The sequence below is a fragment of the Gavia stellata genome, chromosome 4 (genome assembly GCF_030936135.1).
Source record: "Gavia stellata isolate bGavSte3 chromosome 4, bGavSte3.hap2, whole genome shotgun sequence".
In the NCBI taxonomy this organism is placed as follows: Eukaryota; Metazoa; Chordata; class Aves; order Gaviiformes; family Gaviidae; genus Gavia; species Gavia stellata.
In genome coordinates, this window is record NC_082597.1 from 64,192,529 (window position 1) to 64,253,476 (window position 60,948).

The 60,948-nt window shown below is 46.9% G+C and overlaps 2 protein-coding genes across 2 annotated transcripts; both read right to left on the reverse strand.

Moving 5' to 3' along the window:
* Positions 1 to 17,485: 17,485 nt before the first annotated feature.
* On the reverse strand, positions 17,486 to 26,596 carry LOC132316905 (protein mono-ADP-ribosyltransferase PARP12-like). The gene is made up of 8 exons (XM_059816621.1): positions 26,054 to 26,596; positions 24,536 to 24,671; positions 23,944 to 24,064; positions 22,793 to 22,883; positions 21,497 to 21,572; positions 20,605 to 20,735; positions 18,632 to 18,783; positions 17,486 to 18,202 (listed from the first exon to the last, which is right to left on the reverse strand). The coding sequence occupies exons 2-8, from the start codon at positions 24,593 to 24,595 to the stop codon at positions 17,922 to 17,924; spliced, it is 912 nt and encodes a 303-aa protein (XP_059672604.1). The 5' UTR covers positions 24,596 to 24,671; positions 26,054 to 26,596; the 3' UTR covers positions 17,486 to 17,921.
* A 4,742-nt stretch (positions 26,597 to 31,338) lies between these two features.
* Positions 31,339 to 46,349, reverse strand: LOC104255370 (cystine/glutamate transporter). The gene is made up of 12 exons (XM_059816831.1): positions 46,154 to 46,349; positions 43,254 to 43,380; positions 42,410 to 42,525; positions 41,606 to 41,731; positions 39,056 to 39,155; positions 38,922 to 38,966; positions 38,611 to 38,734; positions 38,188 to 38,291; positions 36,263 to 36,359; positions 35,298 to 35,447; positions 32,379 to 32,553; positions 31,339 to 31,474 (listed from the first exon to the last, which is right to left on the reverse strand). Exons 1-12 carry the CDS (start codon positions 46,347 to 46,349, stop codon positions 31,410 to 31,412), a joined length of 1,425 nt encoding a protein of 474 aa, XP_059672814.1. The 3' UTR covers positions 31,339 to 31,409.
* Between the last annotated feature and the right edge of the window lie 14,599 nt (positions 46,350 to 60,948).

Consider the following 60,948-nt stretch of genomic DNA (forward strand, 5'->3'; position numbering starts at 1 on the left):
AAGACAACAGATCACATGCCAAACAGTGCATGTGTTTCCCTCTGCAGCCCTGAAGTCTAATTCTTGATAGAACTGACACTTTAAGTTTTCGCCTCAGACCTCATTTTTTCTGACAGAACACTGGCCAGTAAGCAGACCATATTTTCTACAAATTCAGTATATCTGTTCTCAGAGAAGAACTGAAGTAGTCACTTGTTTAGATGTATTGAAACATTTTTAGTTCCTCTCTCTATCAGAGGGGTAAAATTCATTTAACCAGTTATATCCATCCCCTCACTAGCCTTTAAATCAAACCTGTCTACTAGTTTCTCATGCTCTATTCAGTCACGGCCAAGTGTGACGCAAGGAAATGTACAAAAATACACATTACACCTACAAAACAAAGAGCCCACTCCACCAGAGTTTTGACTAAATGTTTTTGCTGAATTTGTGGAAAATGCTCGTGCCAACTGGAACCACTTTTTTTGCAGGAACATTCAGTTTTGGTGCTGTTTTTTCCTTGGAAAACTTCAGACCCAGACTGGCATCTTTGGTTACTACACTTGAGCCCAAGTGACCCTATCCTGTGCTCCATTTGTGAAATGATAGGGGCAGGCACCTAAAACAGGGACCCTTAGGTTCAGTTCAAGTATAGGATTATATGTAGGTCTCTCATATCCTGGGGAAACAGTCCACCCACTCCTCTGGCTGTGGTTAATCAACGTCTCAGATTTCACAAAAAAATAAAACTCTGGCCTTCTCCATTTTGAATGAGAACATTGCAGTTGTGAGAAGCCAAACAGTAAAGAAAACATCTCCCCCAATCATGTTGTTCTACCAACAGGGAGGATATGTGCAACTCGAACTTATAATGCCTGAGTTTGTTGGTTTTTTCCTAAAAAAGGTCATAGAATCTGGTAGTTTTAAAAATGGCTTATGTAAAGCCAGGGTTACAAAGCAAGATTTGTATGCACCCCGAATCTAAACCCCAGGTTTATAAAAGCCATCTTTATAACAAAAATCTTTTAAGTTGCTGGGTTTTCCTAATCAAAACATAAATTTCCTATAAACACCAGGTCTAATTCCTCAGGGCCCCAACCCTTTTGTCATCCCCCCTCCCATTTTTTGATTTGGTTATTTTTCCACCATAAATCAGAGAATTGGAGCGGTCCGCTCCTGAGGAATGCGTCTGAGCCCATGAGGGCTGGGATACGGGGCTGCCTGGAGAGGGAGGCAGTTTGCCTTTTGCCAAGGGGGAACCACCCACACACTGGGAGGACGGGATGGGGGCCCAGCCATTATCTGAATGGCTCTGCTGCCACTGGGGGAATGAAGTAAAGCGGATACAAACAACTGGAAATGCTGCCAAAGCGTCGGGCTCCGAGTCCTCCGGAGCCTGCGGATACTGTAATCCTTCATTGTCTGCTGAAATAGGCTCTCGATTTCCCTGTATTTGCTGTCATCACAGCTGACTTCTACTAGCTGGAAAAAAGTTGATGCAACACAGACCAATGTGTTACAGCACTTTCGGTTACACCTCCCTGGTCCCTCCCAAAGGACCTAGCCATCACCCACTGCAGGTGTGACCGTGGCCTGGGATTTTTCAGAGCCCTCTCTTATTTACTCATGGTCCTTTCCTCGCTCTTGCTCCTGTCCCAGTGTGCTCTGAACTCCTACTCTGAGAGCTTGTCCGTAGTACAAAGTAGCTATTGCTCTCTGTGGAGCACATTTCTTCTGCCCAGAGAGCATCTGCGGTCCTAAGCAAGCTAAAGTGAAGCTATGCAAAGACACTGGGGGTTCAGAATAGGTGTCCAGCTGGAAAAGAGACGGTGAAATCGTTGTTCTATATCAAGTGCACACATACCTTTCTTGTGCACTAACTCATCTTTATAGACAAGCCCTGATGTTACTGTAGTAAGTCATCAAAGCAGCTTTATTTATAATCATGCTGCTTGATGTTTGAAAAACACACAAGACCTAAATCTCATTATAGCAATACTAAATGAGCTGATGGTCCCCCTAATGCACATGCTTTTTTTTGAAATTCTAGAGCGCGACTGAGTTTTAAAACTCAGTCATGAACTGTGAGCACTGAGGCTCAACCTCAGACAGATCATCAGCTGTCATCTAGGTCAAACCAAAAGCACAATGGATAAACCAACATTTCTGTGCACTCGCCATTTAGATGTACAATGCCATGGTGTGAATGGACAGTCCTGCGTCCCCTGCAAACCTGTTCTGCACAGTCGCCCTTGTCCCTCCTGCAGCTGTACATTTTGGAGTGACACGTTTGCAAGCTGAAAACTAACGAAACCAGTTACTGGACTCAGGCATGTATTTTAGATTTACTTGATGTAAGCTGTTACAGACTATAACTTTTCCCAAAGTAGTGAACAGATATGAACAGATATATACCTCATATCCTATTTCAGGCAGTTCTGAATGGTCCCAGTTTGAAGGAAATATGACGTATGTGAACAGCATCGATTGCCTGTTTAAAACAAGTTTGACCAAGATTAACAAACTCAAGGGATTTCCATGACACAGTCTCATGGTCATGTCTTGGGGACTGCCTCAGAAAACCTTCTGTCTTTATAGTCTATATAAACTCTTCTCTCTTACTAATACAAGCTACAGGTAGAGAATGTCCATGTATGTTATGGTGATGCTCTGCAGCAAGATGCATCACCCAATGCTTTCAGCAGAGTGTTACCTTTCCTTCCTTGCTTGGCTAAGTGCTTACAGACATGCTTAATAATATTGCGACCTAGTCCTGTCTAAGGAAAGTACCAACAGCTCTTCAAGCAAGATCCCTGCATTACTTCTCCTTACCACCACCAGGCCATATTGGCCTCTTCCGGCAGTAAGTTACCAAAAAAAAAAAAAAAAGAATGCAGTGGCACAAACTGTTCACACAATGCCTGATAAATTATTAAAACTATCCTTTTCCTGAATTGCATAGGAGGAGTATGCAATTCAACCTATTGGGAGAGGAATCAGAGAAGGAAAAGCTCACCAAAGCCACATCAGATTATCAACATCTGCCTTTTGCTCCAACCAGAACGTTCACTTTCTTCCCTTTTCTCTTATTTCCCCTGACTGCTACAAGACTCTACCCACCCCTGTACCAACAATACTGCACAGATTTCCCCTGCTTGATGTCTCCGCTCTTCCAGTCCCACTCTTTCTCCTGATCCAGACTACAACATCCACAAATCAGGATGTCAGCCTTATTCCCTGAGCTTCCCAGCTTGCTAGCAGGCTGTGTGGCAAACCAAAAGTATGTTTTCCCTAGGCTATATGGCTATGCACGTCTGAGTTGGACCTGCTGTTTCACACTGTCACCAGTATCAGCCTTGATAGAAGAATATAAAACATCACCCTAGAAACCCCATTATGGTAGAGTTTTTTTATCTCCGTCAGATTTATTTGAACACCCCCAGCCATGTAACTCCTCATCAGCAGAAAGAGGGAAACTGCCCTGGCTGTCTCCAGGCTGCTGGTATTTCTCCTCAGTGCATTCCCCTTGCAGCATGCCTGCCACAGTGACAGCCTGCCAATGCTGTCAAACCCACCGCCCAGCCTACCTGCACGAAGTCTACATCAGCAGATAAATGAGTCATCCTGAAGTAGGAAAGGACTCAATAAACAGACATTATTTTCCACGGGCAGGAAAATAATAAGCATAACATCCCATACCTTTCCTTGTCCTGTTTCCTACTGCCACTCGTTGCAGCGCTAGGACTTCTGCAGATTTTTATCACAGTCTGAGGATTGAGATTTCTCTGGATTGTTTCTTGAAAGAGAAGACAAATGCACCACGAACAAGAAAGGAGGGTTTTGCCATCTGGGAATGCTGCCCAGCAGAGCAGATGTCATTGTGCAACACAGTGGGATTAGCCTCGCTAGTGCTGCTCCTGCACCCAGCCCCTCCTCTGCTCCCTGCCATTTCTGCTTTAGGCATTTTGCTGTCAATAAGAAGGGATCTGCACAGACGTTTTGTGCTGTAGCGGCTGACTGAGGAGCTAGTTATCACCATCATCCAATTTCACATTTTCTTCCCTTCGCATAGATTCTGTCTCCAAAGCCACCGAGACTTAGGGGGTTGCTAACCTGGCTTCCAACCAGCACTAGCTCCTCTTGTGGTGTTGAAACAAGAGACCCTCTCCTCTCTGACCTCGTGGTGATAGCACAGGGCAAACACTCACAGGCGCTTGAAGGGCTGCCTGTGAAATTTCTGGCGAGGTTTGTGGACATCTTTTTGATTGTGCCTCACTCAAGTAGTCAAAGCATGGTGATACCCAGCAAACTTTTCATTCCATTTATAGTAGTGTGATCTCTATCACAAAAACAGGCCTCTGAACTACGTAGTCCTTCTCTGGAGATCTAGACTCTGCCTTACTCATGCTACATCTTTTCTGTTTTCCACCGGTGTGACATTGTGTCTTGTATTGAGCTCCCCATCCCAGGCGTTCGCACTGTTTTGCTGTTTGCTAGAGATGCTTGGGGTAATTCCTGCTGCTCCCCACAACCTGGCAGCTGGCACTGCCCACACCAGACTCAGCAAAGGACAATGCCTTAGAGGCTGGGAAAGCCCAGAGCCTGCTGCGTGCAGACACCCCAACAATCTGGCAGCCTCTCCGGTGAATGCCGGATTCACCAGCCCCCATGCAGTGACGTGCCCAGATTGTCAAATGACTCAGACTCGGCTTTATCACTAGGGAAGATGTAAGAATAAAAACTCTGCACATTCACTTATAAGAGCACAGTAATGGAGCGGAGCTATGAGAAGATAAAACCCAGATGGAGCTACTGAGATGGTGCTCGGCCACCATCTGAGTGCTAATTCACTGGCCTGCTTACAGCTCACTCGCCCTGCAGAGATCTTGGACAAACCTCTCTTTTACCAGCTGTTGAAGATGACAACCAGAGAAGCCACGCTCTTTTTCCAGCCCCAGACAGGAGAAGGGCACATCCTACCTACCTTTTGCTCCCTCAGACTGGTCTGGAAGCTACTATATGGCGATGCACACCACCTCCTCTAGGCGTAAGACACACACACTTTTTAACATTTTAACAAAGGCTGCCTTCCACAGCTTACAGCCTCCTTCAAATATGATATATCATGAGCAACCGTCACTGCACACAATTTCTTTTTAAGCTCTGCACAGAATGTATATATACCATAGAAACTCAAATACAGTTCACAATTAGCTTAAGCTGTGTTGCCCCTGACCTTTCTTCTTCCCTGTTCCTCTCCCCAAGGTAGCGGGCACAGCAGTTTTTTGGGGCAGGGCGGGGGGGTCTGCTTGGAAAATCCCTAGCTATATGGCACATTCACACCCAAGGAAAAGCAGAGTCACCAGCATGTCATGCTCACTGTGCACCATGGCAAACTGGATTCATATAGAAAGTCAAATTACAACGTATGCAACAACCACCTATGCTGTGTATGCGCAGGAGGGACAACATATCTGTGATTAATTAGTTACTATCATTGCCTTCAAAGTACTTGCATCTGTCTTTCAGCCCTTGATTTCCCTATTGTAAATACATAAAAAAAGGTTCCCATATTTACAGCCTCAGCTCAGCATGGTGTAACGTCAAGGAGGCAGAGACACTACTATAAAATGTCTCTGTTCAGACCAGAGCCATCCCCAGTTTTGATTAGTGTGCAAAAACTGCTTCCATTTCTCCGTTTTGTGTTTCACTTCCTTCCTCTTCCCCTTCTTACTGTGCGAAGAGAGGCTGCTTGTACTCCATAAAGTGTTCCCTCATTGCTCTCACATCCAAGCAGAAAAGGATTTTCAATGACATTTTGGAAAAGAAGCTGCATGACAGTTAGTTCTCCCCTAAGTATGTCAAGAGGTAAGCTCACAGATCTTTTACGTTTGAAATCTATCTCACATTTCTGTGAACCAACTTGAAATTCAAAAGTGCACTGGTGAGTTTGAAGCCACAGCTCTACATCTGCAGAAGTTATAGGGGCAGCACCTTGTTCTGGATGCTACAAAGGAGAGGGATATTTGTCAGCAATGGGCTTCGGGCCACAGGGGTGTCACACACCTTGCAGAATTGGATCTATACAAGGCATGGGGAAAAGCCAGTGATTTAAACCAGTCAGGTCATGGCCTCACCTCTGAGCTACGGCAGGGTCTCTCTGCTGTCTTTGCCAGTCCCTGCACCACTGCAGATCGGAGGGGCTCTCTCCTGTCCACCTCTCCTCTCTGTGTCCCCCACCAAGGACCGCTAGTGGCTGCAGTGCAGTCTGATTACCTGTGCATGTCACCTCTCTTCACTGCCCTTGTGCAGTGCCACTCCCTTCGCACCCCACAGTGCTTCACCCTGCTCTGACGGCCCTGAGGGGAAGGAGTAGAGGCTCCCTGGAAAGACGAGCTGCGACTCCAGTCTCCAGAGTTTTTTCCAAGTGAACTTACAGATGGGCATGGCTCCCAAGGACTTTGATGAGAAAAGCAGGTGGTTTTCAGGGATTTGTTTTTCAGCAGAAGTATGGAGAAAGTGAACCCTTCTCACATACACAGAACTTTCAAATTAAAATGAGTTTTCAACAAATTCCCCAGCCACCTGTAAAGGCACCCTGTTTTCAGAGCTGGATTTCCTGGGAGCATTGAGGAAAATGAGCAAAAATGACAGAAATGTGTGAGGTGATTAAGAAAGCACTGGGAGAATATCTGCATCACTTTTATTAAATAAAGCTAACAGGTGCTAGGTTCAAAGCAAGGAAAAGGAGAACCTCTTTCAAGCAACATTCAGTTCAGCTGTGGCAATACTTGCCACAAGATGTTGTGGATGCTAAAAGTTTATAGAGATTTTAAAAGTGATGGAATAATTAGCGAAAGAAGAACACATCCAGGGTTATTACATATAGAGATACCAACTCTGATGCAGGAGATCCCCAAGCCAAAAACTGCTGGAGGCAGGAAGAGCATTTTGGGAAAGTATTGCTACATGCTTGCCTTGAGCTTGTAATTTCCTTTGGGCACCTCTGTCATCCAGCGATGGGAATGGGCTCTGAAGCTAACGCACCTCTTGTCCTGGTACGCTACAACCTTTCCTACACTTTGGGGGAAGGAGGAAGGCATAGGGTGCTGGGCACGAGAGGGGGATGCTCACCTGCTTCCCATATTCGACCCAATGGCTGTGCCCATCCAGCCAATACCAGCAGCTTTCCACCCTGCCCAGGGAGCGGGCATCAGTGATCGACAAACAGTGCAGAAAGATGACCACGGGCAACAAAAAAGGCAGATCAGTTTCTGGCAGTCCCGAAAGCATCTGCGGTACCTCTGCAGCCCTTCAGTGTGCTCTGCAGCACTCCCTGCCTCTTACGTCCTCCTCCAGCTCTTCCCGCTGTGGGTCAAAATCTGCACTGATTTGCACTTGGTGCTCAGCAGCTGCGGTTAAACCGCGACTGTTCGGGAGAGGGGAAACTGGCCCGGCTGTGGTGCAGATGCTGAGGAAGAAGAGGACCCAGCAGGTCCCACGGGCTGCTGACGGTTAACACTGGACTTGTGCGATACCTCCCAGCTCTCCCTCAGCCCCACCTCCCCACGATCGCCCTCAGCTCTCCCACCGTCTCGCACCGTACCCCAATCCTGCATGCTCCTACACCGTCCTCCCCTCCAGCAGCCTACCGCCCCCCGCACCCGGCCAGCCCTCCCGCAGAGCGGGTCGGGGGCCAGGCAGACCCTCGCCGAGCACGCCCGGGCCGCCCGGCCAGCAGGGGCTCCCGGCAGGCCCCCGGAGCTGGGCGGGCACCGCCCCCTAGGGACCCGGCAGCAGAAGGCTGCGGCACTCCGGCGCCCCCGGCACCCGCACCGCCGCCGGCCCCCGGCAGGTCTGCCCCGTCGCCTGCGTGCGCAGGCTCCTCCGGAGCACGGCTTGAAAGGAAACAGAATGAGAAGCACCGATTTTGGTGTGGGGGTGTGTGGGCTGTGAGAAAAGGAGCAGTCTTGCAGCGTGCCTTGAACCCCTCCTCCACCTGGCACAGGCAGCAAAGCATGAAAGTTTGGGAAACCTTCTTTTTGGGGTACTCCTAATTCCCCCCCCCCCCCCCCCCCCCCAATTCTGTACCATTTTCATTGTCACTGTCGATTGCAATGACGCTGCACACACGTCTGAAGACCTCTCTGATAGCTGAAGAACACATAGTCACCTGGTTTTGCTTGGTTTCAAGGAGCACTTTTTTTCTTGCAGTTATCCTGACTAAAACATCAAGAGGCCTGGCACAGCATAGGTTCCGCGCCCCATCACATAGTGCTTCACGCTCAGGGGCTCCCAAATCCGCCCTCGGCTCTCACCCCTTCCCGCTCCCTATGTTTAGGCTGGGGCTGTATCCTTCCTTGCACCAACATCTGCACATGTCCTTGAGTCTGCTCGGTGGAGGATCTCCTTCTTCCCCTCCTCACCCTCATGCTGCTGTAGCACTGACTGCTTGCAAGCCACAAAATGCTTCCCATCTCTCTCGTGCCCCTGCCTGCAAGCCTTCTGCCAGGACATGCTGCATTGCAGCACCAGATGCATCCCACCTACATTAGACATCAATGAAACATATTTCACCTTTGAAGTTGATCTCGTACTGTTGACAACCTGCTTGAAACTGGAGAGTGCCTTTCTGGTCAGCCTGAAGTGCCTTCTCCACCTGTGTAGAGATTACGGTGGCAGCACAGTGGTTGGGAGACTAGAAAAACAAGGGGAAATACCCATCAGAAAAAAGTTTTGGCTTAAAGGGCCTGTAGAGCAGCATTGCATTTGCTAACCAGGGGTAATTGCCCAGGACATGGAGTTTCCTGGTGCAGACCCCAGCCCTACCCCACCTCCTGCCAGAAGCTGTTTGCTGAACTCTGCCCCCACTTGCTCCCAGCCACTGCTCCCTCCTCATCACAGCATGCACAAACAAGGTCTGGTGGGGTGGTCTTTCCCCAGAGCCCCATCCACCTCTGCAGGCTGTTGTGCTCACTGCCTTATCCTCAGCCCTTCCACGTAGGATTGGAGAACATCACCATGGCTCTTGAAATGGTCATGTTTTGCTATAGTTCCTTGTCAGCATGTGGGATAGCTTTCTGGCACTCTCTTCTGCAGTGAGTTGTTACGATTTCCAAAAGGAAAGAGCACTCTCCTCATAGCATAAAAGCTGTTTAGATCAAAGCAATTTTGAAAGGCTCTGATTTGGCCAAGAAAATAATAAACAGCATTCAGACCTCAACCTCGCAGGGTCCTGAGTGATTGATAGAAGTAAAATTATGAGAGGCTGCTGAATACATCAAAATGCACATGACCCATGGGGAGGCACTGAGGCAAGACCCGAGACATGCGTGAAAGGCACTGCTTGCAAAGCGCAAAAGAAATGGCAGCCCCCGAGAGGTGGCCAGCACACAGACAGGGAGGGGAGAGGTGCTTACTGTCTCTCCATATCCCCGCCGCTGGTTAGTGTCATCCAGCCGGTACCAGCATTTTCCATACTGACCATGGGCGAGCACCAGCATGTGACACACCGAGAGGAAAGGTGTGGCGATGGAAGGAAAAAGCAAATCAGTGCCTGGCAGCTATGGAAATCAGTAACCTCCATTTTCACCCCTTCTGTCCTCTGCGTCCACCTCCTCCCTCCCAGTGCAGCTATTGCAGCACCTTCCCATCGCCAGTCTGGGCAGGTTGTATGTGAGAGGACACCTCCAGTTCTGCCACCCCTCACCTCGAGAGGCCCAGAAAGCCAAGTTGTTCTTCACAGTACTGACAACGAAGGAGGGGAGAGACAGAAAACAGCATGACATGTGTGGCTGGACATCTGAGTCACATCACCTCATGATAGGTGGAGTGGCCAAGATACGGTGCAATACATCACCCAGCACCCCATGACCCCCTGCCCGCTGCCAGTGCTCAGCACCCCAGGGGCAATCCCAGTGCTGTGCCCAGGGCCTGCAGCGGCCACCAAGATCTTCCAAAGGGCTGGAAGCCAGGCCAGACCCATCCCAATGCTGGGGTGGCAAGGACAGACCTGGGAGCCTCACTTCTCCAGCCATCGCAGCCCTCTCCCCAGCAAACCCCCAAAGCTGGATTGGTACCGTCAGCTGGGGACATGGCATGTGCAAACTGAACACCCCATAGCTTTCCTCCAGCTGGCTCCTGCCTCCACCAGACTCATCATTTGGCCACCAGCAGATTTTTCGTGTCATTTGCATGCTCAGATTTGTCTGGACCTTGTCACGAAAGAAAACACAAAGGCAAGCAGAAGTAGAGCAGCTATTCAAGAAATGCATAGCCCTACCGCAGATCCCGCTGCCACAACATGATGCAGGCGCCAGAAGTCTGCGGCAGTTCAAGAAAGACTGAACAAACCCACAGGAGAAGAGAAATCCATCAAAGGCTACTAAATACAAACATGTTATCTCAGACTTAGGAAGTCCCTGAGCTACACATCCCTGGCAGTGAGGGATGTACCACTACCTCCTGCCCCTCCTCCTCTTCTCCAGGGAACCAGTGCCTGCTGCTGCTGGAGAGAGGAGCGAGGCTAGCACGCTTTGGCATGCCTGTTCAGTCATTCTTATACAGAAGGGCATATGAAAAATTGCTAACGCAGCCATGCAATGCCTTACCTGTGGCCGCCTTCTCTGTGTTATTCCCACAGCATGATGTCATTTTGTCTAGAGCTGCTCCCGCTTGAACTGGCAGCACGAGTAGTGCAGACATGTGTCTTCTTGTCCACCTGGAAGGCTCCTCTTTTGATGTCATCACACAGCTGGTTTCAAGCTATCGCAGTCCCACTCCTCAAAAATGGATATTGGCACTTAAAATATGGGCACTATACATGAGTTAGGTCTTCTCTTTTTTCTTCTTTGAATATCACCCCATCCTTTTTGCTCACAAATATCAGTCACCCAAACAATGTCCTTCTCAGCAAACAGCCCCACAGTCGAGCAGCCACCCTAAGGCGATGGAGAATCACAGGCTGTGTCTCACACAGCTCCCCTCCTACACAGCCTCAGCAAATCCAGGTCTTCTCCTTAGTGCCACATGCACCATGACCTACATGGTAGCCTCAAACTATTCTCCTAATACTTTTCCATTTTTTTTGTGTGTTGAATACTATGACTTTATTTTTCTAATCTTTCAACTGTACATGTCTCCAAATAGCTCCAGCAATTAAATCACAAAGTTAAACAAAGGAATGGGAATTTTTTTATATTTCCCACATTTCATGCTCTGCCAGACACAAACAGCATCTCCCTTACTCCCCAATTTACACAATTAATTTTTTAGCAAGTGATTTTAAAGATGTACGTTCCCTCTGGTGAGGACAGACATTTCTGCTGGTCTTGGGGCTACATGAGGCATATTCAAGAGAGAAGCTCCACTACAGAATCAGCAGTGCATCACATGTATTAAATAAATTATAAACAAGTAGGTAGTCTACCTTTAAAGTTTATCTCCTATTTCTGTGAATTTCAGAGTGCCTTCCTGATCTGCCTGGAACGACTTCTCCACCTGGGCAGATGTCACTGAGGCTGCAGAGTAGGTTGAATGCTACAGAAATGAAGGTTGTGACAGTAGAGGTGGCATCAGAAGCTCCCCTGAGAGTATCAGTGTCACTCCAAGGACTGGCCAGCACTACAGGACTATGGAGAAAGCCTGTGTGCCACCTGACAGGCAGCCCTTGCAAAAAAACAAACATTCAAAGCAGGATTTCTCCACTAGTGGCTGGGACTTGGAGCTGAGTTTCAGGGGTGGAGTGAATTGTACCTGCTTCTCATACTCCGTCCACCGCAGGGAATCATCCAGCCAGTACCCGTGGGAATCGTCCAGCCTAATGAGTGAATGTCAGGAACAATCAAAAGTGCAGAACTGTTTCAAAAAAATGAAAGGGAAGAGGGAAGAGGGAAGAGGGAAGAGGGAAGAGGGAAGAGGGAAGAGGGAAGAGGGAAGAGGGAAGAGGGAAGAGGGAAGAGGGAAGAGGGAAGAGGGAAGAGGGAAGAGGGAAGAGGGAAGAGGGAAGAGGGATCAGCTTCTGGCAGGTTGCTTAACAGGTGTCTTGAGAGGGAAACCCAAACTCAGCAGGAATTCCTGGACTGTTATCATTTCACAGCCCAGAAAATTGTCTGGTTTCCAAATCTTCAGGGAACAGAACAAGTCCTAAAAGGTTTTTGGTTTTCTTTTTTACCTGTACTTGGACCCAGATGTGCCATTTTCTGCCCTCTGAGTGTGCCAGCCCATGGTATGTGCACTGTCCAGACATCTGACCCTGGTTAGTTAGCAATAGTATTATTTGGTTGTTGTAGAAGTCAATACTTCTGAGTTTCCTCGGGTTCCCCAACAAAACCTCAGCAGATGTGGGAATGTATCACATGGCTCTGAAGTCCATGTCCCTCATGCTGCCCAGTGCAATGAGCTGCTTCCCGTGATGAGCAACAGCTTTCACAATCATCGTGAATTCACAGTCGTTAGAGGATTCTGTTAATTTTTATCATCTCAGTTGATAGCATTTAGATAGAGAGGAGTCCTGCAAATGGCCTTCCCAGCTGCTATGTAATGAAGCTTTTGCATTAGTTATGAGTCTTATTAATTATGTTTCAGATCACGAAACTGCCTGGATGCCACATGTTAACAGGAGCAAGTAGAACTAGAAGTTGAGGAGAAAAAAAAGAAACAAATCCAAAGCTTGATCTGGGAAAGAAATGAAAAGCCGGTGAGTGGGACACATCATGGAGTTACTCAGACTATACAGAAATAGCAGCAGCTGGAGGATGTCCTGATGGAAAAAATGTATTTTTGATAGTGCTGTCGCAAAGTTTAGTTTTGGTTAGTAACCTACAGTTTCATGCAGTGAAACTAATCCCGTCTCAGACTGTATTAAAGAAATATAGAGAGGGCATTCTGTTAGTAAGGAATTTGAGTTGCTCAGTGAAAAAGAAAAAAAGGAGGCTTTTTTTAAAGACATTATGATAGATGTGAGGACTTTCAGTCACATAAGTTGTGTGAAGGGAGAGGTTGTATAATCACTAATATGAGGTCAGATTGCATGAGGATCAAAGAGGAAAAAGGATGTGGAAAAGACTCTTAGAAGAACCTGCTTGAGCTGAAAGGCAAAATGAAGGTCAGCTGGCCTTCAGGACAGAAGAATAGATCACAGCTTGAGATAGATGCTGCAGAGTATAGGTAAAAAATCTTAAACCTGCAGGAACTTTCAAAAGGAAAGCAAACTGGAAGATGCAAGGGGCTATCTGCAAAATGCAATCAGAAAGAGTCTGCAAGAAGCCAGAGTGAAAGTGTGCACAAAGCATTAAAGAAAGCAGAGACCAATGTGACTTCTAACATCATCTTTGGACTTAGTAAAGGGAAAACCATTTTGAAAAAAAAAAAAAAAAATTAAGGAGACCGAAACTGAAGATACAGCCCAAGAAAAATGATTCAGAGAACACACAGTGAAATAAAGCTTCTCCTTGGGAATGATTAAAGACACAGCTTCCTCCAGTGGTAGGGATATCATGTGTAGACACTTCCCACATATTTACAGATTGAGCACTGGTGCACGGATTAATGGGTCCTCTGACATTGCAGTAAAGCATCTGGAAGGAAAATCTAAGTTTATTAAGAACAGATGGATATGAACCAGGTCAGCCTTTCCTATTGCTCCTGTTTGTAAGCTAGATGCAAAGGTAATCTTGGAAAGACAGTTTGCATTGTTTTGGGAAATAGTGTCTAGGACTCACCATGCCAGACAATAAGCTTCATCAAAAGAAACAGGACTGCAAAAAAACAGGAACAGTTAGAAAAAGTTATTCCCTGAGCAGTGGAAGTCTGATTCCTACAGATCTGTCTCCTGCAGACCCTAGCTGAGGGCCCCTGCCCTCCCCCAAACCCTCAGCCCCCCATCATTACCACAGCTACACAGTGATTTGGGATCATTATTCCCTCGATCCAGAAACAACCTTATTAAATAATGCAATTTTTGAGCATGTCACGCCAAGAACAACATCTGTGTTTTCTTCACCTGGGACCCATACAGTGGTTGTGCCAGGTTATGGGGTTCAGGCTGACTTTTAGGAGTTTAAATGTTTTGGAAAATAACATGCCATTCAGCATGTTCAACCAAGCATTAGGTTTCTGCAATTTAATCATCCTGTAATAAATTATGTCAAAATTGTGAAAAAGGATTCTTAAAAATGCTGAAAAGTCAAATTTGGCACCAGTATATTAAAAGAAGGCCTGAAAACTTTCTGAGTTTAATAGTTATTTAATAGAAAATGATAAAAATTCTGTTATTTAATAAAAAGCCTAGAACAGGTGCATGAATATGTAACCAACAGTGTTAAAGCTAGAGATGTTGTGAAGCCCTAAGAGCACCACAAGAAAATCAATTAGAAATGCCTTATGATGAAAAGATCATTTGAGCTAACATCTTTGCAGGCAGAGACAAATACAGTACATCTAAGCATGTAGAAGAAATACATTATTTATATGGGTACAAAATGCAATGGATCCTTCTGAATCGTCGCTGGTTCCTGCAAAACAATTGCTAAAGAAATTACTGGAGAAGCTGCCGATGCCTGCAGCAGCCTCTCCAGGAGATCACGAAGAGAAGCTGCTGCTCCAGGACATGCCCACCCCAACATCTGCCCATCTGGCACTGGTCTGGCTGGCAGGGAAAGCAGCAAATTCCGCAGAAATCAGTTTGGCTACTCACAGCATTCCTCAGGTCAGACCTTTTGCACCACCATCTTGGTGACTCTGAAACTGTCAGTCTCATGCATCTGAGTCAGAAGTCATTTAACCCTTTCTCAGCAGGGTAGGGAGATCTTCAAACACTTTTTTTTCAGGGAAAAAAAAAATTAAAAGCCCACAGATCAGATCCACGCTTAGTGCCTGCCAACAATTGCACGTGTCGCTGACAGTTTGCAAAGATTTCTCATCTAAAAGGGTGCTGAGGAATGCTTTCTGCTCAGTACTTCGGAGGCACCCAGGTACTCCAGAAGTAGCAGGAGGTTCAGGTCAGGAAGAAGTTTTAGCAAATTTATGATAACGAACAAAACTGCCATGAAGAAGCATTCACAGATTAATTTGCTTTTACTAGTGGTTTCTGCTCTCAGTGCCTTACTGGCCGAAATATTCCCACTTCTTTTACTGTTCAAAGCTCTGCTTGGGCTAAAGGTTCAATACCATCTTATGCCAGTCAAAATGTATGCTGCAGCTCCCCCTCTTCTTTTTGGTGTTGGCACGAGCAGAACTGGAAACGGTTCTTGCAGAACAGCATATTTTGGATTTGGGTTTTGTGGGGTTTTTTGGCTAGGTGGGTTTTCAAGGAGATGAATGCTCTGCATCTGATCCTCCCCACCGCAGTACAGTCGCTGGTACTGACATGGGGAAAACAGCAGCAACACATACCCAGAGGTTGGGTTGCTCCTTTTGGCAGTGACACAAAGTGAGTGTTGCAGAGTGACCCTGAAATAGTGCAGGATCCTCAAGGAGCGCTTCCACTTCAGATCTGGTACTCCAACACCTACAAAGCCCACAGCAGCTACACCTCAGCCGTCCCACACCACAGCGCACCGTTACAGCTGTGCACACCAGACCCTTGCCTGATCTTCTCGATATGATACCTGGCACCTAATTGCTGGAGGCTGCGAGAACTCTCTCTGAAGGCAGAAACAGTTTTGACTTACTGGAAAATCTCCTTTTCTTCCAAACTCTGCATGTTTGCACCTGTCCTCTCCTCTCTGCCTGGTTTCCTCTTTTTCAGGCCAACAAAAACCCCTTTTTCAGTGACTGGCCTGCCCCTCAGCAGGCTCTCCCTCACCTTCTCCTGCCCCCGAGGAGGCTGGCAATCACACCCCGAAGCCTACCTTGCTGGAAACAGCTTTATCCCACACGATGGATGGTTTCTTCTGCCATGGCAGAGAAGAACAAGGGAAGATGGTTTGTACAAGGGCATCATTCCACAGCGCGTTTTCTCTAATAACAAAACTCTTCCCAAACCCTCCATCTCCCAGCCCCTGTCCTGCCCAAAGGCTGCACACGCAACCCCCACAAGCTGATGAAGCCATGGAGAAAATTTATGCAACATTGCAAGGACTAAGGCAGGGTGCCAGCTGGAAAGGGTCATCATTCAGTCCCTTCCCATCCTTACAAGCCTGCAGCTCAGAGGCAGCAAAGGGGAGGATGCTTGAGAGGTGAAGGCTGCCCATGCACAGCACCCACTGGGTGCCACGATCAGGCACCAAGTCTGTAAACCAAAAAAGATCTCTATATAATCCCACCTATTTATAAAATTAATAGCTTAAAACAGACTTTCTGTTATTGGTTGTACAAATAATGCTCAGATTCATGTTTAGGCAAAGCACAGAATGCAGATCTATGACAACTGACAAATCCTAGGCAAACAGCTCTCCAAAATCACTGCAGTTTTCCAATGTGGTGGTATTGATAGCACAGGAAAGCAATTAACTGTTATACACCACTTTCCTTATTGAGAAAGGTGTGTGTAGATAACTTGCTGTCATTTGCTTTTCTTTTCTTTTTTTTATTAAAAAATACTATATATTCAGGAAAAAGTCTATTTAAGCAACTTTTACTTCCTGACTGCACAGAAAGCTCTGTGCTCATCTGTGGCTGACAAGATTAGATCACCAATTTGCAAAAGAACAACCTTTAGGCTCCTGCAAAAGAGGTGGGACATGGAAATGCACTAAATATGGCAGCTCAGGTACTCATTGCAGTCAGCTGCCTTTCTGACATTTTCTAAGGGCACTGATTGTTCCTGAAGATAGCAGGCTTTAGGAAAGCTGATGAGATCCTACACGCATCCCTACTCTTAGTTCCTCCCACTCATGACATGCACAGCTGAACCACTTGTGACTCCTTTGCTGAATTACAACAGCTTATACAGCAAGGCTGTTTTAAAATAAACCATTAATTTTTGTTTCCATGCTATCAGTCATCTTGAATGTTATCCCACCATCCGCCAAGTTTCAAGTACTATGTCCATCATCCAAGCTTTCCCCCATCCATCCCAGTCAGACCACACACCCCTGGGGCGCTTCCCAATCGCCCGGAGAAGTGCCAGGCAGCAGCATGACAATTCAAAGTAGCCACCGCCAAATTCTCTCTGCAGGGTGGGAAGGGGGATGGCTGTGCCAGTGGCCACCCCTCACAAAGCTCCTTTGCCTCGCCGCTCACTGCTGCAAGCCCTGGCTCTGCAGCCCCGGTGGGATACTGCCGTGTGCCATTATTCAGCTCACCATGGACTTCCTCGCTGTTAATGTCACGGCATGGTGGGGTCTAACTTCAGCAGCTACAATATCGCTGATTCTCTTGACATAAACCCAGTGGGGACAGAGCAAGGGTGTCACGGGGATGGGCAGACTTGACATAGAAGAACAGGGTAAGAAGAGCTGTCAGCAGTGCAACCGGGAAACAAAGCGAAGTTTATTGCCAGCATTAATTACAAAGCCTCCAGGACGCAGGAGCTTCCTGCCATTTACTGGAAAAACAGGCCATGATTCCTCTCTTGTGCACCATGACATAGGTACTTCCACTTTTCCTCCTTCCACATTCCCCACCCAGTCTCCCTCTGGCACATCAGCACCATCACAGGCAGGAATCATCCCTAAGTGACTATATCAGTGGATCAAGTTAATCGTATACTCAGCAGAGCCGCTTTCAGCAGCGGCAGGTGTCACTGCATCAGGGCACGCAAGGTAGGTACATCCCATCCCAGGCTAGAGATAAGGTGGAGGTTAAAGTTTAGCACTTTCTGCTGGCAAAAGAATAGCCCCCATCAAAAAACTATGCCCCAAAATCCTTCAGGGGATTCATATTAGTTTGCTGCATTACAAGATGTTCTAAAGCTACTACTAAAATTGAACAAACATTAAAAAAACCTGTACTAAAGTGTAATTTATTCAGTTTAAGCTCAAAGGAGATTCTGCCATTCATTACAGGATTATACATTGGGCCTCGCTGCTGTACTCCAAGATATAGGCAGGGTAAATCTGGTGCTTCTCAAAGATGACAAAGATGGAAGGGTCTGTTGGGTCATCCACGCAGCTGTCATAAAGTCTGTTTGAATTGCCAGCTCTGGGTGGAGGGCGAAGGTATTCGGAGTTTCCCTGAACAAAGTCTCCAACAAGAACGTGAGCTACAAACATGCTGTAGCGACCACTGCGAGAGGAACAGTACTCGTGAGAATAGCTGGCATCTCTGGCAAAGTAGCTTCCTAGGGATCAGAAAAAGCCACAGTAAGACAATTTATCAACCAAGGAACAAACATCTGCCATAAGTCCTTTGGCAGCCAGTGATGCAACAGGTAGCTCTACATGCATCCTTGCAAGGTGTTCCCATATCAGCTTATTTTAAAGCATCAACAGACTCTAGCCACGTTTTGCCATCAACCTGCCAGTCCCACCTGTCCAAGAGCTTTGCTGAACAGCAGCACCTGAGGCAGAGCTGTGTTTTTAGGCCCTCCCGAAATGGGATTGCTGCGGATGCTGCCTGCAACAATGCAGATGCTCGCAGATGAGAGTGCCCTAATGGCAGGAGTGCGGCATTCAGGGACAGTCAGTCAACTCACACCCACCCACCAGCCTGGCTGGGGTCTGCAGCCCGTGCTGCTACAGCCCCTGAACCCACGCTTCTGCACTCGTACCTTTTCCATACATTGTCCCGTGAGTCCCACAGATCCTCCAGTCGAAGTTCTGCTCACAGATGGCAGGCACGTGGCATGGACTTGTCCCATGGAACAGGAGCCGCTCATCCACCCATTTCGATTTACTGAGCTTCTTCATCTGCTCCTTTTGCCTAGGGACAAAACAAGAAATAATAAAAAATTAATGACATGTTACCCTGGTTCAAACGAGGACAATTTCCCAGATCAACTCCTCCTACTTTTGTGTCATGGAGGAACAGTGACACAAACCACTCTCATTGGGGTTACTGCCTGCTTTGCACTTCTGTTGGCACCCTGCTGCACAGCTGGCTCCTTCCAGCAAAACAAGAAGTTCTCAGCATCACTATGGACTGTATCACCCACAACTTCATACCACATGAGAGAGTAAAGAGACAAAAATCTCTTGACTGGGAATTGGTCAGTTCCTAGGTTATATAAACCCTGAATGCATAAATATGATTATAAAACTGAGCTGTATGAAGCCACAGTGAAGACTGTATAATCTCTACCCCTATCTTTATTACATAAAAAGTACCTTTTTTTTTTTCTTTAAACTCCTATGTGGAAGAGACTAAAACAAAAAGAATAAATTTGAGATACTACAGCTCAGTCATGGTGAAGGAAAATAACTTTCTTTTTGAATAACACTAGCAAGAACCACACACACAGCGTGTTAGGTTATATGATAAAAGGCTCATTTCCACGCACACAAAAATTACAGAGACAACCCCAATAACCCAGTCACAGAGAGAGGCAGCCCCTGGTCCCTCCCAGGGCTGCCCCAGGGGAGCCTCAGCCCCAGAGACCAGGGGAACACCCAGCACGGTGAGCAATGGAGAGGGTCCAGAGCAGCTCACGGACATAAGGAAGGTACTGCATGTGAGAATATGGGACTTGTTACAGAACAGAGGGGAAGAACATTTGGGGATTGCACAAGATTTATAATGGGATGTTTAACAGAGGAACTGTAGGTGGGAGAAGGGAGGGATCAAGATGGTCTGAGGAGGAACAAACATGGGAAAATAGATGGATAAGCGGGTAAAAAGGGCTGGTTGTGTATAAACAGGCAACTGTCTGGTCAGTAGGCTTGTCTGGCCATGCCCTGTGCCTGATCAGTGCAGTCTGCCCTATCTTCTCATTAAACTGCATTTCTAACTCTTACCTGGGTAATGGACTCTCCAGTCTGTGTGCATGCGCATGTATGGGGGTCTGGGTGCAGAAACTGGAGTGGGACCTTGGGTCACAGGAGCTGCATGTCCACAGCACCAGCAACTGCAGCAAGTGAGGGTATGTGCGTCAGTGTGTGATCACTAGCCCATATCAAGCTGGGCAGCCAGTGAGGAGGGTAACTGGCCTGGGAACCAGGTTTCGGAACAGTCGTAAGTCTGGGCCAGATACTGGAGAGACCAGAAGGTCTGAGCTTGCTTATCGAAGGGACCAGGAGGTCCCAGCCAACCACTGAAGACACCATGCAGTCTACAGAGACCCATTTGCATGTATGTGCGTCTATGCAGAACGTAACTGGAGACAAGAGGACCCAGGGGCCAGGACATTGGTAGGCTGAGTGTCTAAGACCAGCTCCTGGAGGGACCCATACCTGTACGTATGTTCCTGTAACATGTTTTCATCCCAGTCAGCCAGAGGAAGGGAACAGGATAAGGCTGTTGGTGCTGTTTCTGATTGCATGACTGCTGTGCTGTCTGTGTTGGTTCTTGTGACCAGCTGTGTGCATATTCATACATTTTGTGTGCATGTGTGTGCTTGGGCATGTGTACCGGGAACATGGGCTGAACCTCGCTACCAGCTGGACCCAGGCACACAGATACGTGGCAGTCTCACCTCTGCTGGGCTGCTGGATCTGGCAACTCCTAACGCAGATTGTGGAAGACAATAGATCAGGAAATACCAGTCTTCTGCTACCATCAGGGTAATGAAATAAAATAGATACAAACCACTGAAAAACTTGCCAAAGCGTTGGGTTCTGGATCCTCTGTAGTTGGTGGATGCAGTAATCTTTCATTGTCTTCTCAAACAGCCTCTTAATTTTTCCATATTCACGAGAAGCGTAACTGAGCTGTACCAACTGAAAATATTAAAAACACCAAAAATAAGGTATTACTGATAGTAACAACTCCCAGTCCTTCCAAAGGACTCATTAACCTCCTCGCTTCAGAGGAAAAGCCCTGCCATTAAAATCACAAGCTTCTCCTGTCTTTCCAGGTAACCATCCTCCCCCTACCTTCACCCCCACTCCCCGTGCTGGAAGCACAGGCACTGACTGAGGGAAATTAATGCAATCCCACGCGAGCTTCCTTCAGTGGACACACCTCCACATCTAGATTATTTTTACTTCAGAGTAACCTAAAGATGAAATGCACAGCAGTATTCAGGCTGGAGAAGAGTGAATATCAGTTTCACCTTAGTTTGAAACCCTAGCTCCTTCTAGCACCTTCCCTACAGGGCTAAGCCCTAGTTTTACTACGGCAAATAGCATTTTGCCTCAAATGGATGGAGGAAATATTACAACACCCCTTAAGATGCAATTCATCCAGTTTATCAGAGGATCAGGTGCTTTGGGAGAGTGCAATGGAGAGGTCAGACCAGTAATGGCCAAAAGGGCCTTTCTTATCCTGCGTGGTATATGCAGAGGGTCTCAGAGAGCCTCCCAGGAGACACAGGTCTATTCTGGATGTGAAACTGTCAGTCTGGTTTCACCTCATAGTTGCTTATTTTATAAGACATGTTTCAAAGCCGGGAACATCTCAAGTGCCTTGGGTCATGTTCTCAGAAAAATCAGTATAGGACACAGTTCACCCTACCCATCGGAAAGCTGGAAAGACCTACCTTGAACCCAATATCAGGCAGTGCAGATTGGTCCCATTGTGGAGGACAGACAGAACATGATAGTGTCATGTTTTGGCTGCAGAAAAGAAAAAGGAGCAAGTCAGTCCATGATGCTCCTAACCAAATCCCCCTTCTGCAGGATCCAGCCGCTGGCTCTATGGCAGCCTTTGGGTATCCCTGGATTTACTTTTTGTTTGATTTGCTTTCCACATAACCGTTATCCCTTTCTTCAGTTCACATTTCCACCCACATCCTAGTGGCGCTAATGCATCTCTTGGCAGGTCAAGACACTGGTAGTAGAGCTTCAAATGAGAAGTAGCATGCTCCCAGCCAGGTGGTTTACACAACTGTTCCCAGCTAGCCCTCCACATGTGCTGCTTGAACACCTGGGAAACTGGAGCATGAGCCCTCCCCTCTCCCTCCATGCGGCTAGTCATCTTTAAATCGCTGGCCAAAGGGGTGGCATGACCCTACCTGTCCCCAGGACCAAGCCTGCCAGGAGGCTGTGGGTGGCCAGTCAGTGCTCAACAACTTCCAGCACTAATGCCCTCCTGGCATGCATGTTTTAACCCAAGCAATAGGAGCAATAGCATCCATTCAGGAGTTACAGTTTGTTCTCTTTTTGAATCAACCCACCCTTGATTGAACCAACCCTTAAATTGAACCCTTGGCTTCAAATGCACTGTCTGCTGGTGAGTTTCTGAAGCAAAGAGGGGTCTTTTTAAAATAAAGCAGTAGCACAACTAACTTCTACAGCAGACGTGCTCAAATTCTGTCAAGTTGAACTTCCTTTAAAAACCCATAAGATCGGGTATCCCAAAGAAGCGCATCCAGTTCACTTCATTTAGAGGGGTTTTCTTCTGTGTTTTTTTTTATCCTCAGCCTTCCAGGGGATGGCATCTATCTGCTCCACAGTTCTTGGGACTGGCAGTCCCTTGCTCCTACTCTGTGCACAGTTTACTTAGTATTGTTGGGGCGTAAATCAAGGAATAAAAATTCCTTGCACGGTTGCGTCAGCCCTGTGTGGCCTTGCTCTCACAGAGATGACAAACCTACTCTAGGGGTCTCTCACAGCTGCCAGAGACTGTCACCAAACATCCCTCCAGCACACTTCGCAGGAGTGTTGCATAATTTACAAATATTGTCACGACAAAACTTGCCCTTAATCCAGACAGCAAAAGGTATCTAAAAATGAATTTAAGAAATCTAAAATTTAATTCTAGACAGGTAGGAGGAACTTCTTAGCAGAAAGGTGCTGTCGTCTAGAGACTTTATTAAATAATGAATGTATATTACCTTCTGTCTTGTCCACCTTGAGAGGACAGAAATTTTGGCAGTCGGGCAACTTTTCTTTGAGTCTCATAGATCAAATTTGTTTGGACCATGTCTTGAAAGAAAAACACAATGACTCAATAATTAGATGATGTATTGTCCAGGGACACACTCTTACATGTTTAGAAAAAATAAAAAAGGAGGCAGCCCTGAATATCACATGGTGGTGCGCTCTCTACCACACCCACCCCACTCCATACTTCAAAACCATTCCCACTTGTGCTGCTTCTGCTTGGAGATCAGCAAGGTCAACCACCTGCTAGCGTAGGTTGTGAGGCTCGGAGGCAACCAACCACCAAATGCACCTGCACGTGCATTCACGCCCAGGCTGTCAGCCAGAGAAAACCACATCTGATGTCAGGCCTGCAGCAGGGAGCAGTTTTCAATATGATGGAGGCCATAAATCTAGCTTTCCCAGCAGTGCGGGATTGTTACATAGTGCTAAGAGGGAAGTCTGCTCTCTCTTCTTGGTCCTGTAACAATATCACAGAGCGCATGCTGCGTGACACAGCTAATTATCCATTGTTTCCTGCTTTAAACACCACTCTCTTTATCCATGCCAGGAAACAGATTTAAAGCCTGGAAAGCTATCAGGAATTTTAAGATGGGTAAATAAATTAGAAACAGAAAAGCATTTCTCCTTTTCCCATTCTCTCTCTGTGCAACCAGCCCTAAATTTTCCTTTGCTGCATTCTATGCTTTCTCTCCCCCTAACTAGCTTGCAAGATGTCTACCATGGGCTCACTTCTCCACCATTGGACTTTTCAGTGCCTTTTTTTTTTTCCCCTTTCTCATTTCTCATTTTTAGTTGTAAAAACCCAAATGCATAAGCCAGATGCCATGAAGTGTTTACTCTCAGCTCATCTTCTGAATACACAATATTGTCAGAGATGATGCTTTTTTGACTGTCGATGCACAAGCCTACAAGCTCAAGCAGGACATCTCAAAACTGCAAAGAAATGTACATACTGCTCAAGTTCTGCTTGGAGAAAACGTACAGGAGGAAAAAGACCTGTTCAAAGAAACCCAGACATAGGGTGACAACTCTGCGTGAAGAAGACTACCTTAGAGCCAGCTACACTGTGTAATGAACTTAAAACAAGGAAATACTTCACCTTTAAAGTTTAACTCATACTTCTGAGAACCAGCCCTGAATAACACAGTGCCTTTGTGGTCAGCTAGAAATTCCTTCTCCAGATCTGCAGATGTTACGGTGGCAGAGCAGTGATATGGATGCTATAGAAAGAACAAGGAAATTATGCCTGTTAGAAACCAGTCGTTGGTTTAGGTGGCACTGTGGGGAAATACCAGTGTTTCCCCAGGCCCCTATCATGGGATGCCATTTTGAACTAAGGCTTCAAGCATTTTTTTCTTCAGCAACAGAGGGGTACCCCACAGAGAACAGCTGGCTTGTAACAACAGGAACAAAGCAGCCTTCAGCATGTGTGGTCAGCTTCATCCAAAAGACATCCATCATCTCTGGGAAATGCATCGGCTTTCAATGCCAGTCCTTTGAAAGCTTTCACAGAGTAGAGGTACTGCTTCGAGGGACAATTAATAAGACAAATCTACCCGGGCATCGGAGCAGCACTGCAAGGGCACCAGCAGCATGTGTGAAACACACCAGCTGCAGAACAACGTGCCCTAAATAACTCTCCAAAGATGGCTTAACAAGAGCTTTTGGCATCAACAGTGGATGGATCTCACCTCTTCCCCATACTCAATCCACTGCCCAGAATCATCAAGCCAATACCAGGCGTACTCCATTTCGGGAGCAGACGGATGAGTCAGAAGACACCGCAGGCACAGAAGAGCTGATTAACGTCTGGCTGCTTCCTCGGCTCTAACATCAGAAGAGAAATCCAGATTAAAGTATGGGTCTTTTACAAAGCTGTCAAACTACATGATATCCCTGGTCTAGTCAGAAGTCTAATCACTTCTCAGAAAAGGAGACCCCTTCAGCTGGGAAGTGCAGGTTTAACCCAGAACCGAGGAACTGATGTTTGTACGTTTATGGGGCATGGTAAGCATCACAGAAATTACCCTGACCTCTGTGGCTTGGACCCGGGTCACTGTTTTTTTCTAAAATACATATTTCTAAAATACACATTGGAAGAAAATACAACTTGACACAATAAACTCAGCTCATTACATGAAGGCCAGTGGTGCCACCTGGCTAACAGGAGTAAGATTTGGCTTCTAGGCAATGTGTGATCAGCTGCAGAAGTCAGAATGTCTTCAGTGCCTTCTGATAGCATCACCCCTCCTTTAGTGTTCAGGAAAGCAAAGCTGCCACTCACTCACCGGTGCAGGTGCCCAGGTGCTGGCAGTGGGGTCCTGCAGAGGTGGCCTCTGTGAGAAGAGACCGGGGGTGCCCTGTGCTGGACACAGCTGGCTCAACAGACCCACTGCAGGGCACAGCTGAGCCCATCAGCCAAGCTGGTGGCACCTCTGAGAAAGCTGCCCAGCAGTGAGAAGTGGGGGAAAACGTGAGAGAAACAGCCCTGCAGGCACCCAGGTCAGTGAAAAAGGAGGGGAGGAGGTGCTCCAGGCACTGGAGCAGAGATTCCCCTGCAGCCCATGGAGATAACCATGGTGAAGCCGATTGTCCCCCTGCAACCTGTAGAGGACTGTGGTGGAGCAGATATTCACACTGCAGCCCGTGTAGGACCCCACGCTGCAGCATATGGACATGCCCTGAAGGAAGCTGCAGTCCATAGAGAAAAGCCCATGCCAGAGCAGGCTTATCCTGAAGGACTGCAGCCGGTGTGAAGGAGCCATGCTGGAGCGTGCAAAATTTTTGAGGATGATGGAGTGGCAGAGGGCAACTCTTATGGACTGAGGTCAGTGCCCATTCCCCATCCCCCCTGCATCATTTGGCGGGGGGGGGGGGGGCAAGGGGGAGGTGTAAGATTCAGAAATGAAGGAGTGAAGTTGAGCCGGGGAAGAAAGGGGGATAGGCGAAAGTGTTGTTCCAGTTTTTGGTTTTGTTTCTTACCATCCAAATCTATTTTAATTGGCAATAAATTAACTTCACCCAAGTCAAGTCTCTTTTGAGCATGAGAGTAATTGGTAAGTGATCTCCCTGTCTTTATCTTAACCCGTGAACTTTTCCATCTTATTTTCTCCCCTGTCCTGTTGTGGAGGGGGAGTGAGAGAGTGGCTGGGTGGGCATCTGGCAGCCAACCAAGGTCAAATTCCTTGCAGGGAGTGGAAATCACTTACCAGCAAGATCTCTGATCTGTGCCCTACCCTGGAGACACAGCACCTGCAAAGAAAAGAAGCTGAAACAGGTAGCCACCAATAATTCAAATTCAGAGGATTTTACTTTGCTCGCTGCTGTGCTTCAGCCTCCTTTGAATGTCCCAGTTTGGGATCCAGACAACATTTTTTCTATGCATCTCATCACTTTGCTGCTCCTACAACATTACCCTATGGCGGAGCACATACATGCAGCCGAGACCTGCCCACCTGCCTGCTGTGGAGTTTGCAAGGGTCTGTGGCTGAGCTACTCGGAACTGCTCGAAGAATTTGAACACAGTATTCAAACAGAAACTGGAAATGAGCATTTATCCGGCTCCGACGCCCTTCATGCTTTGGCAGGGATCACAGGTATTCAGAGCAGGCTAATCAGAGGAAATCATTATAGGAGGAGCTCCCTTATAGAGCTGGTTACAGTACAAAGGTCCACGAACAAAGGCTTGGCAGCCCCTGGACTGACAGAACAAAGAGCGAGGAAGGACCCAAGTCTCCCTTGCAGCCTTAGCTTTTTCCACTACTGTCTTCAGACCACGGTTGCTCTTTGTACGCAGTAACACCAGCCAGGCCTGTTCCTAGAAAAACGCTCCCGATTCATTCTCTCTCAAATCCCATTGCAGGAGGTTCATGAGATCCAGCACTCCGGGAGCTGTTTTTGGATGTGGCTTCTCCTTCTCTCCTCTCTGCACAGCAGCGTGCTGCTGCTGCCACAGCAGAGGATTTTGGAGTTTGTGGATATCGAGTGTGGGATTTGAGGGGGCGGAGGGGAAACGGAGAGGAAAGTGGGGGAATGGGGTGGGATGATGTTTCCAGGCAGCTTTTCTCTATTGTTCCCCCCATCGCTGTTCCCTCTCTTCCCACTCCACAGATGAATGCTAACCCCTGCCGAGACCCAGGGCTCCCAGGCTGCCCTAACCCCATCAGCTTTCCAAAATGTCCAGTTGCGCCCTACTTTCACTTTCACTTTCACTTGCCAGCATTTCTGCCTCTTGCAGAGATTTTCTACTCACCAACTAAGACCAACTAGAAAGAAACAGAGGTGAAACACTTAAAGAGGACAGAAATATTTCACTGGCGAGACAGGTAGTGTCCTTCACATTTTGCTGAAGATTTTGCTATCTGGTCTTGTGCAGCTGAGATACCCTGTAAATTTGCTTTTTATATCTCCACAGGAATAGCTTTATACAGAGGAAATTTTATACATAAAAAGCAATCTCATGCCACCTTTTCTCTTACACACTTCCTTCTCATGCGGAAGAAAGGGTGAATTAATGAAGATATAAACACAACTTATGATATGGCTAACTGCAAGCAGTCACCCGTCCAGCAGAGGTTAAAGCCAAGCCCACAAACCATGAAATCCCCAGCTGCCTCTGTCTCCCTCCCTGCCCTCCCTCCCAGCTCAGCGGCACCCCAGGAAAGCTGTCGGAGCCCGGCACATACCACCTCCCCGTCTCCCCTTCTCACAATCCTGCCGTGGGGCTGCCCAGCCACCGCCCCTGGGAGCTGAGGGCAACAGCCATGTGCTCGCCAGTCGGACAAGCCCTCTGAACCCTTGCTCCGCATGGGAAAGGTCCCCCGGGTGCAATAAGACCTTCAGAAATAAAAGATGACTGGCCTGTGATAGCTCCTCATGAACTCCCGACTGCACGCCTGTACCTTGCTGTCTGTCTCGGAGTCTCTCTCCGCGGGACGTCACAGATGCCTTTCCGCTAGCCACTGACCCTTAGGAAACGGAGCTGAGTAACGTTTCCTTCTGGTTATTGCGCCATACACACACACATCTGCCAGGCATGAGCAGAGTGGCCAGGCACAGCTGATGGTTTCGGCAGATGCATCAATAAAATCAACATCTCTACGAACTGGCACAGTTTATCCCCATCGCTTGGTTCCTGTCATTGCACACCAGTACTTACCTTGCCCCAGTTCCTCCCATCCTTCCAGTGGTCGGGGGTATTCAGGACCTTTTGCTTTCCAGATTCCTGCTGGGAGCAGCTTCTGCTGAATATCATTCTTTGGAAGCCAAAAGCTGGCGTTGCCTTGCAGAGCGAACCCCAAATCTCAATGCAGAAAGCCGGTGCATCTCTCAACACACTCTCCGTGTTGGCTATCTCACTGTTTGGGGGGGTTGCAGTATGCAGCACTGCACCGAGCGACCCAAACCAGCGCAAACCAAGCCCAGAGCGCTGCGGGGCAGGCTCAGTCAGCCCACACAGAGCACTGCGCTGTCCCGAGTATTTGTACTCCTTTATCTTAAGTCTGAGCCTCTGCTCTGTTCTTCCCCACGGAAATCAGAGAACGGTTAGGAGCTTTCCAGTCTGACCTCCAGCCTTTCAGTCTAAAAGGCTGACAGCGTTTCCCAGCAGAGCTCTGAAGCATAAAGCTTAACGACAGGTGAAGTACAACTAACTACATAAACTCGTTCAGATGCAAACTTTTTTTTTTTTTTTGTTACACAAATTACGTTCAGCTGAATTGCCCAGAACATTTTTATTTCCTGATGGTCTAGTCAGACCAGATCAGTAGTGGCTGAAACACATAAATCTCTGTTTTAGTTTCTGGAAAGGCTGCACTCTGAGTGCATTTTATAGACATACTATTAAAAAAACCCACCCCAACAAAACCACCACAAGTATGATTATGAAGTTGAACTTTGTTTCTTCCCTGTCTGGACTTTCTTGACTGGCTTTTGACCTCCCAATATAGTATCTGGCTGTCGTCTCCACAGTTGCACAACTTTTATGCTTCCCTTTGACTGATGAGATTTATAGGATTGGGTTCCGCAGGTTCATTTTTGCATATGTGAATTCTCTAGTAAAATACTTTTCTGAACTGAAGCCAAGAGCTTCAGTAGGCACGAGATATCAGCTCTAGGAAAAACATTCTGGCTTAGTAGAAAATGTTTACGTAGCTTTGCTGGGAGCAGCACACCATCCTCTCCAAAAACAAACAACTCACCACAAACTGGAAACTTGAGCTCACTGTAAACTAATATCTTCTGAACATATATTTTTTATTTTTATCGCTTTTAATTGCAATGTCATCCGTGGAGCTGTTGAAACTCTGATTTCTAACTGTCAATGATGCTGTATCTGCCTGCATTTCCAATATCTGACAGGTCTTGGAGCAGAATTCCTATATATAGCCCTGCAAGATCATATTCCTGCACAGTCAGCAGAGGCACCCAAGTGTGATTTCCCTGCATATGTCAAATGATTTATCACATATAAAGAAACCATGGTCCAGCAGGTAGGATTACTTACTTTCCCCCCAGGAATTTAAATTCTTGTTCCCTTTTTCTCTTCAGATGAAATAGACAAAAAAAAGTGACGTTTCACCCTTCCTATGTGTCTATCTGCAGACACACACAGCAGCTCTGTTGCAATTTCAGACCACTCCAAGGTTTGATGCGCGAGTACTGATGCTATGATGTAGGCACACTGTGCTCACAGGGGTCCTGCAGCACAGCACCAGGCTGGCAGCGTCTCATGCTTCTACCTCAAGATGTAGAAGATCCCCCAAACCAGTACCTAAGGGGGTGGACTAAGGCTATGTTGGGGTGATGGGGCTTACCTGGTTGTGCAAGGTCTTCCGCAGGTTGGTTCCTCAGCCACCCACCCTGGGGCCCGGCTGCGGAGTGCTGCGGGGCTTCAGCTTCAGCAAAGCCCGGTGCGAGAGGGGACCGAGCCATGCCTGGGAGCCTGGAAACACTTCCAGATCTCACTTGAAACCACACTATCATTTAAAGGCGGTACCATCTCCTGTAGGTTGTGATGGTTTTCCCAGTAGGACTGGATTTCCCGTTGAACAATGTCCAGCAGCTTGTAAATTAAACTGTGGGAAGGGAGGGGGGAAATGAGCCCTGCAGCCACGCTGCTGCTTTCCCAGCTTAATTTAGCACAGGAGCAGAAAGCAGTCATAACAAGAATAATAATTCTCAATTGCTTTGGAAAAAAAAAAACACATTTATTTCCAGATCTTGATGGTGAATTTTACATGTTTGGGTAGATTACATTGGTTTTATAAAGGCTATTTTGGTTTTACTCTAAGTACATAAAAGCTTGCTACAAAAGGTTAAAAATGCTCCACGTTCTGCTCTTCCGCTTTCCAGCGGTCATTAGAGGAGTCTCAGCATGCTACTTCCCATCTTTTAGGAAAATATTAACAATTAAGTGATTGGAAATAGCTAATTACTGTTTTATCTGGACATATAACATTGCCACATTAATAATATAAACCAAAGCAATCCAATAACGGAAACCTTTCTTTTGTCAATAGTTCAAATGAGCATTTATGTATTGATTTAGCAAGTCATTTGACCGCAGATTTAAAGTTAAAGCTCTGACATGAAGTTTATCACGTCTTCTTAGAGCACCAAAAGATGCATTTATTAAGGAATCTGCCCAAGTCTCATCAGTCATTTTGTCTAACTAAAGCAGAAATTGTGTTTCACTGGAGTTGGGCCATAATCGGAATTTTCAACTTCACTGGTGGTACCAGGTGAGGAGCAGGGCTGGGGAGTGGGGGGAGGGATCAGGATCTATTTTGTCATATTCTTGTGGATATTTAGCTGATTTTTTTTTTAATGTGTTTGTACATTTTGAAATATCATGACAGAAAAAATTGAAACACTATTTCAAAGCAAAATAAACTTAATCTGCTTATACAGTAATCACAGCAAAACTTTCTGACCTTACTTTGTCAACATTTGAATTTCAAAGGGGTTTCAAATATCTTCTCCTTAACCTGAATGTGCACTTTCTGGTAAACGAAGTTTTATCCCCCCACCTCCTCCTTTCCAATTCATCTACCTTATTTCTAATTTGCTCTCCCCACCCATTTCCCTTCACAATATTTGTCCACAGCATGGCTACTACAACACTTCAGTTTGAAACCTGCATTTGGCTTCCATGTACTGGACTAAGTTCTGCAATATGCTCCCTTTCTCTATTTGCCGAGTTAAGGAATTTTAAAATAGTGTGTATACAGACACACACACCACACCCCCCCACTATGTTACAGAGGACTGGGCTAGGCTGCAAAATTAGGATCTTGGTTTTGAAGACACTCTGCAGGCAAAGCAAGCTCATTTCAGAGAACTAGATTGTTTTGCTAAAAAAGAGAAAGGCAGAAACAGATGTGACACACTCATCCCGATCCCAATTGGCAAGCTTAGGAACACTTGCAGCAAGGTTTTGGCTCAGGCTTATGCTCATTTGCAGTGATTAAAAGAGTAAGAGTGTGGCCTGCTTTTGGTAAGATCAAAGGTACCAGAAATGGAATAAGTAGATTTTATCTTCTCCTGTAAGTTCTGATGGTTTTCTCAGTAAGTTTTGACTTCTTGTTGGACTACTTCCAGCAGTAACTGTAGTTTGTGTGTAAGATAATCTGAAAGGAGGATAAAAAGGAAAAAAGTTTAGTCTGGAGGAAATCTTGAGATATGGCTGAAGAATCAGAACATCAGCACTAATGGCTGGAGCACTTTATGTTAGCAGATCACTGTATCTGCTTCCTTTCTCGCTGTATGTTTTCTTCTACTCACTGATTACTGATACACCTCAGCCCAACTTCAAATAAAAAAACCAAACAAGATTCATAACTGAAATTATAAACTAAACTCAAAACTGGGCTCTTGTTTCTAAGTAAATCATTGTGCCACCAGAGCTACTCCCAAAGGAAATCTGTGCTAGACATTACATGGGGTGGAAATTTGTTTCATTTACACACCCACATCTGTGCCCAAAACCATCCTGGCCTCTTCACCAAACAGATAGCCCACAAGCGGCACCGTTGTCTTCTACCAGTCCTCTCCCCAGCCTTACAGCAAGTATGTTTGTGCACAGGGTTACAGTGTCTGCTAGTCAGTCTCCCCATCCTAACTTTTGATCTTGTTGCTCAGTGTCAGCCAAAATCAGACCGAGAGGTGGTGATCCCAAAGGTATGATAAAGTTTAGTAGGAACCAGGGCTGGACAGTGAAAGCGACCCTCTCGGTTCCCCCCACTGGTAGACCTCAGCCCTGTCTTTTCTAAAACAAAGCATCAGGCTGGCTTGTCAGTATATTCACAAGCCAGGCAGACACAGCCTGTGCCTGGCTGCCAGCCTACCCCTCGCCTCTTCAGCTGTATATCTTGGGAAAGCCATTGAAGGGGTGGCAGGGGTCATGATTTAGGGTTTATGAGTTCTGTTGGTCATGGAGCAATTTGCGTTAGAAATGAGCCCTGGGAACAAAGCAACACCCCCACCCCTGAGGGTGTTTAAGTCCACAATACAGAAACTCAAACGCATACTTACAAAACAGGCTACGGCAACGACTTGACATTTGCCTACGGATGATGAGGTAGTAGACTGGAAAACCACTTAAAACCATGGTGCATCCAATGCTAATGTTCACAGGGTCTGAGTAGAAAGACATTGCCACTGTGAAGAGGCAGATGATGGTAAAAGAGACAGGAACAAACAGGGGAACCTGGAGAAAAGAAGCACAGAAGACTCTCAGGCAAAACTGATGGCTATAGCAAATCAGCATCCATCCACGCCAGCACACACTTCTCCATCTCAAAGAAGGTGATAAAAATCATATAGCTGTCCTGTACACTGTTTCTGTACAATCAGTTGCGAATGAGTAGGATGCACAGAACAAAAATTGACTTGTACCTCCTTTGGAGCTCAGTGTGCCCTGTAAGGTGCATGCCTCCTATGTTCATGTGCATCAAAATATAAACCTCACATGCAACTGGAAGCCAAGCAGGAGGAAAAGTCACCTATACCCCACTGCTCTCTGAATGCACTGCTCCTGTGCATGCACGTGCACACGCACACATACCTACTTGCCACTTGTGGCAAATGCTGGTGGAAAATCTGATGCCAAGAGTAGAAGCAGCACTTTGAATCAAACTGTTCTTTGGCTATAACACTCGTGACTCATTTTGACCTGCCTCCAGCTTGCCTGAGACTTACAGGGGCCAAAACAGGATAAACTAGACTCCCTACCTCCATAGCACCTGCATCAAGAACATCAGCTTCAACAACACCCTGATGAAAGACCAAAGAAGCAGTCAGCACTTCAGCTTTACCCTGTCAGGTGAGCCAATTCATCTGGATTATTTGGAGAGTAAATTGGAAGACTGCAATAAATAATAAAACTGTGAAGCATCCCCTCAGTCTTTGGCTCCAACCTCAGCCAAGTTACTCCTCGCCATGGCTGACAGAATGAAGGAGCTGCCGGTCTCACCTAGGGTGACAATCTCTTTGCCGGTAACAGAGATCCTATTTTGGATGCTGACCATGCCGAGCTGGAAGAGATCAGTTGCTCTAACAATGGCAGCTGTCCAGCCACCAAACTGACATGCTCTTGCTGTCTTTCCAGCCGGAGCATCCCTACCAGCCTCTCCTACATGCACGCACTCACGCTGCGCATCTGCTTGAGAGGTGTGCAAGAGGACTGCGTCCTCCTCTTACCGGTGTTTTCTCACCATTTTTAACTCAAAATGCTACCGGGGAGAAGAAGTACCAGCACAATCATGTATTTTACCATTTGTTCTCCATAAACGAGCGGCAGAAGACGACCTCTCTCTGGCCACTAGAGCGCAGCACATGCCCGCACCACCTGCACGCAGCCTTCCCTCTGCCAGAGACCCGGGCTGCGGGTGTCCAGCGGTTATAAAAACTGGGGGGGGATCAGTCAAACTGACCAAAAGCCCAGCATTTCCCTCCCTCACTTAATCTGCCTTTAGGAACCGTTAAAATCCTAAATCTCTGTCTAAAACAAAATAGGGCAAAATCTCAGCAACTGAAAACATCACCAGTGCTATCCACTAATAAATTTCCCCTGAGAAGCATGGTTTAAAAGAAAAAGAGAAATCATTTAAAATCTGGTTCTGGGTGAGCACACGAGTGCAGCCAGCCAACAAACTGGGAAGCTTAAAGGTCTCTGCTAAACACTCTGTCTCCAGCAAAGACCGAGAAGAAGAATTACCCCAAACTTCGCATCAGGTCTCTCACGGCTCAGGGAGGAGCCCTGGGAGCCATGGGAAGCGTTTCTATCCCCTGAGCTTCTCACTGATCGGCTGCCCAGTGCCTGTGGCCTTGGAGGTCTCCTCTCTTCCCCAGGAGCTGGCTGGCAAGCGCAACTGGAGACGGGAACAAACTGTGCACGCCTCGAGCACTGCCCCGGCCAAATGCCTTCTGCACGTTATCCAGAAGTGAGAAAGGTGACCCAAGTGCAAGAAAGCTGCTCCAACGCCAACTCCAGCTCGGACGCGAGGGGACCAACGGCTCCCCATGAGCAGGACTGCAGCACCCAGCAGCGTGAGAAGGGCCACTGGAGGGGCCCAGCTGGAGGCTAAGGAAAGCCACAAGAGGGTAAGGCGTCTTCCAACTTTCCCATTGAAGAGGGGGAATTGAATCCCCTTGCTTCTCCCCTTCCCTTTGCCCACTTTTAATGCCTCTCACTGCTTATGGTCTGAATGCACTGGAGCTTTGCAGGTACACAGGCAGGGCAGTGTCTGTGCAGTAAATCCTGCACTCTCCTGCAAACTTGTCCCGCCAGCAACCAGGAAAACAACGGGTGCACCAGCAGCACTGGTTGGAAACTACCATGGGTGAAGTCTGGATGCTGCATGCGTCAGGCAGCTCCACAAACCCCACTGGCCGCCTGGGCTTTTGGTATAATGGGCAGCCCACAAAGGTCACACATGGCTGGAGGCTCACTGAGCTGCTCTCCTCCCTCTCCCTGGGGCAGGAGGGCAGGTCCTTCTCTACGGGACCACACACTGCATTGGCCATTAGCTGCTGTTAGCTGACTGCTGAACAAAACACTTTGTGGTACGCATGCATGTGCTGTGCACATCCTCAGTGCCTGCAGTAGCAATACTTGCACACAAGCTTCTTTCGACAATATTTTTACGCCAGGAGATGATTCCGCTTAAGCCAGGTTTGCTCCCAGGGTCCCTCCAGCCATGCTCTTTTCCCCGACGCCTGATACCCTTCTGTTTCGCAGCTTGAGCTGAGACTTACCTACCACTGAAATAATATCCCAGCAAGGGTCCCTCCTTGCAGGCTCCCTACATGCCTTACTGAGCAACAGGGATTGCAACCCCTTAGAGCCTAAAGGCAATCATGGCCATGTCATGCTCTAATTATTAGCAAATAAGAGAGAGAGAAGTGACAAGCCTGCACATTCCCAGCTGTTAGATAGAGGCCATGCATTACCTTGAACGGGCTGTGCAGCTCTGGGTGACGGTGGCGATGGACAATGAGCCCGAGGGTGGCTAATCCTATGAAGAGCCATCGGGAAAAGCTGAAGAAGTTCATTAGATGGTAGATATCTCCGATACACACCATGGCAGTAACCAAAGGGAACTGAGCATTGTGAAGATGAAATACAGTCATTAAAGCCTTACTACGGTCCTTGGACTAGAAAGGGTAATATGGATCACCTCCTCCAGCCCCCCTGCAATCACAGGCAGCTATTTCACAGCCCCAACATTTCAGAGGTCAGAGAGCTTTACAAAACAGTGTCACAGACTGAAGGCAAAAGGCCTAAATGCACTGTTATAAAGTGCTACAGAAAGAATCAATCCTTTAAAGATCAACAGCAGCTTTGATGCTTTACGTCCTGGACAGGGCAATTAAAACATGCATGATCCAAAAGCCTGCACTGCTGGTACAAAGGCTACCTACAAAGATACCTGCTAAGCTTTTAGCAGGTCAGCCAAGCTGCAAGAGGCACTGCAGTACAGTTAGGATGGAGCTGGACCATTGCCAGAAAAAAAACCAACAAAGCAAAACTGAGGGCATCTCTGCAAATGCTCATTCCCTGCATTTCCACCACACCCAGGAATTTCAGTTTTCCAAACAGCCAAAGCCTGGCAGAGGTGTTTTCATAGGACAATATCAAGCAGCAAATGTGGCAGATGGTGTGGACAGTATTTCTAAAAAAGGTGTCCAAGGCTACTGCAGCAAAATGACAGGGACTTCAAGGTAGTGGGTTTGGATACAGATGCTGGCACAAGGGGATTTAATACTTTGCAGCCATTTCCAGTATTCCACCTTCTTTATTTTTCGGAGGCTGACTTAGTGTCTCAACACCCTTTAAAACTCCTCAGCTTCTCCAGGCTTTGCAAGAAAGCCAAGACAGCAAAAACAGGGCATGTCACACAGCCAGATCTCCTTACCATTAACATGACAGCAGGAAGGGGTGTATGCCTTCGGATGTGGATCATGGAGAAGAGAGGAGGCCACTGTCCTTCCCTGGAAGCCACAAACAGAGTCCTAGGAAAAGACAGGGAGCCCTATGCATTAGCATCCCACATCCCGACTAGAAATGAGAAGATCAGTTGCTGGACTGACCTGAGGCCACAAGGCACCCTGCCACCCAGCACAGGTCTGCTATTCAAGGCCACAGTTCTGCCTTTAGCCACACTTTTGGGGCATTTGGAAGAAAAACCCAATGTTGAATTCACATAGCTCTCCCAGAACCAGTTAGTTCAATGCAGCACAGAGCCCACCAGCAGGACAACTGGTAGCATCTCCCTGGGTGTAGCAGAGACCTTTGGGCAAGTCCAAAGCGACCGTGAATGAGTTCAGGCTGGAAACGGAAGCAAGAAAGTTTCTTGCCATCAGAGAAGGGGTTAATCTTTCCAGTAGGAAGCGGAGGGGTCACAAACTTCAATTCTTTTTAAGAGAGGCTGGTGAGTTTATGAAAAAGGATTTTCAGTCTTCATGCCTACATTTATAGATATATTAAAAAAATACATATATTTAAAATATATATTAAATTTAAAAAAAAAAAAGTCCGATTTCCTCAAATAATAGAGGATTTTCAATCCTCCAGCCAGCTGTTGGAAAATATAGTTTGGCATACTGCCGAGAGGTCAGCTACACACCAGACCAGCTACAAAATGACAGCAGAGAGCTCCTTCCCTCCATCCATCCTTTGACTCATGAAAGGGCAATTAGGGAGAAGTCATTGCATCCAATTTTATAAATTTAAATATCCACAAACCATGCCAGAGCATCAGCTGGGCTGGAGGAGGGCCCAAAGCAGCGGGGGCATGAGTGTAAAACTGGTTTTGTTGCTGTCTGTGTTGTTTTGCAGGGGTGTGGCTGGCCAGCAGCCAGGGAGGCCCCATCGCTGTTTATATGGCCTTTCTGCAATGGTTATGTTAATGGCGCCAGGATGGGGGAGAGAAAAGCGATAGGGACACGCAGAACCTCTCTGCTGTCCAGGGACTTCTCATCCTCAAAGAAAACCATTATCTAGAGGAGCTAACGGGGAGGATTTTCCGCACCTGTATTGAATAGAGGACTTCAGGCTAGTGGATCAAAAAAACTCATTAGCTTTCGCGCTATGAAACATCCCTTTCGTATCAACTGATTTTTCCTTTTGCAGTCAAAGCTGTGAAACAGAACTGGCTCCAGAGAGTTTGCTCAGCTTCTTGGGACCAGCATGATGTGCTTTTCTGTGAGCTCTGCCCTCCTCTCCAATTTGAAGGCTCCCATAAGGACATGCAGTGCAGTAGCTAGCAAAGCTGGCAAGATAATTTTTCCATGGAACAAAGCTTTTGTTATTGCTACAACAAGACTTGTTGAGCCTCGACTATTGCTTTAGGAATAGCCAATCCCCAATAACATTTCACTGACCTCAAAGCAAAGTCCTCGAGGGAGAATGTGCCTTTGGCCAGAGATCCTCACATCAGAGGGACCCTGTGCCCTGCAGCAGAGCAGCTGGGTGAACCCAGCGAAAGAAGACCCGGTCTCACTGAGCAGCTGCCAATGGCAACAAAGCCTCTAGTTCACCAGAAACATTGACATTTCACTTTAAACTGGGGATTTAAACTGAGGGCTGGGGAGAGAAGAAAAAAAACATTTGTTTGTGACCAGCCCTAGATACCAAAGTCTGGACCTGGCCAGAAATAGAAAGGGTAGACTCTCAGCCAACAGGGATTGTCCTGTAGTTGACATCATGGGAGTCAAAGGCCTTATTTGTCCCCACAAGAGTGGCTAAAATGCCATCGCATAGGTGAGCAGCTACACAGGTCGCTGGTGCTTTCCTTCGATGCAGTAAGCCAAGAGACTAATAAACTCTTAGGGATGTGACCTTGAAAATGTGAAGATTCCTCCATTCATGGTTCCAAAGCAGGACAGTGCGACAAGGACAGGGACCACGGAGATCAGGCTTTTGAAGGCTTGCTGCACAAAGCTCTGGAGGAAGAGCGAGAGTGACTTTAGGAACATGTGGTGATGTCTAGACAACATCATATTCAAAAGAAAGAAAACTTCCTCCATCCAAGGAGTAAAATATAAACTCACAGATCTTGACTTTTCTGCTGTCATCTGCAGGTTATTTTTCATTATCTTTTAGGCAAGACTAGAAGAAGTTACTGTTGCCCAATAATTCAGAGAAATGACAAAGCAACAAAGCATTTTATAGGAAAACCATCTCTGAAACACCCGCCATGACCACCCCTTCAGCATAAGCTGACCACACTGAAGAAAGATAACAGTAGGGGTAATGACTCACCACAGCCACAGCAGGAGAAGCCAGAACATCTTGCGTTCCCAGGACTGTGTAATAGGAGACGTTGGTGAGCATGTACCCCACAATTACCGTGATCACGGACACGATGACAGCCAGGGGGATATTTCTACAAGAAAGGGGAAGAGACGTGCACAAAGAACAAGCTGTTATCCCTTGTTATGCACAGTAATACTGCAGATTGCAGCTGGCATTGGTTAGGTGAGCCCACAAACTTATTTCCTCCCATACTGCATTTGGGAAAGCCACAGTACCCCAGATGCTGGTAGCCCAAGATGACTTCTTCCCAGCCTTACCGTTCAGGTCTGACCAACTCTTCACGCACAAAGCTGGCCTGAAACCTGCGTGGTGGGAAGAGACAGGGAGAGAGTTTGAGCCATGTCTCAGATATCAGTCTGCTGCCCATGAAACATCCCCTCATCACACCTACCAGCCTGAATATGCAAACATGCCTGCGTAAAAAGCCAGGGGCAGCTTATCCAAAACCAGCGACTGTCTGTCAAAAGCATCCTGGAAGTTTTTGGTGTGGCCTGCGGAAGAGATAAACAAAGGATGTGGAGCAGGGAAATGTCAGAGATGGGCTTCCTTACTGCGGGATAACACCCCCTGTACCTCTTGCCCAGACCTGGGAAGAGCGTTTGTGACTTCCTTGGAGCCAGGTATTCAGATTTGTTTCATTGCTTTACTTTGCAGTGCTGCGCTAACAAGTTTACTTCACAAACAGCGACAGAACAAATCCGTCACCCGTTCATCTACGGGAGACATTTCAGAAGGGCAATGGCAACAACTGGTTCTGTTTCAGATAGAGCCTGCTGTGGGAACGGGAGATCGTGGAGATGAGAGGACCCCAGTTGTCCTGTCCTTTATTTAGGCCCAAAATTAATTCACCGGGTTGACCCCCCTCTTCCCCTCCCAGCCCCCTAAGCAGCTGGATGCACACTCCTCTTTGATGTGGTACAGCCAGTGAGGCGGCTAATTCGGCTCTTGCTGTGCTCCCTCCTGATCCCGCTGCCAGATCACTGACCCCAGCCACAGGCTGGCCGGAGCATGGGAACCGGAGCGGAGGAGGGACCAGGAGCAGGGACCTCCAGCCTGGCCCCGCTCCAGGCACGGTCCCAGCCTGCCGCCCCTGCCAGCCACCGTGGCTTGCCGCAGGAAGAGGAACTGAGGACACAGAGGGCAAAGCAAATAAAATCCAAAAAGTAAAGGTGGCTCAGACAGAGAACCCATTTTACCAACTCCCCCAATTTTCCTAAAAGTTCTCTGCTTGAAATAACAAAACAAAAATACAGAAACAACAAAAAAAAAGAAGAAAAATCAAAGTCAGGATGTTGGATATGAACCATATTTTAACCAAACTCCAAAAAACCCTAGGGAAGAGACAGACACCTAATGGCCTCTCATTCAGAGGAAGACCAATAAAAAATGCAGTTAAAAGGAGTTGTATGTCCAACATTTTCAAATCCAGGTGGCCCAAGGTTTGGTTCCACATCTATATTCAGTTCTCCATATCACAGTCTCTTTAAAAGTAGAAGGTGCGGAGCTCGCCTGGTTCGGCTTTGTCAGGAAAGGGATGAAATGGCATGGAGCTCATGGAGAAAGTCAGGCCACTTCTGTGGAGGTGCCTCTGCAAAGAGCTCTGTGATGAGATTTGGGCATCTGGGTTTGAAACACTGACCCAGCAAGTCTCTAAAACAAACCTGAGCCAAAAGGAAGGTAATGGCAGAGGAAAGGACAAGAGTGTAACCAAAAAGAGTAGAACAAGGCGGGGGAATCAAGCAAACTGATTTAAAAGCTCAAACCTGATTTTTAAGTACAAAAAACAAGTCAAAAAGAAAACATATTTTAAGAAAACTAAACCAAAATATGGGAGTGGGCTTATCAGGGTAGTCTTTTTATGTCCTAAAATGATTGCTGATAAGTGATGATGCACAAAAAGGATTTATTGTCTGCAATACATTAATGAGTGATTTACAGTCCCCCATGAGTCACATTAAATACGACCTGTCATATTGGGGTCTCTTGGTGAATTCTCCCTCCAGATGTCACTGGCACTTATCTTCCTTGCCGGAGGACAGGTGCCAGGGCTCCAGATTGTCATTTGGAGGCATTCCTAACAATAATGGTTTAGGATTTCTAGCTGCAGGGCTGTCCTTCAGTTCAGAAGTGCTGCCAGCCTGAGGGGATCTTTATGTGTTCAAAGCAGCCAGCTCCAGACATCAGAAAGAAACATGAACATCAAGCCTACTGCCTGTGTTGTTTTCTCTGCAGAGGAAGGTAATAGCGTGAAAAGGGAGAAGGCTTCATCCCTTGAGTGGGAATGCCTTGGGCTTTTCTATAAACTGAGGCTTGGATTAAAGCCAATACTCTTGTATCATTCCCAGAAGATACTACTGGTAGGGTTTTTTCCCCCCACTCTGGATGTCAGTGTGCAATCCTGCATGAGTCCATTGTAAGTTTACTGAGTTACTGCCCATCTCAACTAGGAGGTAAAAACCATTAGCTTAAGCCACAGAAAGGTTAGAGATGCAGTTGTCAGGGCTCAGCTGAGGGCTTGTAACTCATTACACAGCTGTGACTGGCTCGGGCCATCACGGGATGCTGTCACTCATCCCTGATGTCCAGATTTGTGCTGCTTTGGAAGGATTTCGAGCCATACTGGAAACAGGCAAGTCTGACACCAAAGAAATACCATCTGCAGAGGAGGGTGCCTGTGTGACCCTCGGTAGGCTCACACAGCCTCAGGCACTGAGACTCGCTCCATTTTGGAGAAAGGACAGCTGAGCCAGATGCGTCAGCCCAGTGCAATGATGCAGCTTAGTGCAAACTACCCTGGTCTCAGCTAATTCACATCCAGCTTACAGGCAGAGAAAGCTCCTGCCAGCTAAAGGAGTACCACACTTGTCACTAGCGACCGATAAAGGCTGTAACAGCCGGGCGTGTCAAGCACCCTCCCTCAGCCACACAGCAGCGCACCTACCCTGGGCCAGCAGCATCATCCCTGGCACGATGATGAGTGCAAGGGCCAGGAGTTTGACGATGGAGAGGGCCGTCTGCAGCCGGGCACTCCAGGTGACACTCCAGGAATTGAGGGTGAGGACCGTGTCTGGAGAGGAGACCACACTGCTACAGCTGTAGCCCATGCTCGACACACAGGAAAAAAAATACAGCAGCACTCCCTGCTCTAGGGATGCCGGGGAGAAAGCCGCGTCTTTACAGAGAGGATGCTCGGGGTGAGAGATGGCAGAAAACATTACAGGGGTGGCCCAGTGTATAGCATTTGAACGGGGAGCTGAGTTATGCTCCTAAGAGGGACCAGGAGCCTGGTTCCTATCCGGTGATACATGCCTGCCTGGGGGGAAGGCGTGAGTTTAGAGGGACATCTCGGCACCTTCACAGCAGTCCCTGTGCCAGCACACACCATCCCCAAGCAGGCAGGACAGCTTCACGGGCTGGGTGCACCGGGCAAGGAGTCCAAAACCTTCAGCCTTACACCCTCAACCCAGGTGACATTTGCACAATTATACATGAAGAGTTTCTACTCCCGTACTTGGCACAATCCTCCCGACCTGGGCTCCAGCTGGTCGACAAGGGGGCCCATTTCACTTCTTGGAGAATATAGTGGCCCCAAACCAGCCCCTTGGATCAGGAAGTTTTGGGTGGCCAAGGAGGTAAGACGGGGCCCTGATCCCACAGTTATCCCAGAAGATAACACCCCGTAAGTGCCCCTGGTCCAGAACAAAGAGGCTTAGAGATCAGCAGTTCCATAAAAGTTAGTACTTACAGTACCCCAGGAGAGACACGAGCTTCACAGCAGGGACAGGGGCTGCACAGGGGGCAAAAAACGGCTCCAGCATGTAGCGTCCAAATGCCAAAGAAACCACAGCGCTGTTGGCAGGCCTGGGGGGGGAACCGAGAACAAACTGTGGTCTGCGGACGGCCAAAAAATGGCATGATGCACAGAACTCGGGAGGGGGGCAAGCTTCCCCACCCAGTTTAATCCTGCTCTCCCATGCAGATGATGAATTCCCGTAGAGTCTTTTTCCTAGGTTTTTCTCAGTAAATAGATTTAAAAAATCACATGCTGCAAAAAGCTTAATTCCCGACTTGAAAGCAAAAGTTGAGATTAATCCTACTGAGCAATGCAGTGTGGTTCATATGTCCTGCTTCATCTCAGCTTACGTGAAGGACACAGGTTAATGAGAGGTAAGGACTTTCTTTGTAAAGTTAAAAAAGAAGTAACTGACAATTTTCTAAAATGTTATTTAACTCAGGGCTAAGCCAGCCAGTTGTCTCCACAGGAGAATCTGAAAACATTTCACAATGAAAACAAGATTTGAAATAAATCTAGCATCTATTGTCAGTCTCTGAAAAATACAATGGCTCTTGGAGGATACCAGCTGCCAGGAGAGAAAAGAGATATTCTTCAAGTACAGATCACATTGAACATGTGTAACTATTTATCCATTTTGCCTTCTTCCTTTATCACTGAAAAATCTTTAGAAGCTGTTCAGATTGTTTCTACTCTTTCCTTTACAAACTACCTAGACTATTACCTGGCACTGTAACGTTCGGTTTTTTAAATCGTCACAGCATCCAGCAAAAGGCAAACAAAGCAAATCTCTTACCTGATAGCAAAAAACTCTGCCCACAGGAATAAGAAACTTGGCAGAGGCCCTAATGTCTCCAAAATGTAGATATAATGTCCTCCAGACTTGGTGATTCTTGTACCAAGCTCTGCATAACACAAGGCACCTGGAAAAGTTCAGGTAGAAATGCACTGAGTAAATAATCCCATGGATTTTCTCTTTTCTGTGTGACTTTTCAGGGATTGAATGAATCTGTTTAAAATAAGTAGTGAATTAGAGGAAGAAAAAGGGCTTTAGCAGAACCACTCTTCCCTGTTTTTCTGTGCTACAGTGTTCTGAAGTCAGTTTTGAAGTAATTGACTTCTCTGTTGGAAGGAAAGAAATTCTCCATTTTCTGGTTAATGATACAACTTTTCCATGTAAGTTATGTGGAAAGGTGTGTGATAGCGACTTCACACAAAGCTACAAGAGGTTTCCTTTGAAAAAAGTCCTGGAGGTTTGGGTTCTTGCTTCTCCTCACAGTTAGACTGGTGAAATGGTACTTACAAGGCAGTTAGAGCAGCTCAGCCAACAGGCTGTGGTTGAACTGGGCATTTCAATCACGTTTTTGATCACAGACCACATTCCTGTGTCCTTATCTTGCATCTTCACATAAATCCCTTCCTTCATTCGAAGACAACGGACAGAGGACGTGGAAGGGCATCACCTCTGACAGTGAAGACCTGCCACCGGAGGAAAACATAGCCCCGATGGTGCAGAGCAAGGGAAGTGTCCACATGAGAGGCTCAGTCAGTCTCTTCTCACATGTTCACGTATAAGCGCACTGACAGACCTGGGGACTGCCTGCTCCTGCTTTGACAAGCGCCTCTGCGCCTCCCTGCCCCTGCGCCAGGGCACAACAAGAAACCCTGGGAGAGGCGCACCAGAGAAGACAGCTTAAAACTTTCGGGGAAGCGGATAGAAACCTTTATGCCTCTGCCAGAAAAATCCCGTCTGTGTTTTCTCTATAGAGCCATTCATCATGCCATTTGAACATGTCTAAGTACGAATCTTAAGCCCTGCCTACACTGGATTCACTTGCTAGGTTAAACATCCTTTGTTCACCAGAAGAAATCATAAAACACTTCACTTCTTTGAGCACAACTCTCCTTGCAATGGGGCTGAGCGCTATTGGGATGTGAACCTGGGTGATAAGGCCATATCTAGATGTGCTATCTACTTTTTTGCCCAGCTCAGGCAGCTGTGGAGGGAGAGCGCAGAGGAACCCAGTGGTGATATGGCCATGCCTCCAAGTCCCATGGCAATCGTAACATATTCAGGTCATGCCGATGGTGAGGACCTCAATTTTTCCTGCCTCTCTGTTGGCAAATTTGTGCAGAATCCCTGTTCAAAGTGTCAAATATAAGCAGACACGTCATCTCACTTATTCCAGTGGGTCTCTTTACATGCTTCAAGCGTGCGTTTAAGTGCTTTGCTGAACTCACGCTATGGGACTCAGATAAATGCCATACTTGAAAGGAAAAAAAAGCATAAAAGAAAGCAGGTTTTTTTAACGTACTGCAAAAAAAGTGTCAGAGAATGATCAGGGGAGGTCATCAAGCTGATAAAAGGGAAGAACAAACCAACATATTTGGCTACAAAATAGAATAACTTGATAAAGAGGTTCCCAAGGCCCTTCCAGCAGAGTCTATCAAAGGATGCAACAGAGGGAGAGACCTTTCTAAGTGCAGAGCTTGGGCTATATGATCAGCACCCACATTATCATTTATTGCTCTGCTCAGTTAAAAGAAACACCGTGCTCACATTATATTTTAAGATTTTCTTTAAGCAAAAGAATATCATTCGCCAAACAACCACACATAGGCTGAAATGTGAAATTTCGGTACACATGTACTAAGAGCAAGAACCACACTCGTTGCCATATTAACAATTGAATGTCTCAATTTCTAAACTTGTGTGTACATGTCACAGTGCCAAAGTGTTTTTTTCCACATGGAGTATTTCTCCATTCTTGGTTTGGGTTTTTTTTTCCTAAGTTATGACAGAAGAACAACTTTAAAGTCACCCTCTGAAATAAACATCAGCTCTCTCCCCAGAGCTGAGAGATCTTGCAGTTCTCCTAATAGCACCTTTAGAGTGTTTCTGAGATGGTGATTTTATACAGTTAATGAAGGAAACGAAAAGCCATACATTTTATCCATTGTAACTTTAAGAGCTACATTATTTCAGAAGAACTAGCATGAAACTGTTGTCAAAAATTCAACCCTTTGTGAGAAAAGACTGGTATTAAATGCCAGAAACCGAGCCAAGGGTAACACACAGAAAGCAGGGCTAAACTGACCTGCTCCATCTCCTGCTCCAAGGCAGCATCAGACATACCCAAACCGTTTCTGACAGACACCCAGGCACCCACCCCTGGCTGGTGGATACTCTGCAGGTCCCCAGGCGATCTCCTCTAGTGCTTCGCTGTCCTCACCGACAGAAAGGGGATCCCTTATGGCATATTAAGACTATCAGTTCTTGCCCTTTTCACAGCATCTATGAAAAGCACCGCACAGCCCTCAGACTCACAAGTGCATTTTAGATGCCTACATCTCCCTTCCACCTTATAGAATGAGTCCCCTCTTTTTCTCCCAGCTTTCCTGGCAGAGACCATGCTATCTCCATCTGCAGCCATTGCCACTGATCTGCCCTGGACTTGGATGTGATTTCATATTCACAGACCGTAAGTGTTGGGGTTTTCCTCAATCACCCAGGGGGAATTATTTGAACTAAAGACCCCTGGTGACCCCCCCAGACTTGTTAAAACTTTGTTTCTGTTGCAGTAGGAACAGGGAATTTTTGGTTTATTCTTCTCCCAGCGTTTTATACATAAAAATGTGCTAGTTCCCTTCACCTCCCGGGTGCTTAAGCAAAGGCTGACAAAGCGCACCACTCACCAAACATTGAGAGGAGCCCACAGGCAAACCAGACAACCAGGGAGAAACCCACGCTGCCGGAGTTTTTCAGTACTCCTTTTGGGGAGATAAAGATGCCACTACCAACCATGCTGCCGATGAGGAGCGAGAAAGCCCGCAGCAAAGTTATTTTTTTCCTCAGAAAGATGGCCTCCTCTTCTTTCTTGTCTTTCCCCATGGCTTTCTTCTAATCCCAGGGGAAGGTCATGCATTCAGGAGCTATGGTCTCCCAAGTGTCCTCAAGGCTCGCCTGTAAGACGAGGAAAGAGTTAGGGATTCGGGGGTCTTCTTTTCTGGACAGCCTGTCAAGATCTGTTGAGTCCGTCCTCCTCAGCTGCTGGATGCACCAAGCAAACCACAGGTGCATATAACACACTCAGTATCAAATCTCACATCGGTACAGCTCCCAAGAGGGACCCTAAGTGTTTTCTGCCTCTTCTGCCAAGGAGCACAGAGCATTACAAGATGCGTGCCACACTTCAGAATACGATTTCCAAATTCAACTTTGATGCCCAGACTGGAACTGGCCAGGTAGGGGTTAATTTAATGAGACATAATTTGGGGCAACATTGATAATTAGCACACTGGCAGAAAGCAGATTCCAAGTTGCAAACCTAATAACCAAGACCTTGAGGATCTCTGAGGTTAAAAAAAAAATATTTTTTTTTCCCTGAGGAGAGAAGAGCTCTGTTAGTTGGGGTACACAGATGATTTAAGCTTTTTTAACTTCCTGTCCATCCTTGCTGAATGAATAAACCCTGATTTTCTCACTAGGGCTTAATTTTACCAGCGTTTCTTAATATACTGTCAAGCCTTTTTGCTATCAGAGTATTGAAGAGTCAGGAATAAGTACTGTTTACAATTGTAAGACAGAGCATATAGTCATTAATATCAGACATGTTGTTTCTTCTCTCAATATAAAAACTTTCTTGGTAATAACAGCAGGAATGAAGTTTTTCCTAGAAAAGAGGGAACTTCAGATACTCCAGGGATCACATGAGTTGGTCTAGATCCCGTTCTCTTGCCCTGCAGTAACCTCCTACTTCACCGTCTTGTCTCTTCAGTCTCTCTCTCGGTCCTAGGCTGGCACCTTCAACAAGAAACTCACCTTCTGCTTAGGTAGGCAAGACGAATTCACATCAGTCACTACAGTCTAATTTGCTGTAGCAAACCTGCTTGTAGTTTTCCTAACAGCAAGGTAGACATTTTACACTGCTAATTAACCCTGGTAGAGCAGACAAGACAGGTCTGGAGTACATAATTTGACTCCTGTCCCTCCTCCTGCCACACATCCCCTCCAATGCTCACACACTCGGCTTTAGCCGTTTTTTCATTATACTAACGCAGTAAATTGGAGGTATAATGAATATATGCCCCAGCCCCATGGCAGTATACTATTGCAAAGTTACACTATACATGAGACTGTATTTTCTGGATTTCTTAAATTCTTTAATAACTGCAATGGTGTGTCCGAGACCAGGCAGCGGTCACCTATAGAAGCAAGTCTAAGCAGCCAGAAATTATTTTCTTGATAGTCTTTATATTCCATTCATAGACATAAATGTCCCCATAACTTTAACGGGACGATCCTTGTTACCACTCACCCACAATACCTCTTTGTATGCCCGGTATAAACTCAGTATAACTAAGGGCTTCTCTCCCCCATCCCCAGCTATTTTCCCGCTTGGAAACCATCAGGAAAAAGCAGGGGTTATCACTTTCTCCTCATACATACGAATAGCACATGCAGAAAACCCTCTCTCCTGCCAGCAGCGTTAGCTGGTTTCTCTGAGATCGCGCCAAGCCTGCACAGGCATCTTCTCAATCAAACCAGCCAAGTTTAGTTATAAAACCTCTAATGAGTCCCGAAGGACTGCTTAAGGCTCAGATGGGTCACACCAGCCTCATCTGGTCCCACAGCACTGCTCCTCAGAGTCCCAAAACCTCACAGGACTGCTGGAGACGGTGGCTCCAGAGGGGCAGGGAAAGACCCCCGGGAGCTTCCCGAACTGAGCCATCAGCTGCAGTTTCCTCAGACACTAATTAATTAGCTCACGTGAAATACCAATATTATCTGGTATTTCTCAGCCGAAAGGAGAACCACAGAGCATTCATTTGCAATGGTGAAACGCAGAGGGCTCACAGAATTGAAACTGAACTGAAGAGAGATGTTGTGCACAGCTATGTCTAAAATACCACTGTGAGATAATTAAAAGGGCACTTATCTGTTTGGCTGGGTTTTAAGCAAAGCAGGTGCATTTGCAATCCATCAGACTCCCATTTCTTGCTGGGATCCCGAAGCAGCAAGACAGCGTCTCTTTGCAGGCTCTGAAATTACACAAAGAGGTGGGGAGGAACAAAAAGAGGAGAGGTCAAATCAAATTTACAGACCAGGTTAATGATCCAAAGTAAATACCAAACTCCATACCTCTGTCCACATGCTGCTTTTTTTTTTTTATATTACTGCCATGCAAAAGTATTTGGAGATAAAACAGTCCAGTCTGGTAAATTTCAGAAACGTGAAATCTATTAGGATTTGTTCCAGAAGCTGTTGAAGGAGAGGGGAAAAAGCGGGGCGAGGGGGGGTGGGGGTAAGAAAGAGTAACAGAAAGCTATTGAATAACATTTCAAAGAGACACCTAGCAGAGCCCACCGCCTGGAGAGACCATTCCTGCCTGCTCTGCTTTCCAGCTACATTCCAGCACCAGGCACATTAAAATGCAGAGATGTTAATCCTTGTGGCAATGCTTAAGAATATTCACAATGTGCTTAGCACAAAGGAAACACACAAAGCTGGTTTTTGTTCACCCTTTTGACTTAAAGGACAGGCTCAAATCCTTCTCGTTCCAAAATGCGGTACCTTTGCCTGAGATCATCAGCCAGCAGGACTGGAGAAAAACAAACCCATTTCACAACTTTTCACACCTGCTGGATCTTTGCTCCCTCGTTCTTAATCTTTACTGATTTCTTCTTTTTTTATTTATAGCTGTTAATCTTACCTCACAGGCACTGCAGCATGGATGGAGATGAAGGAGACAAGCATAAAGGGAAAATCATATTTGTTATTCATAGCTGTGTCTAGAGGCCCCAGCTGAGAGCAGGACCCATCGTCATCAGCACACAGGCAGAGTAGATGTTACTCTGCTGAAAAGCTAGCGATGTAAACAAGCAAGTTGGAAAAAGCAGAGGAGGGAAAAAGCATCATTCTCAGATGGGGAGCTGAGACCTCGAGCAACTAGTGAACTTCCTCCTCCTATCACGCAGGAAGCAGGTGGCATCCCTGGGAAAGAGATCATACCTCCGGAGTCCCCGTTCAATAACTTACCCCAAAAAAACCCACCCCTAGCTACTGGGAATACTCCTAACTATTTACAGCTGTATTTTCTTTGCATGGGCCTCAATCAATACCATACAGCCAAGAACAGGTTAACCCCTTCCTTTTCCTACTGTAAAAGATGCAGGCATCAAACTGTTCTCTGCAGTCTCACTATTTCAATTTTTTTTTTTTTTTTTGGTGCCAAAAATGTCACTCCAATTCAATGTCCACCACAAGGCACAGGATCTAACTAAATAAAATCAGCAGTGAATGGGAGCTTTTTTATTCATGCATGAAAGTAGCATAAATAAGCTTTAATGAGACTGGTGGTGGTCTGTTCTGGGAACTCGATCAGAAAATCTATTTAGGAGACCTGAGAGATGTTTGTTTACAGACCAAAATGAATGCAAGAAACAGGCTGAAAAGACAAGACATGCAGCTCAACTTCTTTTCAGCTTTCTACAGTTGGTTTACCACCCTGGATAAGAAACTGAAAGGGACAGTAGTTAATAAATCAGATTCAGGCTTGCAGCCTGAGATGTAGTAATAAATCCAGGGTGATTGCCTTAGGTATAAATGTAAGAATAATTTCCACCAGCTCCTCTTTCTACAGAGTTTCACAAATTTAGTCTCGTGAGCTGTCTATCAAAAGACTGCCATTTCCTAAAATTTCTTGCTTAATGAAAATATTTTTTTAAGCCTTGACAGCAAAATGGTTCTTGGCTCGGGTCACACTTACCACTTCTATCATCTCATTTAGTCATTTCCAGTTGTCCTTCAGACAAGACTGACTTTTTCTGGAAAACAGACTGATGATGTGGTGAGTCTTGACCTCTTGATGATGTGATGATGACCTTTTAATTGAGAACCTAAAAGTGTTGAATCTACACTTTGGCTAGAAATTGGACTAAACTGAGTCTGGCTTCCAAGCAGCAAAATTTCTGGTGCTTTTAGAGTTTTTTCCTACCAGGACTAATATCCTACACCAAGTTTAAAATTCTTCATTACAACCAGTCTGCCAAAGCAGCCATTACAAGTGGAGAAGTGTTAATAGTAGTAGCGCTGATTAATTTTCACAAGATGTACAGATCATATGATGTCATCTCACTTTTCTAAACATCCGAGTGTAACGCTCCATCCAACTGCCATGAGAAACTCACACTTCCGTGCATCCAGAACAGATTTTCTATGAGTGTTGTGCAGGAACATTGGCTCTTTCATGAGCATTTCTTCCTTTCATGTTGCCAGTGACATGCAAAACACAAATATGAGAAAGACGCACACCTGATTAAAATAGGCTCAACTCTTCTTCTACAGCACCAGCTATTAAAGACCATCAGAAAGGTGCACCAGCATCCCTGTGAAATAAACTAACATGATTCCCCTTTCTTACAAGATGGAGAAGGGAATACCCCGGACACTTGCCTCCCTGCCCATCGTACCCAACGTAGCAGCACCCAGAGTACCAGGCACAGGGGCACATAAATCCTAAGAAAAAAAGCCACTTAACAAGGAGACTGTCTGACATAGCAGTGCTTCCCAAGGCCAACATCTTTGCTCTATAATATCTCTTGTGGGGCACAGTGTAGGGAACTGACCTTAGAGCTTTGTTCTTTTGTGGATGGCTCTCCAAGTAGCAAGCTGTTTTCACTCTCCAGATCAGACCTCCTCCCTGGAACAAGACAATTTGTCCTATTTGAAACTGTTTTCTTAGCTGCGTAAGACAGAACACAAACAAAAATAAATCTAAACATTTCTAGCAGAAGAGACCCGACAGAGAAGTCTAATGCTGCAGCAAAGTACGGCCAAAATTTCCCCAAATCAGAATCCTTCTTAACCATTTCAAATTCTAAAAAAATAATCCCGTAACAGCGCAACATCCCCCCTCCTCCCAGAGATTTGCCGCATTGCATCAGTGCTACGGTCTGAGGGTTAGCCTGCCTTTGACACGGAGCTGGGCAGTGCTAATGCCCAACAGCCCTCGCTCTTGCAGGAGAAATTCCTCAATGAACCAGGTCTTTGTTTTACCTCTTGCCCTGGCGGAGAGCTATAAAAGGTATTGCTTCTTAGTCACTGCTTGGAGATTTATCAGAAACAATTTTAACAGCTTCAAACTGCTCCCTGGGGAACACGGGTCCCCATCACGGTGTAGCGGGTGCTGAAGTGCCACCCATCCCCAGGGCTGTCAGTCTGTGGAGCTGCTATGGTGGGGGGCTTTATCAAGGCCAATATACCTGTCAATGTTAGGCCAACGGCACCGTTGTCCGTAACCACCTTGTGCATTTGGTTTTGAGCAGCAAACTAATCCCAAAGCCTTCCCAGAAATGTTCTGCAAGAACAAGACACGTTTCCTGCACGGAGGGAAATGCCAAAATGGCCATGCTTATCACCAGCTTTCCTCACAAAGAGAAAATTCTCCACGAATGCAAGCTATTTTATCCTGCTATGGAGACAGCTCTCTCCAGGTGAAACCCTTTCTCAGTGCAGAGGAAACCCTCCTCTGCTTCTGCTATTGTCAGATGTTGTCAGACGGTGGGCCCCATCTGATGGGGGTTCCTGACCTACCCCCACTTTAACCATCTGGAACTGAATCCTTTCAGAGCTGACTGTAGTAATAAAACTCCTCTTTCCATATTGCCTCATATATTACACTAGTTTCCCCCTTAATCTCACTGCAATGCTGCTGATTTATCACCCCAGGCCTCCAGCTCCCCTAAGGCTCAACCACAGTGCCTGGCTTTGTTCCTTCTTTTCCTGCCTTCAGGGAATTCAAAAGAAAATTTAAACACTAAAAAAACTCAACCTTTCACACCTGCATTAGCCACTATCTCTGATTGCTACTTACTGTCTATGTAGCTGACTAATTCATAGTTAATCCTCCGTGTTTTGTGCTAAATGCCCACTGCGGTACCTGACTCACACACAGCCCAAATTCTGCCTTGAACATACCTCAGGGTGGGGGGACTCTCTCCTTTTGGCCTCTCTGCTCAGCTGTTACTCATTTATTAAAATATAAGCCAAATATACAATTATGCTGGAGGGAACATATTTCTTAGTTAACCCTTTCTAGATCTTATCCAGAATTTCTCAGGCTGTGGGGATTTATATTTTACTACGCAGGCTTTCAGAGTAATTGCTCACCATTCCCCATGCCTCTGATGGAGGGAAGGGGGACAAAGGAGGGTTTCCTCTGACCAGAACTGCTACTTCATCCCCCATGAGACACTACAGGAATGCATGTCCAGAGTTTCTGGTGGCCCGTCCCAGGTAACAGGGAGCAGTGGCTTGTAAAAAGACAGCAAACCCTCCGGCCAGAAGGAAAATGGGACTTATGCTCATCCCTGCCAGCACTTACAGGGCGTCTCTAGCCCAGCCACGGGTATGGGCTGTGCTGGCAGCTGCCAGACAAGGGTCTTGGTGGGGCACGGGAGTAGGAGAAGGTTTGGTTAAGGGTGGCAGTTGTCTGAGGGGAGGGGAGCGTGCTCCATGCTGGGAGCAGATTGGGCAGAGCCTCAACCTCTGGTCTGAAATGAGTATCTCCAGTGGTGCACACAAATCCCTCAAAGGTCCTGTTTTGTGCCTTCAGTGAAGAAGAAACACATTATTACATCTCATGGTTTAGAAGAGGCGAGGGAATGAACATCTGGCTCTGGACTCCCCAAGCCCGCACTAGCTGCAGCCCGTTTTATCTGCAGCAGAAGCTGAAGTGCAAAGAGATAACAGAAAGAGGCACTGAAGGGCCATTAGACTCCTGATCACAAGGAGGAATCTTATCCCAATAACTGCATCTACAGAGCTTGCTACAGGGTGACATTTGGCACCATGTCATTACAGGGATGAGTGCACAGCCCCTGCCAGCTTTCCCAGAGCCTGAAGGATGGCACCAGAAACTAACCAAAAACCAACTCACATGTTTTTTCAGGTAACATACAGGCCACCTCCCATTTTCACTTGTATTTAGTGAGAATCAGATTCTAGGAACAAGTGTGTCAACAAAACCAGATCAACATGCTCATTGTGAAGGTTAAGTCAATACAAGGCCATGTTTATTCAATTTTAACATAAGTACAGTCATAGAAGTATCTGCTGAGAAGGACTTCTGGATACTTCTGAGTGCCTCTGGTCCTGCCTCCCGTAAGAAGGGAGGCAACACTAGCTCAGACCAGCCATGGCTTTGTCTAGCTGAGTCTTAAAACCCCTCAAGGGCAGAGAGTCCCTGACCTCTCCAGGTAACCTGTTCCAGTGCTGCACCACCCTCCTGGGGAGAAGCTTCTCCCAGTGTCCACCCTGAACGTCCCAAGCCACCGCTTATGGCTGTCATCCACAGCCATATCATCTACCACTCCTGAGACTTGCAGAAATCAGCCTCGTGTCTCCCTGCACAGATAAGCTTGTACTTGCCTTCAGTGATGGTCCTTGCCACCCCTCCCTCTCCAGCAACCAGGGCTCCACCAGAACCCAGAGACTCGCTTCACTTCAGGTTTCCCTGAAGTCAGTGGACTGAACACAGCTGTGGGCTGTGATGGCTTAAGCACGGGTAGCTACAGGCAAGTGAAAGGAACCAAGTGGATATTCCCCTCCAACTTAGAGGCTCCAGCATGTCTCTGATGTCCCCTGAGACCCCCACAAGAATGAGCTCCAGCCTTGGAAACTCAAGCTCAAGCTTTGGCTCTTTTTTTCCTTTTTCTCTTCTTTCTCCCTTTCCTCTTTTTACCCTGGACTTTGAACCTCCCTATGATCTCTTCTTGTCCGCATGATTGCATCACTCATGGCAGGTAAGGTTAGCATGAATAGAAGGAAATACAAACAGCACTTCACACAGCATGCTGGCAGCTGGGAGAACCTGCAGCCAGCAGAGGTTACAGACCCCAGTCAGGTCTAATAAAGACCTGCATCACTGGAGGGGCAGGAACTACAATTGCAATTATTCATGTTGAAATAGAGGTCACTGTGTTTCCTGCTTCAGAGGCAAATCTGAGCGCTGCGGGACGCCTCAGAAGGTTTCCTTTGTGCACAGCACTGAGCACTGGGCCAGGGCAGCCCAGCAAGGCTCTACTGCCAGACGCTCAAAGGAAGAAACATCACGTGTTTTTTCTCCTTGTTGTGGCTCAGCAGGGACACAGCATATGCGTGGAGAGAGGAGGACACAGCACACACGTGGGAAGACCTTCCATTGCAGGATGAGGCCATAGCCATGTGAGGCACTGGGATTTGGGGTCGTTATGGCCAGCACCAAAGAGCTGCCATCCTGAACATGGAAGACCTGAATTCAGCTCATCTCCTGGGTACCTTAAAACAATACTGACCAGAACACCCCTGGCCCCTCTTCTCTCCACACAGCTCCGTCTCGGGGGTAACTTGCTGTACAGGTACTGGCAATTCAAACCTCTGCTTGTTTCTGTCCCCAGCAGACTTGCCACGTAAGGCAAGGAGAACAGGGGGGCTGTGCAGGGCAACTACCACTCACCTGGCAGAGGTGGGATGAGGAGGTTGTTTACCCAAGGAAGCTCACTGCTCTGGCAGCGGCTGCAGCACTATCAGCAATGCTGGCTGGCTTGCAGGATCCTCTCCGTAGAGCAAGAGATTTGCGAGAGGTGCTCCATGCGAGTAAGAACGTTGCAAAATTCAGGACATCTGTACAAATTCCAGACCAATGCAGCTGCTCAAATGTAATTATGAAAAATATTAGCAATTGAATTGGGAAGGCATTACAAAACAGCTAAGTAGAAAAAAATTAAACTGGCATGCTGTGATTGATGTAAGCATGTAACAGCCTCCACATGTCACTGGGACCAGAATGATCTGCACCAGCTGAGACACCGCTAGCAGAGACAGAAAAACACTTCCAAGGGGAGCGACTGGGCAGCCGGGGCCAAGCTCTCATTCCCTGTCACAGTGCCGGTGAACCCCGTGGGCCTCCCCCACCACACAAAGATGGGGTTTCAGGGACACAAGACCTCTGGCCACAGTTTGGGCTTCTGCACTTGTGAAACCTTGGGACTGAAGCATGATCAGCTGGAATTAGTTAGCCAGGTGTCAGGAATATTCCTTGGCCCTGTTCAGAATTGGACCTCTGGGCCACTAAGAGTGCTTGCTTTCCACAAGCGGTGATGCTGAGCATCCCTAGACCTCTCCACAACCAGCACGAGCTGCCGGTCCCTGCCAGCCACTTTCCACCCAGGCGTGGCCCCTGCTTACAGCTGACCTGGCCCATCGGTGCTGAGCCCTGGAGAGCCATGGGGACAAAAGAAGAGGGAGGTGATGGTCAGTGTTGCTCACTGGACTCACCCATCACGGCCAAGGTTGTCAAACAGCAGCCCTCTCTTTTCCTGGTGTCGCTTTGGCCACCACCTGCCAGGCACCCTAACACAAGTTTGGTGCAAAAAGCTGGGAAAAAGTTTCCATTCCAGATCAAATGGTGCATTTCATTCAGCCCCAGACCAATGTGCCATACACTGTGCGACTGTGCAGACACGCAAAACACATCTAGCCTCTTACTGTACTTCCATAAAGCACTTCCAGAAAGAAGACGCAACATATCCTGCATAACAACAGACAGAAGGCAGCAGGAACAGCACTAAGAGATTATCCCAGATGCATTTAACTGGTTCTGCTTAAGATGCTTTTGTGGCCACTCAGCGCCAGGTACAGAGGATACCAGGCCACTGCGTTCAGGCAATCCCTATAACTATCTCATTCCTCCCCAGCCAACTACTGCTGGTTTAGATGAAGGAAAAAGTTTATTGTGTTCTTTTTCCCCCTCCTCCGCTATATTCTTTATGTTTTTTCCTAGGAAATTTAATTAAAAATAGCACTAGCAGACCACTACAGATGTGTGGCTGACAGAGAAGCAAGCCGCAGTTTCAGTCCCAAGACACAGGAAAGCCAACATGTCTTTCCACAGGTTTCAGTGGGCTTTGGGTTAGACCTTCAGGGCAAGAAAGGAAGGAAAGGGCAACACAAACCCTTGCTCTTCTTTCATGCCCTCCAGCAGCAAGGAGTCCGGGACACTCAAGGTGAAGTCTTTGAGGGCTGCCCCGTCCCCGGGGAGCCGCACGCTGCGCAGCAGACAGGGTGAGCTGGCAGGCGTAGCCAGCACTGGATGTTCCCACCCAAGCAGGACGCCTGCAGATGGTTTTTCCAGGAGGGCTTGGAGACAGCTCGGGGATTTTGCTGCTGAATCAGGCATTCTGCGGTGCAGGCAGAGACCTCGCCGCTGGCGCTGAGCCCTACAGCTGCACAACGCCTGGCACACGCCACCGGGGCTGCGGAGCCAACACGGACAAGCTTGAGGCGACGCATGCTCTCCACGGCCACTCGTTCGCTTCCAGCTGATGGCATCACTGGAGGCTTGTGTCCCCTTGGCAGGAAAGGCTGAAAAATAGGCACTGGAGGACAAACCACAGGAAATGTGTCCCTATCTAGGAGAGAAAGGACTTCTTGTACAGCACACGCTGAAGACATGGGAGCACAGAGGAGGACTGTAGATTTGGCACTTAAGCGCAAACAGTATGTCCCTGCCATACCACGTCACTGGCCTTCTTAGGCATAACTGTTTAGGTTATTAGTATAAGGGTACACATCCCAAAATATGTCATTCAAATGCAGTATATCTCAGTCCTTTCTGCTAGACTGCTTCTACCTGCAGGGAAAGATGGCCTTGTCACTAAAGGCTTCATTTTCAGCTGCCACCAGCTATTTATCTCTGCAAAGCAAGCAGCCAGGACCATTCTTCATCCTGCTTTGCTGTACGTTCTTCAGAGCAAGAACTTGTTGAGCATGAAGATAGCACAGACCTTGGCCAAGCTCTGTGCATGCAACAGCAATGCAAATATGCTTATTCTCCTTCCTTGTTTCACTTTGATGCGAGTTGTCTTACACAGATCTCGGGGCAAACACAGATACAATGGCCCCCCAGGTTTATGATGTCTCCTGAAAATCCCAGAGCCTGTGCCTGCCAACTTGTGTTTTTAATGCCTGGCCACAGGACCGCTGTGGAAGGGGCAGGACCTGTGCAGCCTTGTGGCAGTATTTTCATTTGCTGTGTTTACAGGGCATCTCCTCTCTTTTGGCAGCTAGCAGTGGCAGGCAGTTAAAGGCACTTCCGAGCGCAACAGCGTGCAAGTGTCTCACTCCAGCTGGCAAGGGCAGGAGAGACAAAAGTAAGAGCAGCAGCTCTGGAAAGGGAAACGAGAGGGGCAAAGACAGGGGAACGGGAGATTAAAACATCAGATTGAAAAGAAACAATAAATCCCTGGTGAGGAATATAACTGGTGGGGGTAGAGAAGGAACAGATTGCTGCTCACTAATGAGGCAGACGGCATTTTCTTTGTGATCTGCAAATTCAATTGGGTTTTCTGACAAAAAAAGACCCCATGCTATCCAGAAATCTGTTTGATGCACAACCTGCCTCCCTCTGCCTTCAGTGGCAATAGCTGCTGGAGCAGGCAGGTGTGACAGAGCCCTCCTGGCTGGGCAGCGCAGGCTGAGGTCAGCCTGCTCTCGTGGCAGAGCCCATGCAGCACGCTGGGGAGAAGGCAGGCAGGACATGGGCAGGGCCATACCTTCCTGGTGCCTGCTAAAGTGCAACGCTCTGAGCTGCACAGGCCTGTCAACATGGGCAGAATGCTCTGCTTGGGCCACAAAGCCGAGGTGACAGCCAGGCTCAGCGTCACAGGCAGTGCCCCAGATGCATGGGGCTTCCTTGGACCAGTAATGAATGGCTGAGGGCATCTGGCAAAACACTGTCTTGTTCCAAAGGTCCTTGGAGTGTTAAGACCATAGCTCCTCTTGTCAGGCAGAAAAGCTCCAGCTGTGTGGTTTCAATCTATAAGGGCTGCAGACAGCAACGCAGAGCATTTCAGGATATGACACCCTTGGAGCAGGGACATTGCTACCAGCCATCGGCACTAGTGTTCTGGCAGTGCTGAGGCATTCTTGCAAAACTCTTCCAGGGAAGGAGAGGGAGGAAAGACAGCAAGCCGCAGATCCTCACATCTACCTCCCACCCCTCAGTTCCCTGTATTTCATTAGGCAAATAATAGCTCAGGGTCAATAGCATCAGCCTCTTTCCTAGAAATGAAATAACCACAGCCAACTATCACGTTGCCAAGCTGGGGACCCAGGGATGCAGAGAGAGGTCCCTGCTCTGCAGTCAGCTGCTTTTGGTGTCTTTAGCACAGCATAACTTCTATGACACTAGGCAATAGCATGTCTCGCCTTTGCTGTGGTTCGGGGAACATAAGTGTGTGAAAGATGAGGCAAGAGCTCCCACCCACGCGCTTGGTTTCCTCACTGAAGCCTTGGCAGAAGTACTCAGGAATAAATGGGCAGAGGGGGCCCATGTGTTTTCTTTCCTATGGGATAAAGAGATTACAGTTCTCAGAGTTATCAAACCGATACTTGCCTTTAGTATTGCCTTTAGTATTAAAGTCTCCGAAACAAAAGAACAAAGATAAATTCAGCATAATCAATAGCTCTGTGAGCAGAGTGCACCTGATGGCCCACACAGAGTTCAGCTCTATGGATATAAATCATCGCTAATGTTCGCTGGGAGATGTCCTCTCTCCTACCATTTGCAGAGAGGAAGAGCACAGAGAGGCAAAGTGCCCCTCACAATATTTGGTTACAGTAAGATGCAAAGGCCTGGTTTGCTTGGATCAAGTCACATACACACTTGCATCCCAGAAGCTGGAGACTGCCAGGCCCTTGAGCCATCTCTCTGCTTTGCACTAACATGGGTACTGCTACCCCTTGTGCAGTCAGCGGCAATCCCAGTCCCGGGACCTCTACAAGAAGACAAGCCGATGAGAGGAGCCTAGCTAAGGAGGAATTCATCAAGCGACGGGTCAGCCCTTCAAGACCCACCCTTCCCATCAGCTGACCTGTCCACAAACTTAGCTCATAGCCAGAAACTTCACCGGAGTCTACTTTTACTCTGGAAACACAGCAAACAGCATAGCACCAGCACATGGACCAGACCACCACCAGCAGGGCAGCAGCTGCCTGCAGGCAGGAGTCTAAAGACAAGGTACTCCAGCTCCTGTTTTATAAAATACATATTCTCTGACATGGCACTACAATACACTGCTTTTTATATGCACACCCATTCCTCAAAATGTTCTCCCTGCTATTGGAAAGACAAAGTTTCTGTAAACCAGTTAACTAACAAATATCCCTATTTTTGTCCCTCTTACAGTCTAATTACTCAAACTTGCCAAAATTATCAGCATGACTTTTCCTACTTTACATAGAAAGTCTCTGTAGCCAGCTCCAATTGCCTTTCCCTGTCTTAAGTATTTGCACCAGTAAGCACCTATGCTCACTTACAGCTACACAGACCCAGGCCTCTAGATCAAAACCCAACACTTTACACACCAGTGACAAATCAGAGAGAGCGGTTTGCTGTCAGAAAGATGACCAATTGATATAGGACATCCTCAGCAGTAAATGACTTCAAATGAACATGCCCCCTTAGGAGATATGCTGTAGGCTCATGTAATAGGTAGGGGAACAGTTATAGGGCTTACCTAACAGCATTTTACAGTGTGTTATTCAAAGGACCAGGTGAGGCAGTCTTCCTTCTGACACAAAAAAGTCGAGCCCCTGCCGCATGGAACCATTGTAGACTGGTTTTGTGTTATCACTGTGCTTGCAAAAGGCATGAATATACTTACATCCTTCTTGGCTGCATCTCCATTTAGGTGTTCTCACCAGTTTTTCAGGGACCATCATATTTAGTTCCTGTATTTTCCTCTTCTATGAAAGATATCATGCTTTGGACTCAAGCTTACTGACTCTTTACAAGCCACCTCTGGCCTTTTATTCCAGGACATTTGCTTACAGAGGGTGGTATGTTTCTGGGTGGCTGGTCCTGACCTTGCATATATTGTTAAGAAAAGCCTGTCTCTAAGTCTGCAAGGTCAGGATATTTCTGAAGAGTAACAACAAAAACACAGACACCACTTAAAATGGATCTCAGATCATCAGTCACTAAGGTACTCTGCTTTATCAGTCTTGCATACAAAGGACTGAGTATCAGCCCTCATGCTTCGTCAAAGCAATGTTCCTGCTTTGTATGAAGAGATGCTTCAAAAGGCATCTCTGTCCTAACTTAAAACAAAAAAACAAACTAAAAAAAATTGTGCTCCGGCCATACAAATGCAACGCAAATCCCAATGAGCTGTTTTTTCCAGGGAATTTCCTTACCTCTAACACTGCTGATAGAAAGTCAATATTTAACAGAACAGATGCCACAGAGATACACTTCTGTTTCTGAAAATAAACATGAAGGCCATATTGAACATGCCCACACATCCCCAACATGACACAAACCTACTGCATGGCCCTGAGTACAGCCGCGAGCTGGATCTCAGAAAGCTGGCTGGATTTATCTGCAGACTGGTGAAGAGACATGGGGGAAGAGTAACCTAATTAGCTGCAGTCCTGAAAAGCTGTATTC

Bases quoted from the DNA above. Each gene is read 5' to 3' on its own strand.
- LOC104255370 (XM_059816831.1), bottom strand. From the start codon at position 46,349: ATGGGGAAAGACAAGAAAGAAGAGGAGGCCATCTTTCTGAGGAAAAAA. The intron at 43,381-46,153 runs GTGAGTGGTGCG...GAACTTTTCCAG, and splicing joins TGGGCTCCTCTCAATGTTTG to GTGCCTTGTGTTATGCAGAG. The intron at 32,554-35,297 runs GTAATGCATGGC...TCTTTTCTCCAG, and splicing joins AGCTGCACAGCCCGTTCAAG to GTTCCCCTGTTTGTTCCTGT.
- LOC132316905 (XM_059816621.1), bottom strand. From the start codon at position 24,595: ATGGAGTACGCCTGGTATTGGCTTGATGATTCTGGGCAGTGGATTGAG. The intron at 21,573-22,792 runs GTAATATACATT...TCTTTTCTGCAG, and splicing joins CAAGGTGGACAAGACAGAAG to CCAAAACATGACACTATCAT. The intron at 18,784-20,604 runs GTTTGTATCTAT...TTTTGTCCCTAG, and splicing joins CTTTGGCAAGTTTTTCAGTG to GCAAAAGGAGCAGATGAAGA.